Genomic DNA, 72,089 nt, shown 5'->3' on the forward strand with positions numbered 1-72,089 from the left:
TATAATACCAAAATCAACAATATTATAGTCTAAATTCATCTACAAACTGTAAATTAAACGTTGGAAAAACCGCGTGTCAATCTGACTTAAAACGAATGAGTTATGGTTGTTTAAAAATTTTCACAGATTACAAAATTTTAAAATGTTGTTGAAAAGCTGAAATTTTTTAGCTTTAATAGCTCAACTTTGAAAGACTGTAACTCATTGAATATAATACCAAAATCAACAAAATTATAGTCTAAATTCATCTACAAACTATAAATTAAGTGTTGGAAAAAACCGTGTGTCAATCCAACTTAAAACGAATACATTATGGTTGTTTAAAAGATTTCACTGATTATAATTTTTTTTTAAATCGGGTCCTACCGGTTCTAAACCCGGTAAAAACTGGACCGGGCCAGAAAAAAAAACCAGACCGGTTTTAATGAATTCCTAGAACCGAGAACCGGTACGGAGGTCCAAAAAAACAGTCCGGTCTGATCCACCGATCCAAATGCTCACCTCTAGTTTTTAATCTCTGAGTTTTTGTAACATCACATCAAAGATTAATTAAGTTCGTAGGAGTAGAACCTACCTCGAATTTTTCTATCTACTTCATATAATAGATTGATTCAACAATTGCTAAAAAAACCAATCACATCCAAACAATTATTACGCTTTTAAGAGCCACATCTTGAGAACCTTTATAATACCCCACTAAAAAAACATCCAAAAAAAAAAAGAATAATTATCATTATTAAACAAATATTTTGAACGAAAAAGAAAAAGAAAAAGAAAATACACTACAACAAGTTCAAAAACATTGCAGTATAATTCAATACTCAAATTCAAAAAATAACACGAAAATGATCAAGCCACTATGATAAAATATCTGACAATTTAGATCACACCTAGCAAGTTCATGCACATTTAATTACATGTTTACTTTGTTGATGAGGTTAGGATGTATAAAATCTATCTCAAAACGATGGAGGATGTGGACCTAGATATATTTTATTTATTTTCCTTAGTAGGGAAAACGAGTAATAGCAACCTAATTTTTAGTCTTGTTACTGACATGGGCAATATATTTTATTTATTTTTCATTATACAATGTAATTAGATTTCTTTACATATTGATATTAACAGTGGCAAACTGCAAGTAGATTTCTATGAAGGATAAAGAAATGTAAGTAGATTCTTATTATGGGTAAAATATATTGGTAAAAAAAGTTAAGTATGCTACTATTTCTTGTAGGTTACCCAAAAAACAAAGACTTTCCAGGAGGATAATACGATCCATAAGGTTGAAGAGGGTAAGCTGAGTTTGGTGGATACGTTTTCTATGAGATTGTAATTTAGGGGTTGTAACATGTCCCATTTCAAGTGGATACATTGCCTTTCCATGTCTAAAATTCATATATAATATGTTTTCCTTTTTTTTTTTATTCGATTTGGGCGTTTCTTTTGTTGATTAACATGGATTTGCTTTTTTATTTTTGCTTCTTTTATACAATTTTATCACTTAGTTCATCTTAAGCATGTCCGTGTATATACGTTTTTGCATATTATAAGATGTGAACACAAGGACCTATTATTTGGAAAAGTACATAATGAATCATATTGTTATAAATTACAAACTAACCTTGATGAAAGACACACTAAATGCTCATTGAAATATATATATATATATATATATATATATATATATATATATATATATATATATATATATATATATATATATATATATATAACGGAATGTCCATGTATTATGAAGAAAATCTCGAATAATACGCTCGAGTTGGAGTTTGCATTGAAAAATCCTAAAAAAACATGACAAAAGTGGTTTTAATATTTTTCTTATTTACAAAATGGAGATGAAATAATCAAAAAATCTACCAAATATCAATTGTGGAAAGAGCTTTTTGCTACTCTATGGGGTACAGAAAAGTTGATGTCTACTTGGTTTCATCCCAAAGTCGGGAATCGAAACGTATTTTCCCTAATTCTCAAGTTTATTCAAGAAAATTCAGCCTCAAAGTTCCAATTTTAATGATTATCTATAACAAACAAAGGGCTAAGTGCAAGAAATAACAATGTATTTTCATTTATTTTTTATATTATATCATCCCACTTTTATTTCTTTCTATTTCAACATTGTACTTACAAAAAGAAGTTTTGTATCATGTCATTATAGTTTGTAATGTCTACCCAAATCAGTAAAGTGCATTGCTACTTTTAAATTTAGAGTTATTTGACTTTTCAAACCATCCTACTTGTTAATAAAACTTGAATCCATTTCCATGCATTTCCTAGTGACTGACTTTTCAAAACCAAACTTCATAACATAATCATCAAAGTTCTTTACACCCCGAGGTAGAAATTAAAGAAAATCACTTGGATTTACAACAAAATTTAATAAATGAAAAGGTTGACGTGGGCTACAAATTATGGATTTATGATAATATGTCATTACCAAAATCAAATATGCGAGTTAATAATTGTAGAAGCAATTTAAACGGTAATTCTCAATCTCCAACTTACCATGTCAAGGAAAATGTCTTATATGGCATCCTTAAATTTTCCAACGCTGCCTTCAATATTTTTCATGTTCATATTCACTTTCCTTTTTTTAGATCTTATGAACTATACTCAAACATTATCGTGCTCCAAAGTATTAAAAATATGTTTCAACAACTTAACAAACCAAAAAATCAATGATAAATAATGAAGTATGCCTACTTTCTTTACCTATCATGACGACATGGCTATAATTGATTACATTTTTCAGAGTAACATGTTATATTAGGAAGAAATAGAAGTAGAATGATGCGGAGAACATATGAATAAAAATATGTTTCTATTTCTTGTATCAAACCCTACAAGATACACACCTTATCTAACAAATCTTCTTGACACTTTGTTTTAAGAAAATACTCGACTGCATTCACATCAATCAGTTCTTGCAATTTCTTTTGAGCTTCCAAGAAGCCCCCGATCCTACAAGTCGACACTCATAAGAAGATGAAGCAGAAGCCCATGAATAACAGTCCAGTGGGGCAGAATCAGCCCAATTACCTGTAGGGGACATTCCAGGGGTAATTTCGTCCTTTTGGTGTTTCGTTGTGATTGGTTGGAAACACCACAACCACCCCACCGATTCCTAGGGTTGTTCCGCGAACCCACAGGGCTTCTTCCACCTGAGAGAAGAATTCAACTCCCCTCACTTTTCTTCCATATCCTCTCATTTCTTTCCTTAAGTAGAACTCGGGAACAAGACGTTAGGAAATACGGCCATTTTTCATACCCTTGAAATACTTTTTTTAGGCAGCTAATGTTGCAAGTAAATTTATAACAGAAGTGACGAAGCTACACAAGCTGTCCTTATCCATCAGTGACACGGACGAAAATTTTCTTAGTTAACTTTAGAGAGAGCTTTTCAAGCTACACGAGGTGGATCTGAAACAAAGCATAGCCTGCCATCCCAATCAAACGACCAATCGAAAGTTGTCAATCGATGTATCAAGTGTAACAGCCCAAATTGGATAAAACTTTTCATATTAAAATAGATAGTACATTCATAATTCATGTTCCAAAATTCATTACATAATAACCATATCAAATTATCAGACTAGCCAGGGAGAAGCCAAAATTTTAAAATAAGGGGCTTATATTGAATAAAATATTATTAACTACTCTTAAGATTGAATGTCGTTCTACGAAATCACGAATCAAACAATTTTATTTTATCTCTCTTAAATGCGAGACTTCAATTTTTTTTAAATGAAGTTCAATATTGATTAACTTTTCATGATATTATTTATTTGAGGTCGTTGACTTGTATTATTAACATATTCCTCAATAATATCACAAACGGGATACAATTATTGGTTATAAACGTCTTTTTTTTGTTTGTAAGAAGAATCAATTGATTCTTTTTTTTTCTACTTATGATTTGCAGTGTGATTATTCAAAAACAAATTTGAACAATCATAATGATATTAGTTATTGAAAATTACAAAAAAAAAAAAAAAAAGTTACATATATAATACAATTAAAAATTACTTTGCAGCTAAAATATGTTTAATTAAAACTTAGGGGTAAGTGGGTAAAATAAAAAATGTTTGGAATTATGGACGTAATTAACTTGGATGGCAGGGATTCTAGACTTTAACTTCATATGAGATATGGCTATTGGGTTTTATTTCTTTTATGCAAATTATATAATGTGGGGTAGTATTTTAAAAGCGTTGGGGAAGGCCAAACACCTGCAAGCAACCCTACTAGCTCCGCCATTGAGAGTAGCAACATCACTAAGTGCGGGAAAATGGTAGAGAGTGAATGTTGCACCATCAAGCCGGGTCCTTCCTTTAGTACCGGAAGTACCTGAAACACCAATACAAACTGTAAGCAAAACTTAGTGAGTTCCCAATATACCACATAACATACAATCACAAAATACCACGCAACATACATATGATTGCCATAGGCTACCCCCATGGTTTTTTCCCTGGAACGTCATGGGCTACCCTCATGGTCTTCCATGCCATTGGCTACCCCCATGGTCTTCCATACAAGTACCACGGGCTACCCCCCTCCACCCCCAGGATCTTCAGACAAATAAGCACATACAACTATTAATTCCACATGTCAAGTAATGGGCCGGCATTGGTGCCTTCAACCCACTGGTATAGTGAGAGAATCACATCGGTCTGCTGATAAATACTAATTGTCCGGCTACCGATCCGACAATCACACACTGAATATACACAATTTAACCTCATCAGAATTATGACACAAACCCAAATCATGGGCCCAATATCCCTAAGTCCAAACTCCTCAAATAAAGCCCAAAAGCCTTTATCCTTTAATGGGCTTAACTATCCCTGGTCCAAAAGTGATAACTGGCCATCAGGCCCAAAAAGCCCAACAATGCTACCTAAGGTCTAATAGCAAGTTCAAAGGCTCAATCCACTCTAACAGATCAAGGCCCAAAGGTTAAATAGGGCCCAAACGAATGAAAAGCCCAAAGCAAGCCCAAAAGCTCACTGGGAGCGTATGTGGGACGTAATCCAAGAACGCACAGCATACAAGCCAGCCATGCAGTATGTGTTGCGTACACCTCGGTACGCTCGGCATACTGCCCAGCTTAACCCAAACCGTCATTTGGCTCTTAACCCATGCAGGCAATCAGTTCCAATACCAGATCTCGATTAGAATAAGGGTCTTAGAGCATAAAGTTGGCAACTTTATGCTTTAACATGACTTATGTGAGCAAAATATCCATTTTAGTCCATCAAAGCACACTTAAAGGTCCTAAACTCATGCATGGCTTCAAACCCATCAAAAATATTACATTTTTATGCTTATAACATACCAAAGGGACTAAGATCTAGAATTTCTAGCATATGGAGTTGCCTAAACTCACAAATGAGATTCCATGAACCCAAAAATGACCTTATAGCAAACCCTAGCTCTAATAATCAAAAGGATCAGCTGCTGGATAAGGTGTCTAAGTCCATAACTATTCCTGGTATGTACTTGACACGGTTGGGCATGGTTCATTTCGGTTGCATGGCATCATGCATTTGGATAGACTAAATGAGAGAAATAACACTTGTGGTTTATTAATATATTATAAGTCCTACTATATTAATAGTATTATTTAATTAGTATTGATCAAGAATTAATTTGGAATTAATTAAGTGATCAAAAGAAGACTAATTAAATATATAGGTTGATTATGTAAATCATCCATAACTAGTATAGTGGGCTAAATGCTCCATGGATTATCAAGTTGGGCTAACGTCCATAGGATGCTCCATGGGAGTTACAAACCCATGGGTCATGGAAATGAAGAGCCATGTTACAATAGGGTTTAGATGGCGTAATCCTAATTGTAACACACTATATAAAGGATATGAAGCTCACCAAAATTGGAATTAGAAGCAAGATAGAGAGGCAAGCCGATTTTGCAAGTGTTCTTCATTCTCTCAAAGTTATTCCAAAGCACTTGGTGTTGTGTGAAACATTTGAGCATCACACTTGGGGTGCTAGGCTCTCAAGGTTTTCAAGCAATCAAATCAACTACAAGGTATGTAATTCCATCCATCTTTTATGTTAAAAGTTCCCCATGTATGCTAGATAGGATTATGAGCCTTGGAAATCATATTTTGCATGTATTTTAGACAAACATATATCCAAGATTTTCTAGGGTTGCATGTACACTTAAGGGTGTTAGAATGCTCAAAGCCCATCAGTGGTATCAGATCCTAGGCTTGTTTGTTGATACTTTATGCAAAATAGTGTAAAAAATCGATTTTTCAAGCTGTCTGCACAGGGGACTTGCCGAGTCCATGGGGGGACTCGACGATTCCACGTGAAACTGCAATCAACTCGGCAAGTCAGTTCATGTACTCGACGAGTTGGCCAGACAGAGTGCATAATTTCGATTTTTCCTGCTGGAAATGGACTAGAAACATTACCCTAAATTGTTTTGGTGTTATAAAACTTGTTTTAGATGGTGTAATGGTTGTTCTAATCCATTTTCAATGGCTAATATCTAAATTACATGATTAGATATGTTCATATGTTCTTGAAATTTTGATATGAATATTCATGTTCTTATGAGATCTTGATAGATCATAGGAATTATTTGTTTAATGCTTAATTCATGATCTTTATGTGTTTTAATGTAGTTCATAACTTGTCCTCAAGTTACGGATAATCAAAAGTCATGTGTATTAAACTCATTAAAAGAACACATAAGTTACAAAAATGAAGAGTCTTCATTTTATGTAAAGTTATCTTAATAAACTTTAGTTCCAACCCCTAGATTTTTAAAAGTTAATAATCAACCCTTATACTTTATGATATTATAAGTTAATAATATATATATGTATAAGATCAAGTCGTCTTATCGTTAGTAGGCCTCATTCACGAAGTCGGTCTATAAGGGGAGTATAAGGTTGTTGTCTATAAAATGGCAGCTTAATGGGTGTCCACTCTCACCCACTGCTTCCTTGATTGGTGGAGGGTATAAAATTCTCATTAAAAGTATAATGATTATTATAAAGTAACTAAATGTTTTTATTAAATTCCCAATCTTAGTTACTTTAGGAAAATGTGAATAAGGTGCTAATCCATGAAATTACACTTTACACTTTGTTTAAGTCGTTAGTGGAGCGAGTGTGGTTAACCGGCATACTAACTTGGACTTAACAAGGTAGGTAAAAGGTGACTTAAGGTTTATTATAGGTCGGTGGAGCGCATGTGGTTAACCGGCACATCGATTGAGTGATAAACAATAAGGATACCAAGTGATTTACATGGTTACTTCACACCTCGTTTTGTGATCCTCGGTATCCCAGTCACAAAACTTGGAGGGCACACTCGAGATTGAAATATGCCTTTGAAAAGTTCATTGAATCTCAAAAGAATCTAGGAATTTCTAAAAACCAATTAAAACCTAATATTTATATTTCGTTTTTCATGGTGGAAATTAGTGAATTGTCATTCACATACCTTTCAAATATGTTAAAGCTTAGATTACGGCATCCCTCTTCTAAGTTATGATATATTGTGATTGGATCCTAGCGTTAATATTACATTTGGGTGTTTTATCAAGGACTATCTTTATATCTAAACTAAACTTGTTCTCTTCTTTTCAGATGTCTTCCAACAATACTGCTTCTGGCTCAAACCCTACTGGCTCCTTTTCCCTTATGAATCTATGTGGGAGGGTCATCTTCGATGGTTCCAACTTTATGGATTGGATCTGGAACATCAGGATGGTGACTCGCTACGAGGACAAGGAATATGTCCTCGATAAGGAGCTAAAGGAGATCGATGAGTCCACTGCTACTCCTCAGGAGATCGCTGACTTCCGGACTCATGAAAGAGATGCCACTAAAGTGGCATGCATCATGATGGCCACCATGACAGCTAAACTTCAGAAGTCCTATGAGGACTACTACCCTTTTGAGATGCACCAAGATATGATGGAAAGATACCATCAGAGTGCTCGTCAAGAGCGGTATGAGATAATCTCCTCCATGATAACAACTAGGATGAAGGATGGAGAATCTGTCATGGCCCACATGCAGAAAATGCAAAGGTATGTGGACCGTTTGCTGAAGCTTAATCTGAACTTCCCCGAGGAGCTAGAAATAGATATTATTTTGCACTCCTTACCCTCGTGTTATGATCAATTCGGCATGACATACCACATGAATAAATAAGAATTCACACTCAGCAAACTTCAATGACTCCTAAAGACCGCAGAAACAGGTCTGAAAGGTAAGTCGGTTGTTACCACTTCTGCTCCTACTACCAACTCCGCCTCTGTCTTGGCAATCGGGAAGGGGAAAGGTAAGAAGAGGAAGACCCCTTCGAAGGATACCAAGGGTAAGAACCTTGAAGGCTCCTCTTCTAGTGGAACCAAGAAAGGTTTCGTCACTCCTTCTTTTGAACCAAAGGAGGCTGAATGCTTCTACTGCCATGAAAAGTCGCACTGGAAGCGGAACTGCCCAAAATAACAGCAAGATGTGAAGGATGGGAAAGTCAAACCCAACCATGCAGGTATTTACACTATTCTATCTAATAACTCACCCTATTCTAACTCTTGGGTCCTTAATACCGGTTGTGGTATTCATATCTATTCTGATTTGCAGGGACTAAGAAGAAGTGAGAATGTGGAGCATGGAAAGATAAACTTGATCATGGGGAATAAGAAAGCTTCACATGTCACCAAGATTGGTGTTTATTCTTTGTTGCTAAGTAGTGGGTTTACTTTAGATTTGAATAAATGTTGTTATTCGCCATAAATGGCAAGAAATATTAGTTCCTTTCATGCTTTGTACAAACAAGGGTTTAAAGCATTACCTTGTGATAGTGTGTATGAAATTGGTGGAATAAATGCTTTCTTTATTAATGTTCTTTATTTTAAATCATTACCTTGTGATGGTGTGTATGAAGTTGTATCTGTTGTAGATAATCTAGGCAATAATGTGTTGTGTATTGATTATTCTAGTAATAATAACTTGGATAAAACATCATTATGGCATTGTCGTCTTGGGCATGTGAGCAAGAAACGCATAGGTCAACTCCAAAAGGATGGAGTATTGGAGTCATTTGACCTAAAGTCAGATGATAGTTATGAATCATGCTTACTTGAAAAAATGACAAAGTCACCCTTCACTGGTTCTTGTGCTAGGGGTGAAGGTTTGTTGGATCTAGTACACACAGATGTGTGTGGACCCTTCAAATATGCCACAAGGGATGCTAATCGTTATTATCTGACTTTTTCTGATGATTATAGTAGATATGGATTTGTCTATTTAATCAATCATAAGTCAGATACTTTTGAAAGGTTTAAAGAGTTTAAACAGGAAGTCGAGAATCAATTGGGCAGGAACATTAAGATGCTTCGATCTGATCGTGGTGGTGAGTATCTTAGTACAGATTTCCTTGACTATCTTCAGGAATGTGGGATTATCTCACAATTGACACCTCCCAGGACACCACAGTTGAATGGTGTGTCTGAGAGGCGCAATCGAAACTTGTTGGATATGGTTCGTTCCATGATGAGTCGAGCTTCGCTACCAATCTCATTTTGGGGGTATACCTTAGAGATTGTCGCCCATATCCTTAATCTGGTCCCTACAAAGAAAGTTGCCAAAACTCCTCGTGAGATGTGGACTGGTAAAGTTCCCAAACTAGACCACATCAAGATTTTGGATTGCATGGCTTTCGTGAGGCGCGAGACTTATGGTAAGCTCGAACCTCGAAGTGAGAGTTGTATTTTCATCAGCTACCTACAGAAATCCTTTGGTTACCTCTTTACAGACCTAGTGAGAATGTCGTCTTTGTAGCAAGGAGGGGTGTCTTTCGAGATAGAGAGAGTTCATAAGCCAAGGAAATAGTCGGAGGAAAATTGACCTTGAAGAAATACAAGAGTCAAGTGGTGAAGGAACTTCAAATCGTAGCACTCAACCTGAGGAGGAAACTCATGTTGAGCCAACTGACAAGTCTGTACCTCTGAGGCGTTCCAAAAGGGTTAGGAATGCACCTGAGCACTACTATGGTTTCCATATTACTGCGGAAGGTGAGACACTTATCAGTGATGAGACACTGGTAAGTTTGGATGAACCTAACAGCAATGCGGAAGCCATGGCAGGCCCTGAGTCTGCTAAGTGGAAAGAGGCAATGGACAGCGAGATACTGTCCATGTATGACAATCAAGTTTGGAACTTGGTTAACAATGTACCAGGTCGTAAGATAGTTGGGTGCAAATGGATCTTCAAGAAGAAGACCGACATGGATGGTAATGTACACACATATAAAGCACGACTGGTTGCAAAGGGTTTTCTCAAACTCTGGGAGTTGATTATGATGAGACCTTTTCACCAGTTGCAAAGATTAAGTCCATTAGGGTCCTGTTAGCCATCGCTGCATTTCATGATTATGAAATATGGCAAATGGATGTCAAAACCGCCTTCCTTAATGGAAGTTTGGCTGAAGATGTTTACATGAGTCAGCCAGAGGGTTTTGTCATTACATAATACCCTAATAGAGTGTGTAAGCTTGAGAAATCCATCTATGGATTGAAACAAGCACCTCGCAGATGGAATCTTTGTTTCGATGAGAAAGTCAGAGAGCTTGGATTTTCGAGGATTGAAGATGAATCTTATGTATATGTCAAGGCTAGTGGGAGTATAGTTAGCTTTTTGGTACTATATGTGGATGACATACTACTCATAGGAAATGACATCCCAACCTTGTAGGAAGTGAAGTCCTGGCTTGGGAAGTGTTTATCTATGAAAGACCTAGGAGAAGCTGCCTATATTCTAGGGATAAGGATTCTGAGAGACCGGAGTAAAATACTAATTGGACTTAGTCAGAGTACTTACTTAGATAAGGTGTTGAAGAGGTTCAGCATGCAAGATTCCAAGAAAGAAGAGTTACCCATCCAAAGTAACGCTAGACTAAGTAAAACTCAGAGCCCGAGTACTGAGGCTGAGATAGAATAAATGAGTCGAGTACCTTATGCTTTTGCAGTAGGCTCGATCATGTATGTTATGAATTGCACTCTTCATGATGTGGCTTTTCCCTTGAGTATGGTTAGCTGATATCAGGGGAACCCTGGCAGGGCTCACCGGACTGCGGTAAAGAATATCCTCAAGTACCTGCGGAGGACTAAGGATTGGGTCCTTACCCTCGGTGGGAGTGATGACTTGAGAGTTGTAGGGTATAGTGATGCTAGCTTTCAGACTGATAGGGATAATTTCCGCTCTCAGTCTGGCTGGGTCTTTACCTTAAACGGAGGAGCAATTACTTGGAAGAGTTCCAAGCAGGAGACAGTGGGTGATTCAACTTACGAATCAGAGTATATAGCAGCAAAGGAGGCTATATGGCTGAAGAACTTCATTGGAGACCTTAGAGTTGTACCAGTTATAAAGGAGCCAATGGAAATTTTCTGTGATAGTAAAAGTGTAGTTGCCTTAGCCAAGGAACTAAGGGATCACGGGATATCCAGACACATCGACAGAAAATACCATTTCATCAGACATCGAATAGAAGGACTCCTCATGGCAAAGAGGATATCATCAGATCAGAACCCAGCAGATCCCCTCATGAATGGACTGAGTCGGGTTAAGCATCTCCAGCATGCTCGAAGCATAGGGCTGAAGGATGATATTAGTTTTAGTAGTTAGAAAATTTTGAAATTTGTAAAGTGTAATTGATATTTGAAGATGAATAAAAGTTTTGTTTATTTATGAGTAAAGTGTTGCTATCTTTTGTCAATCGTTTACTATATTTCTTTTGCATGTTTTGACTTCCAGAATAATTATGTTTGGTATATCATATTATTCGAATTCTCCATAGTCGGTCATATGTTGGAAGTAGGTATGAATCAAGACTGTCATGAGTTGGTTGCAGAGGTCTAAGTTGTTGGTCATGGCTACAACACTCATGAGTGCTCATAAGTTTTGAGTGTTGGATTCAACCCATGCTCACTGGTATCACTTCATGGAATTTATCTCGAGTGATCGTGAGACGGTAATATCATATAAGTCTTCAAACCTAGAGATATAACTTGTTGCCTATGAGTTGGTTATGCATTGCTCGTACAAAAACACATTGGTAACTCGATGTTATAAAATGTACTTTTGTGTGTGATTCAACAAGTAGTAGAACAAGCATATGAGTCAAAGTTTTTCTGTTCCTTCTTAGATTAGAAGCGATATTTGGGCCCCTCGATGATTTTTTTTTGACCTATGTAACGGGCCCGGTCAGAACTAAGTTGATGTGTTCAATTTAGTTCTATGTCAAACAAATCAGAAATCGGGAAACAAACTGTTGGACAATAAGTAAGACATTGTTCCATGTATTTATCCGGCTGATATCTAGAACAGAGGATTATATGATCACTTATCTTAAATGGCGTATCATCGTCTTCTCAGTTCCGAGAGACCTTGAAAGAGCTATGGTTGCTGATCGGTTCCTGAAGTCATACTTGCAGTTATAGTTATTAGACTTATCCAAGTGGAAGACTGTTGGATAAGGTGTCTAAGTCCATAACTATTCCTGGTATGTACTTAACTCGGTTTAGCATGGTCTAGTTGGGTTGCATGGCATCATGCATTTGGATAGACGAAATGAGAGAAATAACACTTGTGGTTTATTAATATATCATAAGTTCTAATATATTAATAGTATTATTTAATTAGTATTGATCAAGAATTAATTTGGAATTAATTAAGTGATCAAAAGAAGACTAATTAAATATATAGGTTGATTATGTAAATCATCCATAACTTGTATAGTGGGCTAAATGCTCCATGGATTATCAAGTTGGGCTAAGGTCCATAGGTTGCTCCATGGATGCTCCATGGGAGTTACAAACCCATGGGTCATGGAAATCAAGAGCCATGTTACATTAGGGTTTACATGGTGTAACCCTAATTGTAACACACTATATAAAGCATATGAAGCTCACCAAAATTGGCACTAGAAGCAAGATAGAGAGGGCAAGCAGATTTTTCAAGTGTTCTTCATTCTCTCAAAGTTATTCCAAAGCACTTGGTGTTGTGTGAAACATTTGAGGCATCACACTTGGGGTGCTAGGATCTCAAGGTTTTCAAGGAATCAAATCAACTACAAGGTATGTAATTCTAGCCATCTTTTATGTTAAAAGTTCCCCATGTATGCTAGATAGGATTATGAGCCTTGGAAATCATATTTTGCATGTATTTTAGACAAACATAGATCCTAGGTTTTCTAGGGTTGCATGTACACTTAGGGGTGTTAGAATGCTCAAAACCCATCATCAGTAAGGTAGAAGCTTTTTACCTCCAAAAGCTTTCCAAGATGATGTAGACTCAGGATCTTGAAGCCCAACTACGTCTAAGGCTTACTCACCAACTTCTTCTTCTGGAAAACACACCAAAAAGGACCATTAATGTCACTTTTAAGCTGCAAGATCACACTCAAGGGTAACTAGGGTTTTAGGTACGTTCAGAGGCAGTGGAGGCTGGTAAGAAAGAGAGTCCAAGGTCATAAGTGAGCTTAAATAAGGCTCAAGCCTTAAGATTAGGGTTTTAGTGTAAAGCTATGTACGCCCCGCATACACTGCGTACGCCCAGCGTATGTGGCCCTTTGGCCTGACTTCGCATGTGCATGTACTCTAAGCATACGTGGACGTACGCCCAACGTATGAAAAGGACCCTTTTTCCAATAAAATTTCATTTCAAGGACCATATGGGAACATACCTTAATCTGAATGGTACAAATCCCCCCCCCCCCCCACTTGAAATAGACTTCGTCCTCGAACTCTGCTGCCTCAAACAAATCTGGGTAGTGCTCTCTCATCTTGTCATTCGGTTCCCACGTCCATAAGGGAACATACCTAAATTCGAATGTTACAAACCCCCACCACTTGAATTAGACTTTGTCCTCAAACACTGTTGCTGTGAACAAATCTTGGTAGTGCTCTCTTATCTCATCCTTCGGCTCCCACGTCCATTCGGAGCCCCTTCGGTGCTGCCATCACACCTTCACCAGATTCAGCACCTAATTTCATAGTCTTAGTCTTTCTGTTAAGAATCATAATGGGCTTTTCCATGTAATTTAGGCGCTCATCCACCTGAATGTAATCTGACGAGATCAGTGCTGAATCATGGGATACACATTTCCACAGCTGAGATACATGGAAAGTGTTATGGATCTGAATGAGTTCATCAGGAAGATCTAGCCGGTATGCAACCCTGCCAACACGGGCAGAAATCCTGAATGGACCAACAAATCAGGGACTCATCTTGCCCCTCTTTTGAAAACGGATGACACCTTTCTAAGGTGAAACCTTTAGTAACACATGATCTCCCACCTGGAACTCGAGATCTGAATGGCATCGGTCTCAGTAGTCATGAGCACCACCTCGGTGCTTCCTATGACTTGATGACCCACCTCCTCCTAACAAATCAGAGTCCTACACCTGCTTCCATACAGCATCTCGAATGGTGATCGGTCGATACTAGCATGATAATTGTTGTTGTAGGAGAACTCTGCTAGTGGGAGGTAAGTATCCCAACTCCCTCTGAAATTCATCACGTAAGCCCGAAGCATATCCTCGAGCGTCTGTATCGTCCGCTCGCTCTGCCCAACGGTGTTGGGGTGGTATGATGTACTGAAGTGCAGCTGAGTGCCCAATTCCTCATGGAACTTCCTCCAAAATCGGGAGGTGAAATGAACATCTCGATCTGAGACCACCGACACAGGCACCCCATGCCTAACGACCACCTCTCGGACATAAATATCGGCTAGCTTCTCTGCGGTTAAATCGGGGATAAAGTGCACACTCTTGGTCAATCGGTCCACTATGACCCAAATAGATTCGACACCACGTCGTCCTTGGTAATTCGGTGATGAAGTCCATAATGATCTCCTTCCATTTCTGCATAGGGATGGGTAACGATTGCACCTTGCTGTGAGGTCTCTGATGTTCGGCTTTGGGCTTCCTACAAGTCAAACACCGCTTAACAAAGCAACCTCCCTTTTCATACACGACCACCAATAACTCAACCTCAAATCTCAATACATCTTCGTGGCCCTCGATTAGATAGAAAACTTCGATTTGTGTGCCTCCTCCAGAATGGTTTGTCTCACCCGACCTGCTGTCAGAACCCAAACCCTACCATACTGAGTCAATAACCCACGACTGTCAAACATAGAAATCTTCCCTTTGATCCGCTCGGTCTTCCAATTTTCCTTTTTCAATCCTTCCACCTGTGCCTCCTTGATCAAATCCATCATGGGTGAAATAACAGTCATCCTGAAGCAGATGTCTTGGATCGATGAGTACACCTCCTTATGGCTCAAAGCATCCGCCACCACATTGGCCTTCCCGGGGTGGTACAAAATCTCACAGTCATAGTCTTTTACCACATCTAACCACCATTGTTGTCACATGTTCAAGTTTGGCTGATCCATCAAATACATCAAACTTTTATGATCGATGTAGATGGTGCATTAGACCCCATACAAGTAATGCCTCCAGATCTTGAGGGCAGACACTACTGCCCCCAATTCCAAATCGTGTGTGGGGTAATTCACCTCATGAGGCATCAGTTGCCTTGAGGCGTAAGCAATCACATGCCCTTTGCATAAGGACAACTCCCAATCCTGAAATAGAAGTGTCACAATAAACTACAAAATCATCCAATCCTTCAGGTAACGGGAGAATTTGGGCCTCGCACAACATCTGCCTCAGTGTCTCGAAAACCAACTGTTGATTCGGACCCCACCGAAAGGTCACATTCTTATTGGTCAAGCGGGTCAAAGGCACTGCAATCTTGGAGAAGTCCTAAATAAATCTCCGATAATACCCCGCAAGATCCAAGAAACTTTGAATCTCTGATGCGTTTTTCGGGACCTCCCAACGCATCATAGCCTCGATCTTGGCCGGGTCCACCAAGATACCACCCTCGTTGATGATGTGCCCTAAAATGTTATATGATTTTTTTCATATGTGGTCCCAAGTTCCAACTGCTAAACGCATAATACATACATAATTTATTATGCAAACGTTATATGATTTTTTTAGCTTTCATGCAAAAACAACATAAAAACACAAGTAGTTAAGCATAAACATTAGGATTTCATTACTTCTTGGTTTGTTTCTTTTATAGTTTCATCCAGGTGGTTACATAATACAGCAAACATACAAACTAAAAGGATCATATCTATTACCAGCAACGTCATTTCCCCAAAAAAAGACTAACATACCCCTCAAAACGTCTACCAAAAGAACAACTAAGAACAGGGGTATTTTACATCAGCAAAATTACAAACCCAAGAATGAAATCGTGCAACCTTCCATCAGTTGAGGTACTCGTAGGTTGCAATCCCCATGGTAACCACAATCGAAAAACCCAACAACTATTTATTCACATCATGCTTCTTTACAAAGAGCTTCAAATAACCTGCCTGAAGAGAGTACAAATGATTTCTCGGATCACCCACTGTGTTAAGCAAGACGATTTGTCCAGTCTTAATGTTGTCCACCTCAATGTTTAGACCATCCAACTGTCTTTTCACTCTCTCTTGAAACTGAACCATGTCTATAGCAAGCTCATCACATATGAGTGCCATTTTCAGTTGAGTTTGAAGCAAGCTAATGGCAAGGTCTTCCTCCCCGACACCATTTGAATCACTTCCACCGTAGTAACCATGATCGTTGATTGATGCACTGTTAGCGGGAGATGGAAGTGGCAGTATGTTTAAGAAAAGTTGTATGAGATTAGGGTAGGAACCTTTTTTTTCAAGTAAGTGTATCAATGTTTTGACGGACTGATGTTTTAGGGCAGCAAAATGGTCTATTAAATACAACAATGGAAACGAAAAGTCAAATCTTGGAGCCTACAATTAGAATGAAGTGATGTCGTTTTAATTTTGTGGTTGGAATAGTTTGATGGGTTTCGAGCAATACATCAATCCTATGGTGTACATGCAAACCCTAATAGCTTTTGGATCTAGTTTGTCTAATGAACATGCAATTGAATATCCAAAGCTATAAACCCTAGATCTAGCATGCAATTAATCCTATTAACATAAAATAGGGTTTAGATCTGACCTTTGATTGTTATATAGCAATAACAATCAATCCTTGGCTTAAGAAAGCTTAGTGCCTCAAGTGTTGCACCTCTAATGGAGTCACAAACACCACTAAGCAACTTAGATGAAGAGGAAGGAGAAAGGAGGCACCAAAAACGGCTGGAAACCCTAAGTGAACACTTAGCCACGTTTTTGGGGCATAGGGGTCCTTTATATACATGTAGGCCATTAGGGTTTGCAACTAGGAAACCCTAATTTGACTGCTTAGACCCTAAGCAGCCCATCGACTCCTTTAACGTATCCCTTGGACGAATTCCTTATGGGCTTCCCATAGAATTCGTCTAACCTATATATTATTAGGTGATCCATAGCCCAATTCTAATTATCTTATAATTACAACTCCAGTCCACTAAGTTTAATTAATCACTTTTAGCAACAAAATTAATTCTTAATTAATTCTTGACTAATATTAATTAAACATTATCATTTCTCCTTTAATATATTATTTTTATAATATATTAATAAATCATAATTAAACCTTTCTCTCCTTAATTCATCCTATATATTGCTATGGTGAAGGCAACCCAAAAGGACCATGCTTATAATTGAGTCAAGTACATACCAAAATGGTTATGGACTTAGACACTAATCCAACAGTCTCCCACTTGGATAAGTCTAAGAACTATTTTGTATAACTTCAGAACCTGATCAGCAATCGTAGCTTTCAAAATCCGTTGTCAACTCTGATCTTATCAGATACGCATGTTCTTTATATAAGGGATCATATATTCCTCCATTCTCAAGATATCGTATAGACATAAGACATGAATTTTAATCATTCTCTCTATACTATTTCCCGACTTTTGATTTATGACGGCTGACAACAAACTACTATTGAACACATCAACTTAGTCTCGGCTTGGCCAAGCTCTTAGGTGTCATCACTAAATCATCGAGGGGCCCATAGATATCGCTTTTTTCCACTTTGGGTAAAAGGAATGGATAAACTTCGACTCAAATGCTCGCTTGCATTCACTGATCGAATCATACACAACAATAAGTTTTATAACACCAAGTTACTGGTGCGTTTACTTATTATCAATGTGCAACCGAACAACAAATAACAACTCACACGTCTCGGTTTCAATATTATACAATATTATCGACTCACAATCACTCGTGATATAAACCATGAAGTGATTCACGTGAGCGTGGGTTTAATCCAATACTCTAATCTTATCAAAGCACTCATGAACTCTGCAGCAAACTTGTGCTATGTCTAAACTCTTTAGACAATCTACATACTCTTCATGACAGTCTTCCTTCATACCTACTTCCAACGTATGACCGACTGTGGAGGTTCGAATAACCCAGTTATTCTAGAAGTCAAAACATGCAAACTGAAACACAACAATAATACTTAATCCTATATGGCCCCAAACTTGTGGGAGTAAATAAAACACTTTCGTTTAAGCACCATATTGATTACTCATTATTCATCATTTACTATTTCAAAAAATCAACTTATTACTCAAATTACAACAATAGCTGTCCCATGCACAAAGCATGCACACTATGTTTCCTATGATTCTTACTTTGTGAAATAGATCAATTGAAAAATTTTTCCAATGATGCTCATTTCACAATTCCCAATCCTTATCATTAGTGTTAGAACACAAGGTTCACTACTAGAACATGCTAGATTCTAACATTTTATGCAACAATCCTTTCGCAAAATCATAGCACAAAAGTCACCAAGACTTGGCCAATGAAATTACAAAGTACTCTATCGGAAATTATTACAAGACAATTCCATAGACGTGAAGTCTCACATTCAAAGTACATTCCTTTGAACATCCTTCTTGCATAAAATTTTCTAATCTAGTGTAACGTCCCAAAATTCAAGACTAAAAATTTCTTTTAATAAAACATTACTTTAAGCAAATTCATCATTTCAAAACATAAACAGAGTATTAGTTTCCAAAATACATGTTCGTTATCAGAGTAAACATTCCCAGGCTGTCTAATCTATGGTGTGTGCCATGCGATCACCCCGAGCTCTTCCCTCTGCTACCGGAAGTACCTGAAACCAAAACTAAAAACCGTAAGCACGAAGCTTAGTGAGTTCCCCACCCTACCACATATCATGCATAACCACATACTACACATACTGGGCCACGCCCACTATCCTGGGCTTCGCCCCCTACCTCGGGCCTCGCCCGATACAACGGCCCCGCCGCTCCAGGCCCCGCTTGGCTTCGAGCCCCGCTCGGATACAGATCTGTTTCACTTAGGCCTTGCCTGTCACAGGGCCTCGCCCGCTAACATATAATAGCACATAATCATACTGCAAAACATAAGCTAAACATATACAATGGATCATGCCCTAAGGCCTCGCCTATCCTGGGCCTCGCCCTTGTCCTGCTACTGATGAGACATGGAACCCCGTCCATGCTCCTACTGATAGTGAGATACGGGTCCAGCCCACACTCACTCCTTCCCTAACTTGGGCCTCGCCCCTGCTCTGCTGCTAATGAGATGTGGAACACCATCCACACTCGGCTATTGGTGAGATACGGGACCTCACCCACACTCACCTCCCTACCAAGCACATACATGCATCACACAGACAACAAGTATAAACTACCACATAAACCATTCCTTGGGCACCCGCCCACTACCACTGGACCTCGTCCTGAATGTCATACTAGCATACTGTGCCTAGGGCTAACCCCCGGGTCTTCTACTCATAACTACATGGGCCTGCATTGTGGCCTTAGACCCATTCACACAAAGGGAAACTCACCTGCACTGGCTGAACTTGCTGATGATCCCACTAGCTGCTGCTTGGCAACTCTCTGAACTCCTGCTCCACTCGCTCCCCGAGCTACCAATATCAATGCAACACTGAGTCTAACTGACCCCCGAAAGATAACCAAGTCAACTCTGGTCAAAGTCAAAGTCTTGGTCAAAGTCAACCTTCCAGGTCAACCCTACTCGCCGAGTCACCTTATTGACTCGCCGAGTTTATATGTTCAGAGTCCTTCTATTCGCGACTCGACTCGCCGAATCAGTCCATGACTCGCCGAGTCTACCGATTCCGAGTCCTGACCTGTCCAACTCACCGAGTCCCCACTCGACTCACTGATTTGAGTCTCAACTCGAAGGGTTTGGGGTTTCGCGACCTGACTCGCCGAGTCCAAGAACAGACTCGCCGAGTTCAAGACAATCTTCATCAGACTCGCCGAGTTGTTCTTCCAACTCGCCGAGTTCCTGCCCAACTTCATCCGACTCGATGAGCTGTTCATCCCACTTGTCGAGTTCCTCCAAATCTTCATGCTACTCGCCGAGTCCACTCAAAGGACTAGCCGAGTCCATTCAGATCTCCATAGATGCAGAGGACTTTTGAGTCATGCATGGACTCCAAACTGTAGATCTACCCTTCCCAAGCCTATTCCTCACGTAAAATTGCAAACTTTACGTGTAGAGAAAGAGATCTAGGCAAAATACACCATAAACTAGGGTTTAAGGCAAAGAGGCTCCATAATCAACTCAAGGGCTGAAACTTTATGCTTTCCAAGACCAAAATATACTTAGATCTGAAGTAGCAACTCTAGATCCGGCTTCTAACTCAAAAGGATCACTACTCATGGCTAAAAGCCCCAAAACTCACAACCAAAATAGATCTAAAGGAAGGGGAAACGACTTAATACCTTCAGATGTTTAGAAATATCTTCCCAATCTCAGATCTATAGCCCCCTCCTTGCACCTTCAAGATCCTTCTTCCTTCTCCACGATTTAATGCACTCCTCAAGACAACAATTGGCTCAATCAATAGATATGGTGGCTAAGGTTTGGCATTCTGGGTTCAAGAGGCAGTAAAGGAACCCTAGGGGAGAGAATGAGGCGCTTAAATAGGCCCCAAGTCCCGAATTTAGGGTTTTCCTCGAACAAACCTGACTCGCCGAGTCGGTCACTTACTCCTTGACCCGGATCCCGCTTGGACTCGCTGAGTTCCTCCTTCGACTCGCCGAGTCCCCCCCTTAAAGTTAGGGTTTTCTTTCCTTTCTTGGCCTTCAAAACTTTGGGTGTAACATCTAGACATAGACTCTCAATATCCAACTCCCAATATGGAAACATTTCCATATTTTCCATATGACAAATCATTCTTAATAGAATCTTATTTATTCATAATAATGTCGATATGGTCCATCAAATACCATACTTCCAACTACTCACAAACGACCAATCCTCAGCGAACTTTGGATCATCCTTTGATAGTTGTTTAATTATTTTAATCAAAACCAATTCTAGTCCTTTTTCCCTCTTAATGCGCTAGACATTTGGAAAATTTTAGAATTGTCAAATATTATAGCATTTGCAATCAATCCTATACCCGAAGTGTATGAGACACGATGCATAAAGTCTTACATAAAGATATAATACTTTATCAATCTTCTACCATAATATTTTATGTGTCACGTTCTCACAATTTGAACTATGAAGAGGGACGCCGTAATCATAATCGAAATTTAAGAACACACTATGTATCCTTTGACTAAATTTATTAAAATTTCTCAATCTAAGCTTTAGATTTTGAAACGAAGTATTATATTCTCTCCCTTAATTATAGCAAAAAACAACTTTTCAACCTATGCAACTTTACAAATTGAATCTTTGTTTTTCTATTATTAATATTGCTAACTTGAATTACTTGTCATAATAGTCATACAAACATAACACTTATGCTCCCACTATCATGATGATTATTATCATATAAGCATAACACTTATGCTTCCACTAGCTTTGACATGTATTCAGAAAACAGCTGAACTTCCAGAAAACAATGCCTATTGAATTTCTGAAGTTCATATTTCTAATACCAGATGCTTCGATAAGCCTTTATCTAAGCTTCTTAAACTTATACACCTTTGCCTTAGATAGATCATATGTGTGTCTAAACAATTCAGAACTTATATCAGTAAGTCCCAAATGTTAGACTAATTGCCAAATCTCACAATTCGAACTATGGAAAGGGATTTCGTAACCATAATCTAATTTGAGAATACAATTTTCACAATTGCTATCTTCTTAAAATCTCTCTTAGTGAAAACATTTTCTCACAGTCATTTTCATGAAGGAGGGAATCTTATGACACTTAGATTTTATGGTGTATGAGTTCCTATCCATGTGAATTTGCCAAAACCAAGTTTGCGACAAATCCAAACTCATATGGATTGAACTTTCTTGATTTCTAGCCTTATGGTAACACGAGTGCCCACCATGTCTTCCAAGTAGTTTAGCAACTTATCCTTACATATCAATGTACTTTCCTTCGATCAAGGCCCTTTGTCTTTATGCATTCAAATGAGAACTCATAGAACTCACATACAATATTAACTCAATTGGAACGGCACAAAAACACAATAATGTCAGCACGATAGGTTGTAAACCTCAAGTCGTGTGCTAGTGATGATTGATAATATTTATTCTTGATTTGTTCTTGAAACCTTTTTCAAGATCATTAAAACTCCTACTAACCTCTTGACATATATGATTCTCTTGTCAGGAAACTTTCCTAGACAAAAAAATATATTCAAGAGTTAGTATAGTTCTTATCAAGACAAAACACTTCACATATTTGGTTCTAGTTGGTCTTTGTCTTATCCAAGACAGCACAATTTACCCATTTCAAATGTGCAAGAATAAGAAAACTTTTCCAAATTCCACATTTGTTGAGTGTTATAAACCTACTAAAGACGTGTCACTCAATTCGCAATCTTGGAGTATGACTCTAAGATTTGATATTAGAACGAAGTATGATTGACTTCTTGATTTAACCATTTCCACAATTCCTGATTCCTCTTCTTAGACATACAAATGTACTAAGACTCACTTAGAGGACCAATTGACATATGGTTCTTAATCATTAAGACTTTATCATAAAACACAATAAAAGGTACTCTCCCTTCTTCTTAGAATAGAGAAACTTTTATCTTGCCGCCTTCTTGATTCTTCTTATTCGTTCTGCCATTCATTGAAATCTTTTCAATGAACTCATAACTACACTTAATCTTATAAGTATAATCATATTTACTAAACTTTAGTAAATCATGATGAATATCTTTATCACTCTTGTGGTGGACTTGATTGATGCACAACATTGCAAACTCGATATCTTAGTCCTTCACTTGACTCTTTGTCAATTAATTAGTTTTGAATTTCCAATTATAAAGTTTCTCATTCATCATGCAACCAAGTTGTATGATTCCAAGTTTCTGTCCAATTGAAACTTGGGTGATGAGAAACTCTCCCTATTTGGCAAATTCTTGACATTTCCACAAATAACATAATTAAGAATCAAATCCATTATTGCTAATAATAGAAACCTTCAAACATCAATTTTTCATACATGCCATTGCAAGGATAATTAAATAAGATAAAAACAAAATTTATTTTATTGCGGAAAAACTTGTCCTTACAATGCAATTCAACCGAAAACTATGCTATTACATATTTCTTAGCAATCTACCCTAACTCTAAAGTAGCAGCTCAAAAATCCGATCTTTGAATCCGTGCGATTGAAATCCATTTCTTCGTGATCATATTCAACACGCTTCTTCCTTAAGCTTCCTTTCTTTTCTTCGATCCTACAAAACATCAAAATGTAATCTTATCACATCATGTATTAAGAATAAATAAAAATAGGAACTTATAGAGTTGGTTAATGGATTTTACTTGAAGTAGAGCCATACGTCTTGACTCTCCCATCTCTTAGATCTCTCAGGTAAACAGGGCAGCTTCGTCTCCAATGCCCCTTCTCTTGGCAATAAAAGCAAATGGACTCCCTTGGGAAATTACATGGGACAATCTCATGCTCAGTCCTTTCTGGACTTTCAATGTTGCCAATGTCCAATGAAGTATGGGAGTGTGATCGACCAATCAAGTTTGCTTGACCATTGAGCCAAATCATCGTTGATTCAGCAGCAATAAGCAAATAGGTCAAATCAATAAAGGTCACGTCGTGAACCATCGTATACTACTCTCTTACGAACTCACTATACGAATCAGGAAGTGACTGAAGAACCCAGTCAACAGCCAACATCTCTGAGATATCGACACCCAACATCCTTAACCTATCAATATGTGACTTCATCTCTAAGACGTGTGCACACACAGGTTTCCCATCTTCGTGTTTACTTGCCAAAAGGGATTGAGTGAGCTTGAAATTTTCAATTCTTTGAACTTGTGGGCTAGGGAGAAAAATTGGAGGAGGTGGAGGAAGTGAAGCATGATTTCTTGTTCCTCGATCATATCGTGGAATATCATCTTCGTTTGGAAAACTTGTTCCAAGGGATTTAAGAAAACCATAGTTGTTTGACATCTACAAAACGGGAGAAAATTCAAGTTAAGTTGATTGAGTCCTTAATAAAACACCCAAATGAATTATTAAGGCTAGGATCCAACACAATACTCTACAACCTAGAAGAGAGATGGCGTAATCTAGTTGCAGAATATTTGAAGGTAGGTAAATGACGATTTACCAATTTCCACCACGAAAAACAAAAATGAAGTTTAAGTTTTAAATGAATTGAAACTCCTAGATCTTTTGAGATTCATTAAACTTTTCAATGGCATGTTTAATCTCGATTATGCCCTTCTATTTGTGACTAGGATGCCTATGATCACAAATAAGGTGTGAATAACCATACGAATCTACGCAGTGCACTCAATGTTACTATCACCTAATCAATGTGCCGGTTAGCCACACACGCTCCATTGATCTATGATAAACATCGAGCCACCCTTCGCTACCAATTCCAAACCCAAATTAGTGTGCCAGTTAACCACACACGCTCCACTAACGTCTCGGCAAGGGTACAAAGTGTCATTCCATGAATTAGCATACAATTTCACATTTTGCCTAAAGTAACTATGATTTGGGAATTTGAAAAAATATGTAGTTACTTTGTACTTCATTATACTTATAATGGAAGGTTTCGTCCTATCTTATCCGTTCGGCTAACAACCTTCCACTAGTCAAGAGTGTGGTGGGTAAGAGTGGATACCCATTCAATCGCCATTTTATAGTCAATTTTCTTAAACACCCCTTATAGACCAGCTTCGTGAATGAGGCCTACTAACGGTAAGAGTGACTGTTTACTCATATATATATATATATATATATATATATATATATATATATATATATATATATATATATATATATATATATATATATATATATATATCATATTAGACTTTTAATGTTATATATAGTATATGGTGTATTTTACACTTTTAAAATACTAGGTGGTTTAATTTAGTAAATTATACTTTTAATTTAATTAAATGTAAACCAAAACTTTATGGATTTATTAAATCTCTTTTAATTATACGCTTTAATTAATTAATAAAACCATAAGGGTGTAAATTGAACTTTTCAAATTACTTAGGTTTTAGAATTTCAAATTTCAAATTAAGACTTTTAATTAATTTTAAAATCCAAAACTTGAGGGCACGTTTTGAAACTTTTCAAAACATTAGGGTTTAACTTATTTAAATTTCAAAAACAAAACTTTTAAGTTCAAATTTAAACTATAAAACCTAAAGGGTGAAATTGAAACTTTTTCACAAGATAATTCAAATCTAAATTACAAATAATCAATATTTATCTAATAAAACAAAATATTATCTAAATTTGACAATTATCTTCAATTTTGGCAAGGATAAACTCCAAATATTGATAAAAATTGGATTTTATTAATATAAAACGATTTAGGTAATTATCTACAGCCAAAACAGGAAGAAAATTGAGAAATATAGCTGTCAGATCCATGGACTCGCCGAGTCGACTTGACTCGTCGAGTTCATCCACTTACTCGCCGAGTCAGCAAGGTAGAGGGCAAAAAAGTTTGTTTTTCATGCAAAAATCGATCAATCAAGCATCAAATTCACTGACAAACAGCCCTAGGCTCTGATACCACTGATGGGTTTCGAGCAATACATCAATCCTATGGTGTACATGCAAACCCTAATAGCTTTTGGATCTAGTTTGTCTAATGAACATGCAATTGAATATCCAAAGCTATAAACCCTAGATCTAGCATGCAATTAATCATATTAACATAAAATAGGGTTTAGATCTGACCTTTGATTGTTATATAGCAATAACAATCAATCCTTGGCTTAAGAAAGCTTAGTGCCTCAAGTGTTGCACCTCTAATGGAGTCACAAACACCACTAAGCAACTTGGATGAAGAGGTCGGAGAAAGGAGGCACCAAAAAATGGCTAGAAACCCTAAGGGAACACTTAGCCACGTTTTTGGGGCATAGGGGTCCTTTATATACATGTAGGCCATTAGGGTTTGCAATTAGGAAACCCTAATCTGACTGCTTAGACCCTAAGCAGCCCATGGACTCCTTTAACATATCCCTTGGATGAATTCCTTATGAGCTTCCCATAGAATTTGTCCAACCTATATATTATTAGGTGATCCATAGCCCAATTGTAATTATGTTATAATTACAACTCCATTCCCCTAAGTTTAATTAATCTTTTTTAGCCACAAAATTAATTCTTGACTAATATTAATTAAACATTATGATTTATCCTTTAATATATTATTCTTATAATATATTAATAAATCATAATTAAACCTTTATTTCCTTAATTCATCTTACATATTGCTATGGTGAAGGCAACCCAAAAGGATCATGCTCGTAATCGAGTCAAGTACATACCAAAATGGTTATGGACTTAGATACTAATCCAACATAGTTTGTATGTTCCATGTACGCTCCACGTTATGGTTGAGTGGACTAAAGTGGGTGTCGTGGCATTTCTAGTCTACGTGTCAACGAAAATCAATGAAAATAAGTTAGGAAGACTAAAACAACAAGTCTCCCACAAGTTCCTCCCCTCATAAAGCCAAGAAAATAATTTAGGGACTCAACGGGTAAACCCTAGAAAGTCCATAGGGCATTTGTGCTATTTCCCCACACATGAATTGTAAATTCCATACCTATTATATTTCTCTAAATCCTTAGCAAGTATATGCCATCTAATGTCTTTCTTTTACCTTCCAAAAAATCCTTCATAGAAAATGTGAAGTAAATAGGTTCTTACAACATCCTCGTTTGATATGTGGAAAAAAATATCGTTATCGATAAGTCGATCCAAATTACCAATTGAAACAAGTTATATGTTTGGTACCAAAAACAACGTTTGTCGAAACATTGAATCAATTTGGTTGATTTCCTTATTTACATATGGATGACAAGTGCGAAATTTGAATATGGTGAATAACACAATTCCACCTATCGAACATCATCGTTTTCTCATCAAATAAAAATCATAAACGCTCATGTTTGACTAAATCAGCATCTGATCGAGTCTCGTGTGACATCACCATGTAAATAAGGACCGATCCCTTAGCATTGGGTACGTCCACCCATCAAAATAACTTAAGCCTTCTTCTTATTAAACGGTCTATAGTTTGTCTAACATTACATACATTAGCCTTTGCATTCATGTAGCCAATAAGTACTCATGCTATGTTAACTAATAGATTGTTAAAAACAACTAAAAAGATATGTCATTAATATTACATTTTTGCATATCTGTCTGAGAAATTGACGTTTTCGTAGCTAGGTATCTACGAAGATGTACATTTTCTCATGTATATGAGATTTCCGCATTCATGAATCTGTGAAAATGTCAAATATGTATGAGAAAATGTATATTTTTTCAAACATGTCTAATAATTTTGTAGATTTCTAGCTGTGAAAATATCATGTCTAAGAAAATATATGTTTCTGCATATTTTTTACCAATTAACATACATAAACAATAAAGATTGTAATACAACACAAATTCTTATATGGGATTTTCATGTGTTTGCTTATTACATGGTCGACCTATTGTAATTTTTAGAAACACGACTGAGGTATATTCAAATCTTTCGAACTAAAAGTATAAGTTTAGCTTTTTTTTCTCTTTCTATTCATAGACATAATTGGTTTCTAGTTCTTGACCTTAGATGCCATGGTTATCCGATTGGTATCTTATGCTTCTAGCTACAAGTAATGGGCAAACACTTGGAAAAAATAGAACTATTTATTCAAAATTCAAATAAAAACTCCAACTTCTCCTTCATTACCATTACATTACCATCATCCTTCATATTCCTCTTTTTTAATTATTTTTAACTTCTTTCCATTTTGTGATGCTCATCAAACTTCATACAAGAATTTGTTATTAGTTACATTACATAGAGTTGTTGCTTCAATTTTCAATACATGGCATACTTTTGAGTCCAACTTCGAGCCATGGCTTCGTACTTGACCTTGTCTATCTTGTACATATGTGCGATTTCCGGGACCAACGGATCATCTGGGTTCGGATCTGTCAGCAGCGAACATATTGACAACAAAACCTGTATGAACCACAAACCAAAATACTATTAACTTCTTGTTTCAATTGGGTAGTGTCTGAAAGTTTGAGTCTCAACAATCGTAGTGGACAACACATTAATATTGTCTCCTACACTCTACTGTTCATTAAAAAGTCATAATCTCTCATCCACATAAATAGCCTTTAACCTCAATTCACCTCCAATTTTCTATACTTCATTAATGAAACCAATCCAAACTAATAACTTTTTCGTTATTTTATATTTGATGTTTTATCATTGATAATGAATTTTTATTCTGTTTAAGACAATAACATCCATATAAAATAAAGTATATCATAATCTAAACCCCTAATTATAATCAGAAAAAGTATATCATATATTAAAGTAAACATTGACTTCTTAACCAAAATAAATTGTTGCCAAGAAACAAAAATGAAAGTAATATGAAATTAAAGAGATTAGAAATTAACAGGTGGAATCTATATTAACATATGTCAATACTAAGCTCTAATTTAGAGAAAAAATGCAATTTTTTTTGTGTATTTTGTTTTCTTAATAAAAATGAATAGCCATATAACTTTTATCAAAAAAAAATGTAAATCAACCAATGAATGCATGCCATGTGGAAAATAGAATAAACATAGTTGCTCCCATGTTTTTTTTTTACTTTTTGTTTTCTTTTACGTTTTATTTGTGATGTTGTCGATAAAAATGTTCTTATATAAACCACATAATAGGCGTTGTGTACCCTTTTCACATCAAGTTCAAAAACAACACTATGAAATAGAAGAAAAAAAAGAAAAGAAAAGAATTAAAACCTTGGATATGGTGAGTGCAGGACTCCATTGATCCTTGAGAATATCAAGACAGATGTTACCATTGTTGTTAATGTTTGGATGGAACACTTTGGTCCTAAAAGCAACCTACATGCATGCATCATCAAAGAACACCATTAGCAAATTACCTCATATATAAAAAGAAAACAACTTTGAAGTATATATATATATATATATATATATATATATATATATATATATATATATATATATATATATATATAGAGAGAGAGAGAGAGAGAGAGAGAGAGAGAGAGAGAGACTTTGTACCTTTGGTGGCTTAAAAGGGTAATCAGGAGGGAAGTGGATGGTAACTTGGAAGACACCACCAGAGTAGGGACTATCATTTGGTCCAATGATGGTCGCTTGCCAATGGAACATATCTTGAGCCACCGGTCCAGCACTACATGAGGCTGGAGGGTCTCTTTGAAGGTCCTTGAGCTCTTTCAGAATCCTCCTAGAAGCCATAATTCAATGATATGTGTGTAAGATGAAAGAATACAAATGTGTTTGTGCATGTAGTTGGTGGGTTGGAGATGTATTTATAGGAGAGAGAGTTTGTGGAGAAGGTATAGATTCTATGGGAAATTTGAGTGAAGAACATCAAGGTAGGTCAAGAGCAACAAGATTCTTTCTCATCACCTCCATACAATTAATTTCACATCAAATTGGACCCGAATCTTACTTTTTAAAACCATTGAATTTGATACGTGAAGGAGAAAATAGGTATATTTTGTAAGTCCAAGAAATGGTTCGCAAAGGGTTTTACACGAAACGATGATATATCTTTTCATTTACATCGTATTAACTTACATAAATATAGTATTTGTTTTATATTTTTCATAAGAACGATAATTTGTTTTCACAAGACCCATATATAGTTTCTCAAAAAGAATCAACCCTAATTTGTCGCAAATCCATCACTGGTATCTTATTTTGTACTAATACCTATAACCATTGATTTTACATGCGTATTGTCGTCCTAGAAAACATACATAGCAGCTTAGATTTTACATGCATATTGTCGTCCTAGAAAACATCATGGGAGGTGTAAATGATAATAGCAGCTTAGATTTATGGCATAAGAGATCAATGCCCACAACAAGCTCGATAAACATATGAATTAAAACTCTTGCACTACAGCTACTAAAATTCGAACTCGTACATTTGATTATTTCTACAATTATAAAGTCTTAGACATAGGCGTTTAAGCAACTATATCAATTAACCCCACCATATTGCGTATGGGCAACGGGCCAATTGAAAGATAAGGTTCACTCCTCTTAATTTGATCCAGCCGATGATCATGTTCCACTAAAATTCAATCAAATTCTTTCCCCATCGATGAGCATATTCTCCACTAGTGTAAAAGGCAAAAAAGACCATCGCAAATATACTTCTATCAAATTTATACAAACACTACACAATAGAAAGTCTCTATCTTTGACGTCAAAAATACTTGGTGATTAGATATCAAGAAAGCGTCCAACATACCCTACCCATCAACTCAACTTTTATTTTCCCGAATACATAAAAAGATCCATAATGTTATTTTTATGTCCACTAAAACAAATATATTTTCATATTTTAGTTTATTTACTTTTCTCAACAAAATAACCCAAAAAAACACAAAAGAATTGCATGTCATTCTTATTTTCCAGAAACATTAACTGCTATCCCCAAAAAAAGCTAACATTTTGTTACAAATTATAAAAGGTGTTTGGGATTCCATTTTTAACCTGAGGGTACACGGTGTGGTGCCGATTACACCATACTTCCAACTCAATGATGTTGACACATTTGCATTTTTACCATCTTTAAAAAAACCTTACGGTATGGTGTTGAGAGAGAGAGAGAGAGAGAGAGAGAGAGAGAATAAAGACAGAGAAATACACAACAGGATTTTTGCCGTCATTGGATAGTTACCGTTGGTGAAATACCGGCGTCAAAAAACACATCATAGGTTCACCGTTAGTAAAAACTGTCTCATAGGATTGTCGAGGTAAAAATACTACCACACCTCACATCCTTATAAGGAATTTTAGGCAAAATGACCTATTGATTTATGGTGATGAGAAAATGAGTTTTTAAAGTGTTTGGATTAGCTTTTTAATGAAAAAGTTAATAAGTTAATAAGTTAAAATATGTTGGTCTTATACATGTTTCAAGGAGAATTTGACTTTTACAAGGAGTTTTGAAAAATTAAAAATCCTACCTTATTAGAATCTCCTTTCTAAAAGGCTTTCCATAAATTATTTTAAAGGTTTTTAAATCATCCATAATATTCACCACTATAGTGGTGGATGTCACGTCATCACCATATTCACCTATTAAAATTATGGGATACACACTGATAACACTTCTCTCAACATCATTTTTTTTTAAATAAAAAATACAATGAAACCATATAGTTTTTTTTAACTATTTTTTCATTCAATAAAAAAACATTACATTAATTTAAAAAAAAAAAAAAAAAAAAAAAAAAAAAAAAAAAAAAAAAAACTACATTACTTAAAAAAAACTAGAATAAATAAAACCAAACAAATATTTAAAAAAATAATAATAATCTCCGTTCATGTTTTGTTGGTACAAATGTTCCGCAACATCTTCTAGAATATTGAAACATGTTTCACTATTATGAATTTTAACAACTCATGCTAAAAATTCAGTCGTTCTAGGTACAAACTCTTCAATTGGGATAATTACGTCGTCTATATCATACGTACAGATCACTCTACCTTCATTTTCAATAAGCATATTATGCATTATAATACATGCATTTACCATTTGTTTAATTGTATCCTTATCCCAAAGTCATGTAGCGTATTTCATTACATGTCATGTCTGCACGAGGACTCCAAATGCGCTTTTGATATCCTTCCTAGCTGATTCCTGCATTTTTGTGAACAACTTTGCTTTTTCACTTTGCGGAACCGAGTATGCCTTATTTAATGTAGAATAATCAGGGTATATCCCATCGCAAAAGTAATAACCATATTTGACGAATGCACGTTCACCATGAATGATATATCAGATGCTTTGTCGGTCAAAATATTGTTGAAAATAGGGGACTGGCCAAGAACAGTAGTGCCATCGGTTGACCGCGCAACTCCAAAGAACGAATGTCATATCCACAAATCATGAGATACAACAAGTTCTAGTATTATACTTGACTCACCAATATCACCTCGAGTAAATTAACAATGCCACACATTTGGACATTTTCCCACGCAACATGCATACAATCATGGCTACCAATCATTCCTAGAAATCCATGCATCTCTTCCTGAGCCAAATATAATTTCTAAATATCATTCGTAGTAGGTTTACGCAAATATTCTTGGTGAAAAACCTCATATACACATGCACAAAACCAATCTACACAATCAAATTGACATCTCAGATACTTTCAAATACTCACCGAATGCATAAAAGGCTATAATGTATCCAAAATATCTAAGTACATCCACACATTTTTGTATACTACTAAAACTCATTCTTTTATCTAGCATCGAGTTTTTGTTTAAAATAATCATAACAGACCTCTAAAGCATTAATACGTAAAAATGCAATCTTATTTAGATGGAAAAGACGCCTCAACGAGTCATCATTATAAAGACAATTATCGGCAAAGTAATCACATACCAATAAGTCATGTGCAGCATGGCGATCTCGATTGATAACCGCTCTTGAATGCGAAACAAACGAACTTTCTTCATCATGTATATGTTGCACAACACTGAAAAACGTCGAGATGAATTCTTCGTCATCATCGGAATCGAAATTCTTAAAGAAATCCATAAATATGTTTTTTAAGAAAGTATATGGTTTGAATGTAAAAAGGTTTGTGTAAATTTGGTGTTTATATAGCTAAGGTTTATATATTTAGAAAAATTAATAAATTCAATTTTTTGACCGTTGAACAACAAAAAGGAAAGAAATGTGTTTGATTGGTCTTGATCGATCGTTGAAGGCAAAACGAAGGACCACGAAAATGCCTAACCACAAATGTTCGGGGTGGTGTGCACGGACAACACTCGCGACCACATATACCACAAGCCCCTTCCTCGTTGGTATTGCAGAAGGTCTTATTGCATTGTCAAAAACCTTTTTTAACTTATTGACTTTTCAAAAATCCAATTAGTCAATTAATTGTTTTCAAATAAATCACAAAGACCCCCATAGTGTGGTCAATGGTTTTAGAATTTGTAATTGTTAATCCTCATAAGCTTTTTTTATAATGATAATGTTATTTTTACCATCAACAATAAGTTGGATTTTTGTGGAGATTCCCTTATCTATTCTTATTAATTAAAAGGCAAAAGTGAGAATATATTTTTGTCTACATCTTCATTCTCCACTAATTCAACATCAAAAGAGTTGAAAACGATAAGATGACGTCATCAATACAACATGTAATGGTTGAGGGAATAAGAATAATCGCTCAAATCACAATTAAAAAATAACAACTAAAATCACTACAAAAGAATAACAAGCAAACACCCATGTGAACAAATCAACAAGAAAATGCATAAAGAAGATGATAACAAGCATATCATTTAGGCCAACTACAAGATTAGTACATAAAGAGCATCTCCAAGAATCAAAAAGATCAAATACAAATTAATGAATATATGAGAATTCAGAAATGAATCCATCCATAACAATTTTCTTTTGACTTTGTTAGCCTCGATGACTTCCTTTGAAAGAGCGAGAAAAGAGGGGCAAAAAGGTAAAAAAAAAAAAAAAAAAAAAAAAAACATAGCTAGGTCTTCTCTCCATTGACCTCACATCCAATCATAATATAGAGCAAGCCTTTTGACCCGCTTTCTTCTTTTTCTTTGACTTTGGAGGGGCAAGAACGACTTTTATCGCAGCATCAAAAACTCCCTTCACATTCTGCCAAATAAATAAAAACATATTTTTTATAATAAAGAAACACTAAATTTCTATATTTTTAATATGGAAAATTATACATGCCTCCTGTGTTTTTGAACTACATTCAATATATTCAGGTGCTCCAATTGTCTTCTTTAGCTCTTCTCCCTATAATAAGTTCAAAAATATTGGAATAAAGAAAATTAAATTAGCAATACATGCAAGAAATAGCAATGTACTTTCGTATACTTGTGTATTACTATTATAATTTAGACAAAATTTCATAATTGGTCCCTGTGGTTTCGAAATGGCCCTTCTGAGGTTAAAACTAACTTTTCAGCTGTTATTTTTTAGGAAAAGACAAATTTACCCTTAAAGTAGATTGCTATTTCTTGCATATGTCATAAAGTTTATGGAGTGATAACCTTTACCTGAGCATTAGTTATGGGGGTTGCACCAGGGTGGTCTACAAAGAACTGCTTATCATCCCGAAGATCTATATAGCAAGGGTAAAATGGTCATTTACTCACATTTAGACATTAATTTATTCATTAACTCACCGAGTTTTGTCCCAACAAGAACAATCGGGACACCAGGGGCATAATGCTTCAACTCTGGAATCCACTGAGAATTGAAAAAAAAAAAAAAGAAAAAAAAAACTCCATTTAATTCAAGACATTTATCAAATGTTTTTTTTTTTTTAAATGCCAAAATTGTTACCTTTTTGGAAACATTTTCATAGCTGGCTTTGCTGATGAGGGAAAATGCCAAAATGAAAACATCAGCTCCACGATAACTCAATGGTCTTAATCTGTTGTAATCCTCCTGTCCTGTTCACAGAATTTCAATTTTTCATCATTTATATATTAATTAATAAAAATAAATATATATATATATATATATATATATATATATATATATATATATATATATATATATATATATATATATATATAAAGTTGAGTAATTGTTAATTGTTTATAAAGATTTCATAAGTTTACCAGCAGTATCCCACAAGCCAAGATTCACAGTGGCACCATTGACAACGACATTGGCACTGAAATTATCAAATACAGTTGGGACGTAATCCTGTTTATATCACGAACAAGAAACAAAAATTGGGATTCAATTTGAATGTATAAAGATACTATTAGATGTCGTATTCAACAAAAACACAAACAAGTATTCAATATCTAGATTTTTGTCATAATTCGTGTGATGAGAATCATGTGAGATGAATCCATGATTGTGGATGCAATGATAATTGAGGATAATTGATTTTTCTGGATCTGTAGATTGATATAAACAAATTCCTCCGCGCAAATTGAAAATGTCAATCATGGTGAATTTAAAATTGGGAATAAAGGAGATTAGTAAATTGAGTAGATTCGGGTTTGTTGTTCACCTAAACACAAACAACATTAGAACAGATAGATAGATTCTTCGTTCTTCATCGTCAAAAACTTCAGACGAAATTCAAAAAATGAACATAAACTGAAGGCGGTTGATGAAGAGATGATTACCGTGGGGAAGGTGTTACTGGTGTAGGAAATCAAGAGACAGGTCTTCCCGACAGCGCCATCACCGACTGTGACACACTTTATGAATCTAGAAGCGCTCATATTTCTTCAATTGAGCCTCAGATCTTCTCTTCGCTCAGAAGACCTGATCACGGACTAACACACCAGGTCAAGAAACCCCGTTGTTCGTTTTTCTTCTTATTCTTCTTCTTCTATCTTCTATTTTATTTCCTCTTCCGATCACTCTGACAAATTCACGGTTGTTTAGCTACAAACAAGAATCGCGTCGACGTTTGTTCAGAAAACATTACGAAATAAACAAACAAACCCTAGAGAAATGGAAATGAAAAAGGGGGAAATCGAATAACAGGAGTAAAGACTTTGTTGAGACAAACGTGAAACAAGAAATGTGGGGAGCAGAAAACCCTAAAGAAAGGGGGTGAACGAATTAACTGGAGATCGATCAACATCTAGAAAGAGATTACCTTATTTTAGCCTGAAAACAATGCCCTTGAAGCGTTCGATGGGTGGTGGAGATGAACTCTTTCTCTCTCTCTCTCTGAATTCTAAATGCTGCTCGTTTGTGTTTTGTTGTGCCAACGAAGATGGGGTTGATTATTGGTTAAATCTTGTTATAAAAATACATGTGTGGAGTGGACCCCTAAATTGGATTTTGTAAGAGTAGCACCCAACATAATATTATCAAGAAAAAACATTCTTTATGAATTTTTTAATTTGGATTGAAATATTTTATTTAAATAAATAATAAGGAAAAATAATTTGTTTTGCCAACGAAGACACAAACCCACCATCACCGTCTTCTAAAATAATTAAGAAAAAAAGTAAGCAAAGTTGCTTAAGATTGTGGAATAAAAAAAAGGGTGATTGGTGTTTTTTGTATTATAGTCTATAGAATGAAATGATAAGCAAACGGAACATAGTATATGGACAAGGTAATAAATTGTTCCTTATTAATAGTTTTTCATGTGTAATGACTCTTAGTGAAATGAAATTAATCTTTGATTTATATTGTTTGTTTGTTTTTTTTAACAGCAAGATTCAATAGAAAACTACCTACATGCTAGCAATTTACGGGTCATTATGGGAAAAAGGATACAAAAGTTAGTTATTAGAATTTAAAACAGCATTAGAACTTTTAGGTATTGTTTGATTTTTATTTATAAATCTGTGTGATTATTTTTGTTTGCACCGAGCAGACCACATACAGACATATACCTTTGCAGACTGTTTGTTTGCTAGAAGTGCACAGACCTAAAAACGTCTACATTAGGTCTTCTTGGCACAGACATGGACCATTGTCTTATGAACTCTTCTAAACCTTAAAATAAAAAATAAAAATAAAAAAACGCACCGATACACACACACATTCTGTTTTTCTTTTAAAACCAGCGCCTTCAACATCACCATTCACCATGGATGCCTACCTCACCATCGATGCCTCCATCCACTTGTCTCGTCTCCTCCTCGTGTTGCCGCCAAACAGAGCAGTTGTGTGTGACCAAAACATCCTCGTCTTCCTCCTCTTGTCTGATTCTGACGCCAAAGTCAACCAAAAGGTTGTCGCCCTCTTTCCTCTACTGCATCGATGCCTCCTTCCACCGGTCTCATCTCTAGTGTTGCCATCGTACAGAGCAGTTGCGCTTGAACATCACCGTCTTCCTCCTCTTGTCCGATTCCAATGCCACAATCAACCCAAAGGTTACCGCCCTCTTTCCTCTACTACATTCTTCTTTCCGTCCACTCCCCCCGCCAGGTAACACCTCACCTTATTGTCTAGGGTTTATTTTCTAAGGTTCATGAAATCTGATTTGAACATGGTGAAATCAGATTTTTTTATTTATTTATGAATTTGCCTTATGATATCAAATTTGTTGTGAGAATTGTTGCTCAAATTTGCTCAAATGTGTTTTCATAAAATGTTTCAGTTTGTTGTGTTGTAACCTGATTTAACTTAGATTAAAATTATTTCTGAAATTGGTTGGTTCTTGAATATATACCATGTGTAGAGGTGGCAAAAATTAACACGACACGAAACCGACACGAAATAAACGGGTTTGGGTAAGATATTTCAACCTGTTTAAATAAACGGGTTGACACGACACGACACGAAAATTAAACAGGTAAGGTTAGGGTTGAGAATTTCAACTCGAATATGACTCGAAAATGACCCGTTTATTTATATGCAAATTTTTTGAATTATTTAAATAAACTAGAAAGATACAAAACCAAAACCATAAGTAAAAGAAAACCTTCGAATTGAGTCGTTTTGTAATGTTGAAATAACTTAGCCGTCTAGATCAAGACTTAATTTCATTTTTTCCATTCTCTCCCAAACTACCTAGTCTCTTTCACCACTCTCACATCCTCGCGACATTTTCATCCGCCTCCCCAAATCTCACCCTTTTAATTTTGTCATCTAAACTTGCTATGACTTCATCTATTCTGTCTCCAAACTATTAGTTTTTCCTCTCGCCTACCCAACTCCTACTCTTTCAACATGCTCAATCTTTTAACCTCACATTACACGACATATTTCAAGGTATAGCCCTAACCCGAAACCCGACACGAGCTCGACACGACACGACACGTTAATTAAATGGGTTGGGTTAGGATCAAGCACTTTCAACCCGTTTAGTGTTTCGACACGACACGAACCCGACACGACTTGTTACACCTAGGTTTGTTTGGAAGAAATTATCCTAGAAAGTTAGAGCATAATTGATGACTGAAACACCTCTGTTATGTGTCATTTTATTGTTGTAGAATTGATAATTAAGATAGAAGAGTCAAAATCATAGTTGACAGCAAACTTGAGAGTTGATTTTTTGAGTTTACATGTGATCAATTCAAAAAGAAAAAACGGCTTTAATTTTTGCTTTTGCTGAAGAACACATTCGAACACATTAGCTGTTTGGGAAATGAGAGAAATAAGGTTAGAAACTAAAAATAAAGAGTTTATTGAATATACTAATCACTAGGTGTGAGCCCATGTATTACATGGGTGTATTTAAAATAATTAAATATATATAAACATTTGAGAAATTTGAATTTATAAGAAAATTAAAAAAAAATATTGAATTGCTAAAATTAAAGTGTTTTTTTTATCTCTCTTTTAAATTTAAACAAATCATTTAGATAAAATAATCAATGCAAATTAATCACATTTTATTTTAAAATTTTGAAATTATAAGGAAAGTCCATTAATGAAATTGATATGCATTTATTATTAAATTTAAATACCATATGGAATTTAATAAAACAGGAAAACTACAAATTACATATGAAATAAAAATTAATTCAAAATAACCCCAAAATGACATGTGGCAAAATGAATGAGAGTGTGACAAGTGGCAAAAAAAACCTTCATTTATTAGAGAAGATTGTGTAATCAAATTAGGAAGTTTATTGAAAAAACCTTCTTTTATTTATGTTGTTTATGTGTAATGTTTATTTGCATATTGTAAACATATATGTATGGTTTGTGTATGGTAAACATATATGTATATTGTTTTCCTATGTTGATTTCCAATTTTATATTTATGTTGTTGATGTTATTAACAAGTTTCTGCAGTTTAATGTAAAGTATGGAATATATAATTTAAGTTTATGTTTATTTTAAGAGCCTGTAGACTTTAAAAAAAAAAAAAAAAAAAAAAAAAAACAAACAGTCTTCTTCTTGTAGACTGCAGACGTTTGATCTACTTCTTCTACTGCAAATGTCTACAGGTCCGCAGACTGCAGACATTTTCCCTCAGAAAAAACAAGCAACACCTTAGACTTTAACCAAGTAAAAGAAAGAAGTTTAATAGTATTCAAAATATCATCTTTTAGTCTCGTCTTCTCCTTAAACACCATAAAATTTTGAAATATCTATAAAGTCCGGCTAAGAATCACGATTTCCACTACAATAAAAAATGAACCAAATAAATGAAATTTAATAATATGATGGAAATATATGGACACAAAATAAATATAAAAAATATCACAACATTATCAAAATAAAAATTATATTTTACATTATAGCAATTATAAATTAGAAAAAAAAATATTACATTAACATAATAAATAAATTAAAAGATCAATGTTATAAAATAATCTTGCTACAAATATCAATAAATTAGATGTTTGTAAAGAACAATAAAATAAAAACACGAGCCATTAAAAATGCATCTAAACTATCCTCATTTACAATCAATTTCAACCGAATATTCTATTAAAAAACTAACTTTTATCTCATTTAAACTCAATTTTTTACTCTCGTTGCTAATCCAATCCAATTCAATTTTATATTAAAAAATTTATATCATTTTGTAGAGAACAATTAATCATGTATTTTGGTATATATATATATATATATATATATATATATATATATTATTTACTAAATAAAAAGCAATTACTAACAAAGTTAGTTTTTATTAAATAAGTTAATTTAACTCAGCTATAACTAACTAGTAAATAATAGACACTTGTGGAGCCTTACTAACAAAGTTAACTTTTATTAAAAATAATCTTGCTATAAATATAAATAAATTGCAAGCCATCATCATTTAACGGGAATGAGAATCAAATAGGATTCACGGACTAGATTTCCGAAATGGAGATGGATTTCGTAACCTAAAGATGCACGGGGAAGTTGTAAACCACCTATGTTGTGAGGTAGTTCAAGGGAACAACACTCCGTTAGTGGAACACGTTAAGAAAGATATTGAGTCCTAACAAGCCATTACAACTAACATGGGAAGAACTTTTGACCCACTTCAAGAGGAAGTTCTGTCCAGCTGAGAACATGCTGGAGTTAGAGAATCAACTCCTGAACTTGAAGAATGGAAGCATGACAGTTCATAAGTACACCAATGATTTCATGGATATAATGGATTTTGCTCTGTGCCTTATTACAGACGAACTAACCAAGATTGACAGGTATGCCAAGGTACTACCTTGGGAGTATAAATTAAGTAGTCACCTACCTTTGAGGTGGTCATCTGGGTTGCAAAGTCTTGAAGGGATGACGAAGAAAAGAATAGCCGAGAAAGCTGAAGTAGTTGATAATAGGAAAGCTAATGGAGTATCATGAAAAAACAACATCAAGAAGAAGAATAAGTTCTCCAATTCGAACAAAAAATTTAGAAGCAACCAGGAAGGGAAGTGGTGCGACCAATGTAAGAAAAAGCACTTTGGAGACTGTATCGTTTACTTCAAGTGCAAGAAGCCAGGACATATTTCTACATAGTGTCTAGTGAAAGGAAAAGTTTGTTTCAAGTGTGGAGAAGAGGGGTACATAAAGGCGGTGTGCCCAAAAGTTGAGAACCAAATCCCAAGGTCGTAGTTACCAGACGACCCTCAATGAAGCAAAGGAAGGGATTGATGTTTCTTCAAGTACATTCTTAGTTAGTCAAATTCCTACAAAGATATTATGTGATTCTAGAGCAGATCACTCCTTTATATCGCAAAAATTTGGTAGAAAACTTTAATTATCACCACTTAAGCTAAGTACCCCTATTTTAGTAGAAGTAGTTGGTGGTAGGAATGTATTTGTTAGCAATAGATTAGAGGTTGTAACTATCGATTTGAACGAAATGAATTTCATGAAGAGCTTTTACCCTTCGAGTTAAACAAATTCGACATATTTCTCAACATAGATTGGTTAGGATAAAAGCTTGAAGACATCCTATATCTAAGGAATATGGTGTGTATTAATCCACCTGGGAGAAAGTCATTCTTGGTTTATGGTGATAAAAGTAGAGTAAGGTCTAGAATCATTACGATAGTGAAAGCCAACAAATGTCTAGCCGGAGGATGTTCAGTATTCTTAGCATACGTGATAGACGAGAAGAAAGAGATGAAGGAAATGATTGATATACTTGTAGTGCGAGATTTTCCTGAGGTATTTCAGGATGAATTGCCCGGATTACCACTAGAGAAGCAGGTAGAATTTAGGATCGACTTATTGCCAGGCACGACACCGATTACGAAAGCACCATATTGTTTAGTGCCTAAAAAGATGAAAGAGTTTATGAAACAACTCCATAAATTATTGGACAATGGCTTTATAAGACCTAGTTCATCACCCTGGGGAGCTCCCGTAGTGTTTATAAAGATGAAGGACGGTGCTATGAGAATGTGTATTGACTATCGAAAGTTAAAAAAGGACAAGATAAAGAATCAATACCCCTTACATAGGGTAGATGACTTGTTTGATCAATTGCAGGGAACAACCATTTTCTCCAAAATTGATCTCAAGTCAGGTTATCATCAGTTGAAGATTAGGGAGCAGGATATTGAAAAGACAACCTTTAGAACATGGTATGGACACTATGAATTCCTTAATATGTCCTTTGGACTAACAAATGCTCCAACAACATTCTTGATGTATCGAGTTTGTAAATCTTTCCTAGATAAATCAGTAATAGTGTTCATAGGTGAATCTTGATTTACTCTAAGAAAAATCAAGACCATAGTTGATATCTTCAGGAAGTACTAGACGTCCTTAAGAGGGAGAAGCTTTACGCAAAGTTCTCCTAGTGCGCCTTTTGGATTCGAGAGATACACTTCTTAAGTCACATGGTTAGCCAGAATGGCATAATGGATGACCAAGAAAAAACATAAGTCATTACGAAATGGGAGACGTCAAAGATTCCCACTAAAATTCATAGTTTTTTGGGATTGGTGGGTTACTATCAAAGACTCATCGAGAACTTTTCATCTATTGTGACTCCACTGACAGGCTTGACCAAAAGGAGTTGTCTATACTTGGAGCGAGAAGAAAGAAAAGGCTTTCATTGAATTAAAGATGCGGTTATGTGAAGCACCCATCCTCATATTTCCATAAGGAACTGATAATTTTGCAGTATTCAGTGACACTTCTGCAATTGGATTGGGATGTGTCCTTGCCCAGAGAGACAAGGTAGTACCTTATTCCTCAAGGCAATTGAAGACTCATGAGCATAATTACCCAACTCATGATCTAGAGCTTGCAACAATGGTTTTCAACCTAAATATTTGGAGAAATTATTTGTACGGAACCAAATGCAAACTGTTTACAGATCATAAAAGCCTAAAGTATCTTTTTGCTCAGAAAGAATTAAACATGAGACAGAGGCAATGGATGGAGCTACTAAAATACTGATTAAGAAATACTTTACCACCCAGGTAAAGAAAACATTATAGTCGATGCCTTGAGTAGAAAGGTGATTCCGGAAAGAAAGTGGTATAGATTGTTGAAAACCGAAGTAATGTTTATAATTATAGAAAAGATCAAGGAAGCTCATACTAAGCCTTAGTTATGAATGATAAGAAGGAAGAACGTCTAGGCAAGACGTTAGTGTTCAAAGAAAACGAGCAAGGGTTGAAAACAATATAGAATCGCATTTCGGTGCCAAGGATGGGTGGTTTACGAGATCATCTCCTGGAAGAGTCTCATAAAACCATGTATTCTATACACCCATGTAGCACCAAAATGTATTTGGATTTAAAACCTTATTATTGTTGGCCGACAATGAAGATCAATGTAGAAACTTACGTAGCGGAATGTGTAACATGTGCAAGAGTGAAGGCACAACATTAGAAGCCATATGGAGACTTGGAACCTCTACCAGCACCACCTAACTTTTAGACGGTCGTCTGTGCTGCAAGGTCTATTGAAGGGATGATGAAGAAAGGATATTCGAGAAAAGTGAAGTTAGTGAGAAGAGGAAAGCTAATGGATTCTTAGGAAATAGCAACAACAGCAAGAAGAAGAATAATTTCTCCAAGTCGAACAACAAATCTAAAAGCAACCAGGAAGGGAAGTGGTGAGACCAGTGTAAGAAAAAGCACTTTCGCAATTGTTTCGTCAGCTTCAAGTGCGAGCAGCCAAGGCATATGTCTACAAATGGTCCAACGAAAGGAAAATTTTGTTCCAATTATGGAGAGAATGGGTACATAAAGGCGGTGTGCCCAAAAGTTGAGAAACCAATTCCAAGGATCATGCTACCAAAACCCAAGGATTGAAGTTACCAGAGGACCCTCAATGAAGAAAATGAAGAAACTGATGTTGTTTCAGGTACATTCTTAGTTAATCAAATTCCTACAAAGATATTATTTGATTCTGGAGCGGATCACTCCTTTATATCGCATGAAATTGGTAGAAAACTTAGAGTATCACCACTTAGGATAAGTACGCCTATCTTAGAAGTCGTTGGTGGTAGGAATGTATCTGTTAGCAATAGGTTAGAGGTCGTAACTATCAATTTGAATGTAAATTAATTTCGTCAAGTGCTTTTACCCTTCGAGTTAAGCAAATTCGATGTAATTCTCGGCATAGATTGCTTGGGAGAAAACCTTGAAGACATCCCATGTGGAAGGAAGATGGTGCATATTAATCCCCCTGGTAGAAAGTTATTCCTGGTTTACGGTGATAAAAGTAAAGTAAGGTCTGGAATCATTATGATAATGAAAGCTAGAAAATTCCTAGTTAAGGGATGCTCAACATTCTTATCATATGTGATAGACGCGAAGAATGAGAAGAGGGAAATGACTGATATACCCATGGTACGAGGTATTCTTGAGGTATTTTCAGATAAATTTCCAGGATTACCACCAGAGAGGCATGTAGAATTCAAGATCGACTTATTGCAAGGAACGACGCTGATTGCAAAAGTACCATATCGTTTAGCTCCTACAGAGATGAAAGAGTTGATGACACAACTCCAGGAATTATTGGATAAAGGTTCTATAAAACCTAGTTCATCACCCTAGGGAGCTCCCGTACTGTCTGTAAAGGAGAAGGACGATACTGTGAGAATGTGTATTGACTATTAAGAGTTAAAAAAAAGGACATGATAAAGAATTGCCTAGAATAGATGACTTGTTCGATAAATTGCAAGGAGCAACCATTTTCTCAAAAATTGATCTTAGGTTAGGTTATCATCAGTTGAAGATTAGGGAGAAAGATATCAAAAGAAAACTATTAGAACAAGGTATGGACACTATGAATTCATTGGTATGTCCTTTGTACTAAAAAAATGCTCCAGTAGCATTCATGGATTTGATGCGTCGAGTTTGTAAACCTTTCCTCGATAAATCAGTAATAGTGTTCATACATGACATCTTCATTTACTCTAAGAACAACTAAGATCACAGTAGACATCTTCGGGAAGTACTAGAAGTCCTTAAGAGGGAGAAGCTTTACGCAAAGTTCTCTACGTGTGACTTTTGGATTCGAGAGATACACTTCTAAGGTCACGTAGTTACCCGGAATGGTATAATGGACGACCTAACAAAATAGAGCTGTAAAATCCCGATGTCAAGGTAAATTTAATTTCAACCCTATGTTTAAATAATATTGCATCTTAGTCCTTGGAATTAAAAACGATTGCAAAATGGCCCATATTGGCATATGGTAATTTTGCCCAAGTGTCGTACGATGAGTGTACATTGTGTATGTTAGGCGTACTAGGGTGCGACCTAGTACACTGGGTGTACACCTCGTATGTAGGGTGTATGTGAGGATTATGAAAACCCTAAATTTTAGGGTTTGGTCTATATTTAAACCCCATTATAGCTTCATTTCTAATTTCTTCTTCAGCCTCCCTCTGTGAAAAACAACTCTGTCACAACTAGCAAATTTAGGGTTGAGATTGTAATTCATTTACAAACAAATTCCGTGTGTAATCTTATTGCATTTGGTCCTTGAAATTCAGAAACAACAATTTTATATGAGTGCACATGTACATACACTAAGAAACAAGTCGTGGCATCCTCTTATAAGCCCAAGTTTAATCTATCAACTAAGAAAAAACAATTTGTTAGACTTGTGATAAGGAGTTCTGGGCCCAAATACCCTAGGCCAAAAACCTTTTTTTGGGCCTTATTGGACTGAAAATGTAACAACATAAATTTTCAAACCAAATTTTTCATTTTTAAAATATGTAAAAACTCATAACGTATATCCTAAAAACAGAATTGTTTAAATGTCAACACAATCCACATAAGTACCTGAAACACATATCACATACACAAATAATAAGCCTTCCTGCGATCCTGAGAAGTACCTGAAACACATATCACACAACACGGTAAGAATAAAGCTTAGTGAGTTCCCTAAAATACCACATACACAAAAAAATAAGCCTCTCATGGCTATAACTCAGCATGGACCCTCCGGTCTCATGCGTCTCGGTGAAGACCCTCCAGTCTCACGGCTCGGTGTGGACCCTCCAGTCATGTCTCTTAGTGACGACCCTCCGGTATCACAACTCGGGTTGGACCCTCCAGTCCTATATCTAAATGAAGACCCTCTAGTCTGACAACTCGGTTTGGACCCTCAGGTCCGATCTCAGAAAAACACAGAATAATATAGTATATACCACAATGACAGAAAAGCATAGTATCACATAACTCAATATAAGCACATAGGAACCTTCGGTTAATAACTCAGATAAGGCCCTCCGTTCGCTCGGTATTACCACTTAGGTAAGTATAGTGAGAAGACTCACCTCGTAAGCAAGCAAGTAAACAATCCCATACACGAATCTCGAACTAGCTTCCATCTAATCATATAAGATAATTATTTCTAATTAATAACGGCTCTCAAGAAGCTAGAGTAATCCTTCTACAAACTCACATAAGGATGAAAGACCATTTTACCCTTCCATGGCCTTAATAGTCCACAATTTGACCAAACCCTAAAAGTCAACTAAAAGTCAATAGCAGCGCGTACTCTGTACGTACCTGACCTTTAAGTTGGGCGTACTCATTTACCATGCATGCATCGAGGGTTCTCAACCCTATGCTGCACGTACTGGAATTACACTCAGCATACGCCCCAGATTTGCATTTCTCACTTGTTTGTGATAATCCGTTATGACCTTAGCTCAAAACTCAGATCTGGACTTCCTAGAGGCTCATACTCCATAAAGTCTGCGACTTTAAGCCTTTGCATGGCTGATAAAGTCACAAACACCCAAAAATCTCACTCTCTATTCTAAAGGATACTCATAACTCATGCATGGGTTGATTCAAATGTCTAAGTCTCGATTTTTATGGCTCTACACTACTCAAAACACTAAATGGAGCTGATAATAAACTCTGGAGCTCAATATCTCATAAAGCTTCCAAATTTGGGACCAAAACCCTAAAATGGACTAAAATGATTCATAAAACAAAAGGGATAGAAAGCTTTGAGCTTTATACCTCTAAATGAAGCTCCAACTACAGATAAGTTCAGACCCAAAGCTTGGACTCCCACTCCTTCCTTTTCAAGGATCCTTCTTCACTCCAAAGAAACACAATAACACTTAGTAGCTCAATAATGGACACACAATCTAAAGGGACAAAATATTAGGGTTTGAGAGGGTTGGTGTCTGGGAATGGTGGCTAGAAATGAGGCCATCATGTCCTTTAAATAGGGGCATACCCTAGATTAGGGTTTTCACTCTGGGCCTAGTACGCTCTGCGTACCCTCTGGTACACCCAGCGTATTAGGTGGCTTCTGCGTCAAAAACATGCTCATGATTACGCTAAGCATATACTCATGTACGCCTCGCATACTCATTTACCACCCTTTTCTCATATAAGGACCAAACTTGACAATTACCAATAGAACAAGGGTTTATAGAGTATACATGGTCTTAGGATGTTACAATTCTCCTCCACTAGAGTAAGAAATCACCCTTAAAGTCATGCTCCTGAAATAACTTTGGATACTACTCACGCATCTCGAACTCTGGCTCCCAAGTCCACTCGGATCCCTTCCGATGTTGCCACTGGGCCTGAACCAAGGGCACCTCTTTGTTCCTCAGAACCTTCACTTTCTGATCAAAGATCGCTATTGGCCTCTCAATATAATTCTTGATTGCATCCACCTGAGTGTTCTCTAATGGTACCACCACCGTATTATCGGCTACACACTTCCTCAGCTGAGACACGTGGAAGGTGTTATGAATCTGACTCAACTCTACAGGTAGCTCTAGCTGGTAAGCTACCTTACCCACTTTGGCGATCACTCTGAAACGACCAATGTATCCAGGCACCAACTTTCCCCGTTTCCTGAATCAGATCACCCCTTTCCATGGGGATACCTTCAGGAGGACAAAATCTCCAATCTGGGACTCTATCTCAGATCGTCGCCGATCTGCGTAACTCTTCTGACGACTCTGGGCAGTCAGTAAGAAAGTAACCTCTGTCTGATCTGCTGAATCTGCTCGGTCGTCCTTAGCACTATCTTAGGACCACCCATCACTCTTTGCCCTACTTCTCCCCAATAGATGGGAGTCCGACATCTGCTCCCATATAAGAGCTCGAAGGGAGGCATGCCAACAGATGGAAAGTGCAATTATCACCACACAGGAGTATTCTGGGAAATACAGTGGCTGACCTGCCATAGAAAGGGACACACAATCTGTTTCTGCAAGGCATCGGATCAACCGATCTCCCAAGCCCCCAGAGCGGAAGAAAACCAAGATTGTTATGGCTATAGTGAGACTGGACACTATCAGAGGGACTGACCGATAACAAAGAACTCAAGAGCGGATAGACGAATTCTGATGATCACCGCCGGAGAATCAACCCCAGAGTCATCAGCGAGCAGTGTTACGTTTTCAAAATGGTAATTACTTTAAAAATTAATTAATTTATATTAATATAAGATTAAAACTTAGGGAAAACACTTAAAAAGTAATTATAATAACTCACATATTGAAATAGATCACAATATTCAAGAGAACTAAAAGATCCATTTAGAGAAGCTACGATGGCTTAGCATATACATAAGATTTGTGCATGACTAAGATGTTGCAGACTTAGAGTGAGTGATTCTATCTTAATTCATGTTCCTTATTTGGTTGTGGATTTGAGGCAGAGTTACTCAGTCGACTATCTTATTCATCTTAATTATTCATAACTTGTATACGACAGGCAATCGTAGTGGTGCCGAGGAGGATCATGATATAAAGTATCAACACTAGTTATCAAATCACTTTCATTGTATGTACTCGCACATAGCGGTACGATACGTAGAAGTGTTAACATCATAGAGAAAAACAGAAAGCACTAGAACATTTACAAAGAATACATTGTTGAAAACACTAGGAGTACGTTGTCGAACACACTAGGAGTACATTGTCGAACACACTAGGGGTACATCATCGTATAACAGAAGTTTCTTTCAAATCGGCCAAAACTATTTTTTCAGTAAAGAGTCCGTTACTATCATTCGTCATGAATTGGCGTGGTCCTCACCATACTAAGTTCATATGTTTCTATCGCCTCGACCGTCAAGTTCACGAAAACTTCGTCATTCGTATCGACAGTATGACCTAAACCTCAGTTTTATCTTTCGTATTCTAAACCCCTAAGTACTCGGGTGAAGGGTACTTTGTACTCTAAATCCTTGTCATCATATGTTCCATAGACCTTCACGAGATACCACTCGTCCAGCAGACCAAGTTCGAGCACAGAGGCTAAGGACGAATATAGCCCACCCATCACTATCATGTGTATGTGCAAGGGTGGTATATGATTATGATCACGCAAATTTAGTATGTGTGCTTCCGCCCTATCTCTTGTTCCTTATTTGGTTGTGGACCTGGAGTAGAGTTGCACATCTGACCGTCTTACTAATCCTAATTATATACGACTTGTATACACAAGTTAATGATAGATGGACCAAGTACGAATCCTATCATGAACACTAGGGCAAAGTTTTCAGGTCTACGAGAGGATATTCTATAAATCAGAGGAGCGCAACCCCAGTAGTACCGCTAAGAAAGCTAATTTCGGGACGAAGTTCTCTCTAACGGGGGGATGATGTGACAACCCGAAATTTCAAGCTTGTATAATCATTCAAATCTATCAAAGTTAGACTCGTGTTGCTATCTTTTAGCACTATTTAGGGTCTATTCTGAGTATTCTGAGACTAGTGCATCAAAGGAATCAGTGTTTGGAATTGTCAGTTAAAGTTCCAAACCATTTCCTTTACAAGCCAAAAATCTCGAAAACTCCCTCAAGTATCAAAGGGTTTTGCCTCCAATTCTCAAAAATGTAAGTGATTCCTTCCCTTTGTGAGTTAATCCTTCCTATATCCATGATTCACCATTGAATTCATACAAGGATTTCATCTTTTAAGTCTAGATCTTCAAGATCCTCAAGAACACCTTAGTGTTTTGGACTGAAAACACCTTCCTTGCCTTCAAAATCGTAAGTACCATCCTCCTTTACATCTATCTAGTTACAATCCTTCATTTTGGACTTAAGATCATCACTCTTTGCTTGAACAAAAGAGTTTACGGTTCTATGAATCTTCATAGACCTTAAACCCTTATAAAGGGTGTTCTTATAGCCTTTACCCTTCCTAAGGCTAAGAATGGTCCCTAGAATCCGATGTCGTTGAATGAAGCCCTTGAAAACCATCATTTGTGCAAGATTTGATGAGTTTGCGGTTGAATCTCCTTAGACTGTGAACTCCATGACCGTAAACACCTAAGACCGTGACCACTTGGACCGTGAACTCCAATGGTCATATCTCTTTGATCGTAAACTCCATAGGGTGGCCATATACCCTAAGTGTGCAATCATATGTGATTGTATCCCTTCTATCAAAGTGTTTCCGAGTCCCTTGAGGTGTTTCCTTGCCTTTGGTTGCCTCTAAACCCTATATTTAAGTCAATATATGCCATTATATGTCATTTAGGACTCGTTAAGTCTCGGGACTTCATTCGTGGAACTTCTCATCCTTAAATACATATTCGTTTGAATCACTTACATAAGGTGAGTTCATACCCCTATAATGAATCTTTTAACTATTTTAAATGCTTTTAGGGGGTGGGGGAATACAAGTTGAACACAATGATAATTGTGTAAATGTTTTCTATAAACATCTTTCCAAAGATTGGTCATGTCTTTTATAAGCGATCAAAACATTTCAAAAACTCTTTTAAAGTTATGTTACTGCATAGTTTAACAAAACTCCGTTTTTTTAAAGTACGAGCATAACGTAGTAGATAAATGAGTCTTTTCAATAACAGTTCAGGTGAAACATTAGTAAACTATAATGGGTATAGTTTAGAGGTTCAGTTCATACTAGACAGAGAGAACATACTACATACTAGACAGAGAGAACATACTACGTACTCCCTCCGTCCCAAATTGATAGTCCACTTTTGATTTTTGAAGTCTTTTTTCTTCAACTTTGACCTTAAATATTTTTATTTGTGTTATATATTACTTGATAGAACTTATAACATTGAAAAAACATTTAAAATACAATCCATTCATATATTTTGCATCAAGTATTATCTATAAAAAACAAAATTATTTAAGGTCAAAGTTGAAGAAAAAAGACTTTAAAAGTCAAAAGTGGACTATTAATTTGGGACGTAGGTAGTACTAGACAGAGAGAACATACAATACTCTAGTACATACAATACATATACAAGAATACAATAGCATAAATGTGAGCCACTGTTTCGGGGCATGGCATCACTGCCATGGCTCGATTTGTATCCAGATTTTCCAAGAGGGAGAGCGTGAATTTGTGTATAGATCTATACAGGATTGACTATCCTACACCTTGTTGTTCGCTATAGTGGGACTTGCAAGTCTACGGGTGCCAAATGTCATTTCTTCCGACGTCTTTCATCGTCGTGTTTTTAGTCGATAGTATGATACAACCATATCACATTTATACCTTAATTAATAATTGATTGAAGGTAGTTAGTACAACAATAGTTACTATATACAATACTACAGTACTTACATTTTTCCCATTACTTTCATATTGTGAAAGTACCACTTGAAAGTCATATGCAAACTATTTTCGAGTCAAGATAGTTATAAACTAAGGAAAACTTACATTTTACAAACGACAAACAGAACAGTCGAGTGTAGTACATTCAGTAGAAAGAGACCATAATGCTAACCTTATGATTCCTTAATGTATACATCAAAGGATATATATCAGTAGGATCCGACAGGTAATAGGATGTGTGCTTTCCACTTCATTTCCTGTTCCTTGTTTGGTTGTGGGCTTGGAACGGATTCACCCAACCTATTATCCATTCGATCTTAGTGATATATATGTTTCGTATACATTAAGTTATCATAAGGTGTACCAGGTATGGGTTAAGTCATAGGACACTAATTCAATGCACAATTTTCTAGTACAAAACATACTTTTTAAATCAGAACTTTTGGTATACAAAACTAGAAACTTACCAGTAATGGGTTTAATCCATTTTATTAAACCAATATAAACTTAAAGGACCTTAGGTGGTTAACTCTATAATACCTTAGTTTATACATCATGGTTATATATCATTAACAACCAATAGGTAGTTGGATGTGTGCTTTCTGCCTTACTTCCTGTTCCTTGTTTCGTTGTGGGCTTAGGGCAGATTCATACAATTAACTATCTATTCAATATTAGATTATATATAACTAGTATAAACTAATTGATTATAGAAGTAACCACTGTGGTCACCATTTAATTATAAGAAATAAGGGTTTTATTAAAGAATCTTTTCATTAAATATAAAGGAACTATTACAATTAAGTCCATGAGTAACAAGTGAATACGCCAGGGTTATATACAACAATGATCTAACAAACAATGGGATGTGTGCTTTCCGCCTTACTTCCTGTTCCTTGTTTGGTTGTGGGCTTAAGGTAGGTACACACAATCGATTGTATGTTTACTCTGATTTTTATATAACTTGTATCCATTTAGTACTCATAGAAAGGATTGTAGAGTCATTTTTACTTATCGTTCATCAAAGTAGGAAATATAGGATTTTCTAGAGGAATAGACAAACTTTTCTAAACAGAACTTACAACTTACTACATTTTACAACAACTTTCCACAACATACTTACATCACTAAAATCTTATGAACTCACCAGCTTAACTGATGATCAACTCTTTCAAAATAACTTGTATTCTCAGGAGACTAGTAGATAGGTACTCGCGTTGGGAATTCAGAAGATAGAGCATAATAGCTTCAAGTCTTGTTTTGTTATTTGCTTAGGTATTCTATGTTTTGTGAACACACACATTGTAAACACTTTTTTTCTAATGAAATGGTTGTTCATTAGTTTGATTACTATGATTCATGTCTTGTGATACTAAACATGACGTCCTCCACTCCCGAACGTTTACACCGTTCCGATTTTGGGGTATGACATAAAGGGCCACCAGTAATCTCTCTTCAGGTCTAAATACATCTTAGTGGCCCCTGGATGGATTGAGAATTTTGATCTATGTGCCTCCTCCATTAGTATACGCCGAGCTATGCCCGTATAGGGCACCCAAATCCGCCCTCGGAAAGTCATAAGCCCACAACTATCCGTCACAAACTCTGAAACCTGCTCAATCACCCGCTCCCTCTTGCGGTTCTCCAGTCTCACAGCATCCACTTGGGCCTCTTGTATGGTAACTAAGACCGGAGTCATCACTATCATCCTCATGCACACATCTCGGATCAGAGCACTCGCTGCTCTACGACTCAGGGCGTCGGCTACCACATTAGCCTTGCCCGGTTCATACAAGATCTCACAGGCAAAGTCCTTCACTACATCCAACCACCTCCTCTACCTCATATTCAGATTGGACTGATCCATAAGGTATTTCAGGCTCTTGTGATTCATATATATGGTACACCGGACTCCATACAGGTAGTAGCGCCAGATCTGGAGGGCGAACACCACCTCCCCCAACTCCAAATCGTGGGTGGGATACCTCGTCTCATGAGGCTTCAACTGCCTCGATGCATACGTTATCATGTGTCTCCTCTGCATCAACACTGCACCCAACCCAGATATCGAATTATCACAATAAACTACAAAGTTACCCACCCCCTCGGGAAGGGCTAGCACTGGGCTTCGCACAGTCTCTGGAGAAGGGTCTTAAATGGGGCCTGTTGTTCGGTCCCCCAAGTAAAAGTAACACCCTTCTGGGTCAATCTAGTGAGAGGGACGACAATCTTGGAGAAATCCATGATAAATCACTGATAGTAGCCTGCAAAACCCAGAAAACTCCTGATCTCTGTCGGGATCTCGGTACCTCCCATCTCATAACTGCCTCAATCTTGGTCGGGTCAACTAATATCCTAGTCCGATTAATGAGGTGTCCCAGGAACTGGACCTCTCGTAACCAAAAATCACACCTGGAGAATTTGGCGTAAAGCCTCTCCGCCCTCAATACTCCAAGGATCTCTCTAAGATGCTCCTCTTGCTGCTCTCTGTATCTCGAATACACCAGGATGTCATCGATGAACATGATCACCGATCGATCCAGCATAGGCCTACATACCCGGTTCATGAGGTCCATGAACACTGTTGCTGTGTTGGTGAGTCCGAAAAGCATCACCACAAACTCGTAGTGCCCATAATGAGTCCTAAAGGTCGTCTTTTGGATATCCTCATCATAGACTCTCATATGATGATATCCAGATCTCAAATCAATCTTAAAAAACCAAGACTCCCCTACAAATGATCGAACAGATCGTCGATCCTCGGTAGCAGATAACGGTTCTTGACCGTCAGCTTGTTCAACTCCCCGTAATCAATACACATCCGGTGTGAACCATTATTTTTCTTGACAAAAAAGACTGGCGCTCCCCATGATGAGCTACTTGGTCTGATAAAACCCTTCCCCAACAGCTCCTAGAGCTGTGTGGATAACTCATGCATCTCTGGTGGCGCAAGGTGATAAGGTGCCTTGGCGATAGGCGCCGCTCCCGGAACAAAATCAATCCGGAACTCCACCTGCCTCTCGGGAGGCACACCTAGAAACTCCTCGGGAAAAACATCTGGAAACTCGTACACTATAGGAACCTCAGAGAAAGAACTCGGCGTCTCTGTAGCAACCAGTGTATCCATCACATACACCAAAAAGCCCATATAACCCTATTGTAGACTCTGTCTCGCTCTGGCAGCAGAGCAGAAAGCTGATCCAGATCGGGTACCCTCGTCGTACACTGTAAGAACTCCCCCACTAGGGTCTCGTATGGTCACCATCTACCGCTCGCAATCGATCACAACTCCAAACCAATTCAGCCAGTCCATGCCCACTATGACACAAACATCACCCATCATGATCGATACCAGGTCTATCGGGAACTCAACACCAAAAATCTCTAGTACACACCCACGGAATACATCAGTAGCAAAAACCGCATGCTCGTCAGCTATAGAAACTCTCAGGGGTCGAATCAACGCCTCACGTCGGATATTGATGTGTCGACTAAAAGCTAAGGACACGAAAGATTGACTCGCACCCGAGTCAAACAACACCAAAGTAGGTACAGAACTCACAAGAAAAAAATACCTATACATAACACAATATAAGTATAAACAATTTTAAAAACAACATAGATAAAGAGATACGTACCGACAACAACATCAGGCGCGACGCGGACCTCTTCCGCTGTCAGCTGAAATGCTCTCCCACGAGCCTTCGGAGGCTCGACCTTCCCTAGCCATCCATCAGTAACAAGCAAAGCAATAGGAGTGGTAGTCTGGGTTGATCCCTAAGTAAGATGGGGACACTCGGCCTTCCGATGGCCTATCTAGTTGTAGTGGAAACAAACATAAAATCTCTTGGGTCAGTCCCTCGCCATATGCCCCCTCATTTCCACATTTGTAGCAAATCCCTGCCCGACAAGATCCCTTGTGGGTCTTGCCGCACTTACTACAAGTGCGGCCCTTCTGGCCTCCATCTCTTGAATCAACGAGCTTGGCCCACTTAGCCGCCAGCTACGACTGTGTCGGTCTCCTATCGTTCCCTTGTTGCTCTCCCTCCTCACTGGTTTGGATCTCCAACTTAATCTCCCTCCTCCTGGCATTGGTTTGCAACTCAACCAATGTCCGATAAGACGAGTTTTCCACGAACTCCTGAATATCCCTTCCTCAAAATGCTCAAATACCGGCTCATACGTGCCTGCTTAGTGGGTACGTGCATAGGGCAGAACATCTCCTTCTCATGAAACATCCTCGTAATCTTAGTCACCGACTCTATCTTTTGCTTGAGAGACAGAAACTCCTATGCCAAATGCTCTTTCTCCACCTGGGGAATATACTCATCTCAAAACAACTTGGTGAACCTCTCCCAAGTCACGGCAACATGATCTGCAGGAGTAAAGTCATCCGTCACAAACCTCCACCAGTCCTTCACTCCCAAGCGAAGCTGGTTCAGCACGAACCAAACTCTCAGATGCTCTAGACATGAAAACATATAAGAGCACCCCTCAATATCAGTGATTCATCTCACGGAAGCAATCAGATCTTGTGTCCCATCAAACTCTGGTGGCTTCGTGTTGCTGAACTCCCGGAACAACACGGAGTCTCCTCCATGTGGCCTAGCGGCAACAACAGCTACAGTGGCGGTAGCAATAGTAGCCTCAGTAAAGGCAGCATATCGCTCGTCAAACATCTCAATCAGGGTGGTCTTGATAGACCCAAACATCTCCGGTATCGTCTCTTGAATAGCTGTGGCCACCTCATCATGGATGATCCTGCGGATCTCCTCATCACTAGTTTCACTGCTCCTGGGGTTCTTGCGCGTACCCAACATGATGTCTCTGAAACATAACATGAAAAATCATCAGAGACTCGCTTGAGCATACTCACACTCAATCGCCCGCTCCTGATTGTTCCTCAGCACCTTACGGATTCTTACTTGGATTGCATACAAATTCGATGGTTTCAGTAGTATGGGCCCAATACTATCTTCCACACTAATCTGTAGTCATTCCAAGTCCTCCTCCTAGGATCCCAGTTCACAAGTACTCTAACTCTCACGAATAACAAACTACTTTCTAAGTAGATCTCTCATATGCTCCTCTAGGTATCTCTCTTAGATTGTTTCTTAACTCAGAAATCTATCTATGTGATTCCTGCTAGATACTCTTACTCAGCACATAATCAAAGCACATAACAGATAGCAATGATCCCTAGGCTAAGGCATCACAAATCAGACAACTCCAGCCCTAAATATGAATTACTTAGTCTATCCTCTAGCATGCATCACTAATATCTCATAATTATCTCATAATACAAATAAGTAAGGGTATTTTGGGAAATCACCGTTCAGGCTCTCGCTGATTGTACACACTGCTCCAACTCGTTTTCTCTTAAAACTATTTCTTATTTTAGAATAATCATTTCTTTTGAAAATCTTTCTCAAATCCTCTGTTTAAGTTCAGACATGCCCGAAGGTACACCCAAATCCCTCAAACCAAGGCTCTGATACCAACTTGTAACAATGTAAATTTTCAAACAAAAGTTTTCATTTTTAAAAGACATAAAAACTCATAATGTATATCCCAAAAGCATAATTGTTCAAATGTCAACACAATCCACATAAAAACATCAAAATCCTAGAATCCACATAGTCTCAAAATCGGTGTGAATAATCAAGCCGGTGCCTTCCCGTGATCCTGAGAAGTACCTGAAACACATATCACACAACACAGTAAGAATTAAGCTTAGTAAGTTCCCTAAAATACCACATACACAAATAATAAGCCTCTCATGGCTATAACTTGGCATCGACCCTCCGGTCTCATGCGTCTCGGTGAAGACCCTTCAGTCTCACGGCTCGATGTGGACCCTTCATTCATGTGTCTCAGTGAGGAACCTTGGGTATCACGGCTCGAGTTGGACCCTCCAATCCTATATCTCAATGAAGACCCTCTAGTCTCACAACTCGGTTTGGACCCTCCGGTCCGATCTCAGAAAAACACAGAATAATATAGTATATATCACAAAGACGGAAAAGCACAATATCACATAACTCAATATAAGCACATAGGACCCTCCGATCAATAACTGAGATAAGGCCCTTCGGCTGCTCGGTATTACCACTCAGGTAATTATAGTGAGAAGACTCACCTAGTAAGCAAGCAAGTAAACAATCCCATACACGAACCTCGAACTAGCCTCCACCTAATCACACAAGATAATTATTTCTAATTAATAACGGCTCTCAAGAAGCTAGAGTAATCCTTCTACAAACTCATAGAAGGATAAAAGACCATTTTTCCCTTCTATGGCCTTAATAGTCCACAATTTGACCATACCCTATTAGCCGACTAAAAGACAACGGCAGTGCATACAACGCATGTATCTGACCTTTACGCTGGGCGTACTCATTTAACATGCATGCATCATGGGTTCTCAACCCTACGCTGCGTGTACTGGAATTATGCTTAGCGTACGCCCCGAATTTGCATTTATCACTTGTTTGATCTTAATCCGTTAAGACCTTAGCTCAAAACTCAGATCTGGACTTCCTAGAGGCTCATACTCCATGAAGTCTACGACTTTAAGCCTTTGCATGGCTGATAAAGTCACAAACACCCAAAAATCTCACTCTCTATTCTCAAGGATACTCATAACTCATGCATGGGTTGATTCAAACATCCAAGACTCTAGAATGGACTAAAATGATGCATAAAACAAAAGGGAGAGAAAGCTTTGAGCTTTATACCTCTAACTGAAGCTCCAACCACAGATAAGCTCAGATCCAAAGCTTGGACTCCCACTCCTTCCTTTTCAAGGATCCTTCTTCACTCCAAAGTAACACAAGAACACTTAGTAGCTCAATAATGGACACACAAGCTCAAGGGATGAAATATTAGGGTTTGAGAGGGTTGGTGTCTAGGAATGGTGGCCAGAAATGAGGCCATCATGTCCTTTAAATAGGGGTGCACCCTAGATTAGGGTTTTCACTCTGGGCCTAGTACATCCAGCGTACCCCTCTGGTATGCCCAACATGTTAGGTGGCTTCCACATCAAAAACACGCTCATGAGTACGCTAAGCATACACTCACGTACGCCCCACATACTCATTTACCACCCTTTTCTCATATAAGGACCAAAGTTGACAATTACCAATAGAACAAGGGTTTATAGAGTATACCTGGTCTTGGGATGTTACAATTCCCATCATTAGGCCAACTTAATCCTAACAGCCAGACATACTCCAAAATCCGCAAACCCTTTAACTGTATTGAGTGTTGTCAGGACCCTAAAACCGAAAACCCCCTTGGGTAGTCACTATGGCCGAAAACCTTATAGGAATTCGGTTGGGGGTTTAGACAAAAAAAAGAGAAAAAGAAAAGGTAAAAAGATGGTGACACCTCAATGCTTTACACCTTAATACCCACCATGTTTCAACACCATGCATGCACTTACCCTCCATGTTCCCATGCATAGCTCTCTATTCTCTATCGTGCAACAATAAATCCATCACCCTTCCCATTTAAGGAGGAGTTTGGCCAAACACCCCTCACATACACACCAAAAACTTTTCACTCTCCTCACTCTCAAGTTTCTCTCATTTTCCCTCTCTAATTTTTGTGTATGCCATCCTCAGGGGTGTTTCTCTTCAAGAAACTTATAAAATTTGGTAAGAATTATTGTAAACCTTTAGTGTTTTGCACATCTTTAAGTCAAAAACTCATTGTTGACACACACTTTTTCGTGGGTAGTTCTTTGGAACACTTGATTTTCGAGAAGCTCTTCAAGTGTGTACAAGTATAGGTTTGACATCTCCCTCATTTCCTTCCTACAACTCACGAAACCATCAAGGTGAGCTTAATACTCCCATGTTTTTCGTGTTTTAATGATTTTCGGGCGCCCAGGAGGGGGGTGGGGATACTAGTCGAGTTTCATTTACCCATTGGATATTTGCAAGCACCAAATATGCTAGAATAAGTTTATCCATTGGATATTTGCATGCATCATAGTTATGTGTTGAAAATGGAACAAATTCTTAAGTAAAAAGGCTTTTTATCATATGTATATAATTATGACTTATTAGAGTCGAACAAAAATAAAATATTTTGTGTTTCAAAAACTTTGAAAATGGTACAATGGTATTAAACAAACTACGAAGTTGGATATTTTACTAAAAATAATTTTATTAGTAAAATAATCGCAAACTTCTCATCACTATTTTTGGATGGTTAAAACCCAAGAATTTGTTGTTATGTTTACTACTAAACATAATTATTATTAACTACATATATAAAGTTTTATAACTAGTTTTCGCAAAAGAGATTATTAGTCAAACTGTTAACAGAAAAATTTGCGTGTCATAGAAAACATGTCATAAAACATGTAATATGAAACAGTTAAAAATGCGCGTCATAAACTACATGTTATGAAATCTGTAAAACGCGTGTCATAAATCATGAATTTTACACTAGTGAAGTCATTCCATTATATACTAAAAGGGGGTCGAAGTTCGCATAAATCTGTTAATGCTCTAGTAAGATACTACCTTCATTGTACCACCTAGCGTACACTCTAAGTCCTGTAACTATAACCAGAGTCTCCTAGAGGGAGAGCGAGGTAATTGTGCATAGATTTATACGGGGATTGACACCCCCACACTAGACATGTTCGCTACAGCTAGACGGGGCCAGTCTAGGGTGACAAATATCTTACCTAATTTTCGACGCCCGAAGAATGTCACAACATGCATACAGTCATATCAAGCATGATTATAATGACTCACCTAGCGATTAACAATACTATCTTGGTTTACGGGAAGCTTACACTCCACTGGTTTTATAAATCATAAAACTACATACTATTTTTCAGTACACTATTATCACTATTTCGATCTTAGGGATTAAGACTACAAATTTTCATACATCAGAAAATATCGGATTTTCTAGGAATATACAAAGGAACATGCATACATACATTTTTCTGTCTGTAGTATAAGACATACATTTCATTATTATAGAAAATATCGGATTTTCTAGAAACATACGATACTTTTCAAATGAAACAGATACAAACCGATTTTCATACAAAAATGCTTATGAACTCACCAACATTCATTGTTGACGATTTTCAAAATGACTTGTATTCTCAGGGAACCAGTAAGCAGGTACTTAAGTCATCAGGAACTAGATTATGGTTGCACTTTGGAATTGTTACTTTTCAGTTAATGTTGTGTAAACTTTGAACAAATACACTATGTAAACAATGTAAGTTTGTATCTCTTAATGTATGTTGTGTGGGTTGCTATGTCCATTTATATTCTATTGTTATGATACTCTACAATGACGTCATCCGCCCTCGGACATTTCCGCCGTCCTGGTTTGGGTGTGTGACTAACTCCAAGTAACCCCTAAGTGAGAAGAGTGCTTTTTGAGTCCATTAGAGTGTTTTGGAATTGTTCTTGAAGAAGAAGAAGAAGAAGAAGAAGAAGAAGGTGGTGAGAAGAGCTTGGAGCTTGGAAGCATCTTGGATCTGGGATTTCCTTCTTGTTAGCAACCTCCAGGAGCTAGAAAGTTTGCATCTTGATCACTCCATCTTGTAGATATAGACATTTCTTCCTTTAAGACACCTTTTGTCCCAAATATGGTGATTCTTTAGCATAACATATTCTTGACCAATAAGTCGTCCTTTCAGACCTTAGGAGGGGTCTTAAGTCATAAAAATGTGGTCTTGATGATTAGTTTTGCTCCATGCATGCTATAGAAGGTCTTAAAGCATTAAGATGTTAAGTTGTGTTTTAAGCACTTAATGGACATGCAAATTCATAAAGTTGGGAACTTTATGACTCTTGAGGACATTTTAGCCTTGGATCTATAATTGGAAGCACTAAGTTGATTCAGTTGTGTATACTCCATCGACTTGCTGATTTTGACCAAGGCTGATCAAGTTTGACCTAGGGGTATTTTGGATTTTTGGATTGTGTTTGAGAATTATTCATTTGGATGGATATGTGATGGTTAGAGCTAAGATTCGGAGTTGGGACCTCCTCAGCTATTTTTCAGATTGATAGATGAGTCTTCCTCACTTTACTTGTGGGTCGAAGGCACCAAGCGCAGCCTATTGTATTGAATATCCTGTTGCATGATAGTATGTTATGATGTTGTATAGATCTATTAGATCGGTATCCTAGTATATAGGATGTTTTCATGTGGTAGTGATATGTAGATCTACATGTTGTCTGTGACTGGTTATATGTTTATGTGTTATGTATATGTCGACATGTTATGGTTTGATGGGTTGAGGCGGTCCCGCTTTGTGTTGAAGGCTAAGATAAAAACTGTGGTCCAGATAGACTTAGGCCCTGCGAGGTGGTCCAGTCAGGCTAAAGGCCCGATAAGCGGTCTGGATAGGTTGTAGGCCCTACGAGGCGCTCCAGTTAGGCTGAAGGCCCAAAAAGCAGTTCAGATAGGTTGTAGGCCCTATGAGGCGATCCAGTCATGCCGAAGGCTCAGAGAGTGGTCCATATAAGCTGTAGTCCGTATGAGACGGTCTAATCAGGTTGAAGGCTCATTTATGCATGTTGTTGTTTGTTATGTTTATGTGGTGGTACTTTGGGGAAACTCAATAAGCTTTGGCTTACGGTTTTAGTTTATTGTGTCAGGTACTTCTGATAATCACAGAAAAGCGAAGCCATGACCATACACATCCTCTTGTTTATGGTCTTATGATTTTGGGATACTCTGATATTGAGATACACTTTGGGAATAATGATTTTTAAAGATTTTATGATTATGGGTTGTTTTGAAAAATTTAAAATTGTTGTGATTTTTGTGACGTTATAAGTTGGTATTAGAGCCTTGGTTTGAGTGAATTGGAGGAACACCCGTGTGAATCTCATCTCAAACTAAGGAACTGCAAAGGTTTAAAAATGATATCCGATTTTTTTTCAAAAATAATCAAGAAGGGATGTGATGTGTACGACCAGCCGTAGCCAATAAGTAGACCCCAAGTTACCACACTGTTATTTGATATTATGATATGTTAGAACTATGTGATTAGGTGTCTAAACCCATAACAATAATTGGTATGTACTTGACCCGATAGTAGTGTGATCCTTTTGGGTTGCCTTCACCAGAGCAATTTGATAGGATAGGAATTTGAGAAAGAGGTTATTTATGATTTATTAATATATTATATTGATCAAGAATTAATTTTGGAATTAATTTAGTCATCAAAAGAGACTGATTAAATTTACGAAGACTGATTATGTAAATCAGTAATACATATAGTTTGGGCTGATGATCCATGTTGATTAGGATAGACTAATTTTATGTGGGAGTCCATGAAGAGGTAGTCCAATGGGCTTATCATATGGATTATTTGATTAAAGGCCTAAGGAAGTGAGTTAGGTTTTACAAGTGAAACCTTAGGAATTCTACACTATAATGTAGCTTCTAGCTTCACCAAAAAGGGCCTAAGAGTTTCAAGAAGAACCCTAGCCGTTTTGTGTGCTTCCTAGCCTATTTCTCATTATCCTCTTTTTTGCTTTTGGTGTTTGTGACACATTAGAGGTATCACACTTGAGGTACTAAGCTCTTGAAAGGCCAAGAACTACACGCTACAACAAAAAGGTATTCGTGTAACTATTTTTTATGTTGTATGTCCCCAGTTGCATGCTAGCTAGGGTATAGCTTTGGATAAAATGAAATTACATGTATAACTTGAGAAAACTTAGATCCAAAGCATTAGGGTTGTATGTGCACCATATGGATGTTATAGTGCTCAAAACCCATCAATAAAAACATGCTATTGATAGGCTATGGATCTTTAGGAATTGCATGATATGAGTTTCCTGATTGTATGATGCCTGATAGCCTAGGGTTCTTAAATATCTGAAATTGACATCATTACTGTAGTTGCTTACTATATGCATCAAAATTGTACATAACTAGGATTTTATAGCCTAATAATGTTTGATTTAGCCTTATTTATTGTTCATTGTTTGGTTGTGGTCTTAGGGTAGAATCGAGTATTTGACTGTCTATAGGATCCAATATTATGTATGATTAGCATACACGAGTGTTGCAAAATTGGTGGAAGTTTCGTGGATGAGTTATGTGGGGTCAGCCAACCAGTTGAGGGTTGTCTAACCTTTCTCTAGGAAGTGAGAATATGATGTATGCGTATTTCAATGAGTATGGTTAGGGTTGTTGTGATGATCTTCTGAGACAAATATAGGTAGGTGTAGAAGTTAGTATGGGCCCGTACAACTGGAAGCACAAGACCCGTACGCGTAGTAGGGAAGTCACAAACCCTAGGGTTTTGTTGGGGAATGGTTCCTATCATATGATATGCATTTTATCTGATACCTCTATGGTTTACCTTCAGTATGGTGGTTACAAGGCGATTTGATTCAGGATCAGATCAGAAGCCGGAGTCGGTAGCCAAGATGGTCCAGGATTGATTGAGTACCGAGTTAGGGAGTTTATCCATAAGGAGGTTGTTTCTGTTGTTCAAGGGAAGATACCAGAGTTGTTTGGGTCTATTAAGACCACCATGATGGAGTTATTTGATGATCGATACACCAAACTTTCAGTGGTTGATGCCACTGCAGCCATTGCTGCTATAGGGATCGGCACTAGGAGGACTTTCCAGTACCTGGACTTTGGCAATACGAAGCCCCCGGTTTTTGACAGGGTTTAGGATCCGATCATTGCGATGAGGTGGCTGTTAGATGTTGAGGGATGTTTCTCTACTTGCTCTTGCCCAACTGACTAAAAGGTCAAGTGCACTCTGAACCTTCTTTGGTCTAGATCAAAGGATCGGTGGAGACCGGTTACTAGTTTACACCCCAAAGCAGCGAGTTGTAGTATCATGGGAGTAGTTCTCTGAGATGTTCCGCTCGAGATATGTTCCATTGGTGGAGCAGGAGAGGCTGACCCAGGAGTATTTAGATATGAGACAGGGGACCGAGTTAGTGACAAAGATCACCAAGATGTTTAAAGAGAGAACTATGTTTTCTCTGATTTTGCTGCTTTTGACCAAGATCAGATGACCCAGTACTTGAGCATGCTCAAGAAGGACATCCATCAGTTTGTGTATACTCAACGCTATGGTTCACTCCTTGATTTTTAGGAGGCCGCGAGGAGGCGTGAGATTGAGTTAGAGTTTTAGACGAGGGAGAAGACGTAGGCCCCTGTGTGGTCACAACTAATGGCAAAACAACTTAAGGCAGCTGATGTAAAATCTAGGAGTCAGATGGGTCGCGCTTGTGGTAAGTGTGGCAAGGTTCATAAGGGTCTTTGTCGATTTACTTCCGGATGCCACAAATGTGGCAAGAAGGGGCATTATGTGAGGGATTGTTGCCAACCAAACTTAGCTTCAAGTATCAGGATTTGCTACCATTGTGATCAAGTTGGCCATATGAAGGTCAAATGTCCATTTCTTGCCGCCAAGCCCGTGCAGGCCCTGGCACCAGCCACTTTGAGGATTGCTAATGAGCACCAATGAACAACGGAGCCCCTGAGGGATCAAGTTCATGCTTTTCAGTTCACAACCGCGGAGGCCAAAGAAACACCAAACGTCATGACTAGTATATTTCTATTTATTGTTATGTCAACTCTTTTATGGTATGCTTATGTTTATGATTCTATTAGGTCCCTTCCTAGTGAACTGTTTTCCTGCTCTTGTGTTATTTGACTCAGGGGTGAGTCGCTCCTTCGTGTCTTGATCTTTTAGTACAGATTTTGGTATGCCCCCTTGAAAGTTGGAGAGTCCGTTGCGGGTTTCTATCACCAATGAACACGTGCTCTCTACATCCAGAGTATATCAGGGTAATGTATTGTAGATCTTTGGGGTGCCTTATCCGATTGATCTAATCCCATGGGATGTATGCATGATAGTAGGGATGGATTGGCTGAGCAGGTTTGGTGCCATTATCCATTGTGAGGGCCAGCGAGTAGTAGTTGAAACCCTAAGTAGGGGAGAACTAGTTATCTATGGAGAAGATACCTAGGTTGGTTTGGGATTTTGTTCTCCAGCCAGGGCTTGACAATATATTCAGTATAGATGTATGGATTATCTTGCTTATGTTGTTGATGCTTGGGTTAGGGAGTAGGTCTCGGTTTCAGATGTGCTAGTTGTTAGGGATTTTGCCAACGTATTTCTAAAGGAGTTACCCCGTGTGCCTCCCAAGAGGCAAGTTGAGTTTAGAATTTATAACGCCCGTGTTTCTGGGCTTGCCATTTTTAGCAATGTAAAAGTCTAGGTTAACCTTTGTAACCCAATTTGAAATAATAAGAATGTATTATTTGTGAATTTGTGAATTATGTGAGTTATGTGTTTATTTGCTTAATTATGTGATATAATTGAATTAAGAATAAAATGAGCGTCAAAATTTAAGTGTAAAATAAACTTGATATCATTGGATAATGTTGTATTAGTTGAAACGAGGTTTTCGAATATATATAGAACGCCCAAATCTGACTTCGTATGAGGAAGTTATGATTTTCTGAAGTTTCGACTTGGCAGTATGTAGCCCGAATACTTGATTTGAGATCGAGCGGTTTTTAGCCGAAACAATCTAAACGAGAATCGAAGATCTCGTTGTTAATAGCAAAACGATGAAAAGCCAGACGAGAACGGACGTCGGACGAAGAAGTTATGAATTTATAAAGAAAATTTTCTGTCCCGGCCTCCTAAAAATAAATAATAAAAATAAAATCAAAATTAGCCGACAAAGTCTAAACAAAAGTTATAGAGTGTAGTCTCACCTACGCGTGGATATAAAGAATGTCGAAAACGGAGTTCGTATGAGGGAGATATGAATTTTTAAAGTTTATTAAATAATTAATATTTATTTTTAATTAAAACCTCCGATATTATCCGAAGAGGAGTCAGCCGACCTATCCGAAGTACGCCCCGCGTACTGCTGTACGCCCAGCGTAGAGCGAAGCGTGACGAAGCCAGCACTCGAGTACCTCCAATGACGCAAGCGCTGACGATCCGAGGCGTACGCCCCGCGTAGCCTCGTACGCCCAGCGTACGTGCGAGGGTTCAGCTTCCTATAAAAAGGGATCCGAAGGCAGCCTTAGTTCTTTTACAAATTCCATCCTTCTCTCTAGTCTTTTGCCTCGTTTTGCGTGCCGTTTATACCCCGAAGCCCCGGTATTATTCCCGAGCCCCGAAGCAAGTTCCGAAGTCCCGAGGATCTCGAGAAGTGAGATTTCCGAGCCGAAGCCCTGCCCGCGAGGAGCCCGGTTTTTGTGAAGATCTTCCAGATCTATGGAGAGACACTACTTCTGCAAGCTGTAGGGCTGCCTGATCATCTTCTGATCAAGTGAGTGTGTAGTTATTTTCATTCCGACGCAATATTATGAAGTATTCTATATAAAATACATTCTATGTGTATATATTTTGATGTTATATGTGTGAATGTATATTCACTCTCTTCTATCTCATAGATCTGATATATTCTCTATGAAATACGTGTTATGTGTGTATGCCTCATCTGTTATGTGGAATATGTATTGATTTAAGCATGCTATACAGGTTTTTAAACAATGTATAAAATGTATATTTTTATCTACTAATATGTTGGGTAGAACATGGGTAGATAGTTGGTGTGAAATAAACAGATGAGAGGCCTCAGTGTTATTGGTGTTATTCTAGTCATTCAACAGAGTATGGATGACGACCACAGACTATTCTAGACTGTCCTGTGGAACACTAGCAGGCTCATTACCTGTAGGTGTTGTGAACGACGTGTTCACCGGTGTACTCTATCCCCCAGATGGTTGCCTTTAGGGCACTTATTGTTGAGGAAGCCCCTCTGCAGTAATGTCCGTCCCGATGAAAATCCTGAATTAGGTTCCTTATAATAAAAGTTATTTTAGGGATGTAAAGTGAGGATAACGGGAATGGGTAATTGGGTTTATTGTGGATTGTTGAAATTAAATATAATTATTGTGGGTTGAAAACCCTATATGCTCACCAGGCTCCCAAGCCTGACCCACTCAGTTTATTTTTATTACAGGAAGTGGCGCAAGAGCTTAAGATGGGCGAATCATCAAGTTGTTTTTGTTTACAAGTCTGTATATGTATATATTTGTTGAACGACTTGTAATGTTATCGTTTATGCTTTATGATCTGTATCGGAACATGACATCCCGACTTTTGATTATGAAATGAAATCATATTTCTTTATGAAATGTTTTGATAAATATCTATTTTATCATGTTTTGTTTTTGGGAACAAATTCCGCATCTCTTTTAAAACTAAAAGGATTTACTCTGAAAATGTTTAAAAAGCATAAATGAAATCGGTCTTTTCTGGCCAAGATTTTGGGGATGTCACAGAATTGATCTAGTGCCAAGTGCAGACCTGATTGCCAAGGTGCCGTACTGGTTGGCACCAACCGAGATGCAACAATTTTCCTCTCAGCTTTAGGAGCAGTTGGGCAAGCAGTTAATGAAACCGAGTAATTTGCGATAGGGAGCGCTGATGTTTTTCATCAAAAAGAAGGATGGTTCACACTGGATGTGCTTTGATTATTGGGAGTTGAACAAGTTAATGGTGATGAACCGTTATCCTCTTCCATGGATGATGAAGTCTTTGATCAGTTTCAGGGTATATCTTGGTTCTCCAAGATCAACTTGAGGTCAGGGTATCATCAGGTGAGGGTGAGAGAGGAGGGCATGGAAAAGACCATGTTTCAGACTTATTATGGGCATTAAGAGTTCATGGTGATGCCATTTGGGCTCACCATTATGTCTGTAGTGTTTATGCATTTGATGAATCAGGTGTGCAGGCCAATGCTCGATTGATCTGTCATTGTGTTCATTGATGACATCTTAGTGCAGCATGAGGAGCACCTTTGAAAGCTTCTAGGAGTTTTGAGGTAGGAACGGTTGTTGCCAAGTTCTCGAAGTGTGAGTTTTGGTTACTGATGGATTTTGAGTATTCTAACACTCATATGGTGTACATGCAACCCTATAAACCTTGGATCTATGTTTTCTTTATTATACATGCAAATATTCAATATCCCAAGGTTTCATCCTAACTAGCTTACTATGAAGCAACTATACTACAAGAATCTAGTAGAATGACATACCTTTTGATGGAGCTTGAAGTCTTGAACCTTTTAGAGCCGAGTGCCTCAAGTGTTGCACCTCAAATGGTTCACACAACACCAAGAACCCTTGGAATAACTAGAGAATAATGATACTTTCACCAAATCAGTTTTTCCCTCATGTGTATACACACTAGTGCAATTTCATAAACCATGGACCTCTTTATATAGTGTGGAGGATTAGGGTTACATTCATGTAAACCCTAATACCCATGAACTTTCTGATGGGTTTTGAGCATTCGAACACTTCCTAAGTGTACATGCAACCCTAATAACCTTGGATCTATGTTTGTCTAATTATCATGCAAAGTTGAATTCCAAGGTTATATTCCTATCTCTCATACATGGGGAACAATTTTAACTTGAATGAAAGATAGAATAACTTACCTTGTTGTTGCTTATGTTCCTAGAAACCTTGTGAGCCTAGCACCCCAAGTGTGATGCCTCAAATGCTTCACACAACACCAAATGCTCTTGGAAAGACCTTTGAGAGAATACACACTTCTTGAAGTCGGCCTAGCCCTCTAGTTTCTTATGTGTAGCCAATTTTGGTGGAGAATGGGAGTCTTATATAGTGTTGACACATCTAGGGTTACACCATGTAAACCCTAATGTGTCATGAATCTTCATTTCCATGACCCATGGGTTTGTAACTCTCATGGAGCATCCTATGGGTGGAACCCAACTTGATAATCCATGGAGCCTCTTAGCCCACTATACAAGATATGAATGATTTACATAATCAACCCATATATTTAATTAGTTATCTTTTGATCACTTAATTAATTCCAAATTAATTCTTTGATCAAACTAATCAAATAATATTATTAATATATTAGAACTTATAATATATTAATAATCTCCAAGTGTTATTTCTCTCATTTAGTCTATCCAATTGCATGGTGCCATGCAACCCAAATGTACCATGCCGGGTCGGGTCAAGTACTAACCAGAAATAGTTATGGACTTAGACACCTTATCCAACAGTCTCCCACTTGGATAAGTCTAATAACTATAACTCCAGTACTTCAGGAACCGACCGGCAATCGTAGCTCTTTCAAGGTCTCTCGGAACTGAGAAGATGATGGTATGCCATTTAAGATAAGGGATCATATAATCCTCTGTTCTAGATATCAGCCGGACAAATACATGGAACAATGTCTTACTTATTGTCCATCAGTTTGTTTCTCGATTTCCGATTTGTTTGACAAAGAACTTAATTGAACACATCAACTTAGTTCTGACCGGGCCCGGTACATAGGTCAAAACAAAATCATCGAGGGGCCCAGATATCAGCTTCTAATCGAAGAAGGAACAGATAAACTTCGACTCATATGTTTGTTCTACCACTCATTGAATTACACACAAAAGCATGTTTTTTAACATCGAGTTACCAATACGTTTTCGTACAATCAATGCATAACCAACTTGTAAGTAACAAATCATATCTCTAGGTTTGAAGACTTATATGATATTACCGTCTCACGATCACTCGAGATAGAATTCCATGAAGTGATTCTAGTCAGCGTGGGTTGAGTCCAATGCTTAGAACTTATGAGCACTCATGATTGTTGTAGCCTTGTCCAACACCTTAGACCTCTGCAACCAATCATGACAGTCTTGATTCATACCTACTTCCGACATATGACCGACTATGGAGGTTTGAATAATATGTTATACCAAACAAAACTATTCTGGAAGTCAAAACATGCAAAAGAAATATAGTAAACGATCGACAAGAGATAGCAACACTTTACTCATAAATAAAACACCTTTTATTCATCATCTAATGTCAATTACACTTTACAAATTTCAAGGTTATCTAACTACTAAATCTAATATCATCCTTCAACCCTATGCTCCGAGCATGCTGAAGATGCTTAACCCGAGTCAGTCCCTTCGTGAGGGGATCTGCTGGGTTCTCATCCGATGATACCCTCTTTGCCACGAGGAGTCCTTCTTCTATTCGATGTCTGATAAAATGGTATTTTCTGTCGATGTGTCTGGATCTCCCGTGATCCCTTGGTTCCTTGGCTAAGGCAATAACACTTTCACTATCACAGAAAATTTCCATTGGCTCTTTAATAGCTGGTACAACTCCAAGGTCTCCAATGAAGTTCTTCAGCCATATCGCCTCCTTTGCCGCCTTGCTAGTTGCAATATACTCTGATTTACAAGTTGAATCAGCCACTGTCTCTTGCTTGGAACTCTTCCAAGAAATTGCTCCTCCATTTAGGGTAACGACCTAGCCCGACTAAGAGCGGAAATTATCCCTATCAGTCTAGAAACTAGCATCACTATACCCTACAACTCTCAAGTCATCACTCCCACTGAGGGTAAGGACCCAGTCCTTAGTCCTCCGTAGGTACTTGAGGATATTCTTTACCGCAGTCCAGTGTGCCTTGCCAGGGTTCGCCTGATACATGCTAACCATGCTCAGGGCAAAGGCTACATCAGGTTGAGTACACGTCATAGCATACATGGTCGATCCTACAGCCGAAGCATAAGGTATTCGACTCATTTCTGCTACCTCAGCCTCAGTGATAGGGCTTTGTGTCTTACTCAATCTGGTGTTACTCTGGATGGGTAACTCTCCTTTCTTGGAGTCCTGCATGCTGAATCTCTTCAGCACCTTATCCAAGTAGGTACTCTGACTAAGTCCAATTAGTCTTTTACTCCGATCTCTCAAGATCCTTATCCCTAGAATATAGGTAGCTTCTCCTAGGTCCTTCATAGAGAAACAGTTCCCAAGCCAGGACTTAACTTCCTGCAGGGTTGGGATGTCATTTCCTATGAGTAGTATGTCATCCACATACAACACCAAAAAGCTAACTATACTCCCACTAGCCTTGACATACACGCAAGACTCATCTTCACTCCTAGAAAAGCCAAATTCCTTGACCTTTTCATCAAAGCAAAGATTCCATCTGCGAGGTGCTTGCTTCAATCCATAAATGGATTTCTCAAGCTTACACACTCTATTAGGGTACTCGTTGCTGCAAAACCCTCTGGCTGACTCATGTAAACATCTTCAGCCAACTTTCCATTAAGGAATGCGGTTTTGACATCCATTTGCCATATTTCATAGTCATGAAATGCAGCTATGGCCAACAGAACCCGAATAGACTTAATCTTAGCTACTGGAGAAAATGTCTCATCATAGTCCACTCCAGGAATTTGAGAGAAGCCCTTTGCAACCAGTCTAGCCTTATAAGTGTGTACTTTACCATCCATGTCGGTCTTCTTCTTGAAGACCCATTTGCACCCTACTGTCTTACGACCTGGTACATTCTCAACCAAGTTCCAAACTTGATTGTCATACATGGACTGTATTTCGTTGTCCATTGCCTCTTTCCACTTGGCTGACTCATGGCTTGCCATGGCTTTCGCGTAACTGTTAGGTTCATCCAAACCTATCAGTGTCTCATCACTAATAAGTGTATCTCCTTCTGCAGTAATATGGAATCCATAGTAATGCTCAG

General features: G+C 37.4%; 2 protein-coding genes across 3 annotated transcripts; both read right to left on the minus strand.

The window, feature by feature from the left end:
• Positions 1-28,194: 28,194 nt before the first annotated feature.
• LOC145097242 (ubiquitin-conjugating enzyme E2 28-like) lies at positions 28,195-29,874 on the minus strand. The gene is made up of 3 exons (XM_079034773.1): positions 29,618-29,874; positions 29,330-29,434; positions 28,195-28,532 (listed from the first exon to the last, which is right to left on the minus strand). The coding sequence occupies exons 1-3, from the start codon at positions 29,813-29,815 to the stop codon at positions 28,389-28,391; spliced, it is 447 nt and encodes a 148-aa protein (XP_078890899.1). The 5' UTR covers positions 29,816-29,874; the 3' UTR covers positions 28,195-28,388.
• Positions 29,875-33,875: 4,001 nt separating this feature from the next.
• On the minus strand, positions 33,876-36,387 carry LOC145097241 (rac-like GTP-binding protein ARAC1). Of its 2 annotated transcripts, none has more exons than XM_079034771.1 (8): positions 36,231-36,387; positions 35,749-36,013; positions 35,227-35,314; positions 34,946-35,055; positions 34,786-34,849; positions 34,657-34,721; positions 34,328-34,393; positions 33,876-34,246 (listed from the first exon to the last, which is right to left on the minus strand). In XM_079034771.1, the coding sequence occupies exons 2-8, from the start codon at positions 35,845-35,847 to the stop codon at positions 34,145-34,147; spliced, it is 594 nt and encodes a 197-aa protein (XP_078890897.1). In that variant the 5' UTR covers positions 35,848-36,013; positions 36,231-36,387; the 3' UTR covers positions 33,876-34,144. The 2 variants fall into 2 exon arrangements, with proteins under 2 accessions (XP_078890897.1, XP_078890898.1); XM_079034772.1 differs by having other exon boundaries at positions 35,749-35,990; positions 36,231-36,362.
• Between the last annotated feature and the right edge of the window lie 35,702 nt (positions 36,388-72,089).

The sequence above is a fragment of the Lactuca serriola genome, chromosome 4 (assembly GCF_051521515.1).
Source record: "Lactuca serriola cultivar US96UC23 chromosome 4, Lser_US96UC23_V15, whole genome shotgun sequence".
Taxonomy (NCBI): Eukaryota; Viridiplantae; Streptophyta; class Magnoliopsida; order Asterales; family Asteraceae; genus Lactuca; species Lactuca serriola.

What these genes read in the sequence shown, in the direction of transcription:
- LOC145097241 (XM_079034771.1), bottom strand. Translation starts at nt 35,847, where the DNA reads ATGAGCGCTTCTAGATTCATAAAGTGTGTCACAGTCGGTGATGGCGCT. An exon ending in TGGCTTGTGGGATACTGCTG is followed by an intron (nt 35,056 to 35,226) that starts GTAAACTTATGA and finishes TTCTGTGAACAG; the next exon opens with GACAGGAGGATTACAACAGA. An exon ending in ATGAAAATGTTTCCAAAAAG is followed by an intron (nt 34,850 to 34,945) that starts GTAACAATTTTG and finishes TTCAATTCTCAG; the next exon opens with TGGATTCCAGAGTTGAAGCA.
- LOC145097242 (XM_079034773.1), bottom strand. Translation starts at nt 29,815, where the DNA reads ATGGCTTCTAGGAGGATTCTGAAAGAGCTCAAGGACCTTCAAAGAGAC. An exon ending in ACCCTTTTAAGCCACCAAAG is followed by an intron (nt 29,435 to 29,617) that starts GTACAAAGTCTC and finishes GCATGCATGTAG; the next exon opens with GTTGCTTTTAGGACCAAAGT. An exon ending in CTGCACTCACCATATCCAAG is followed by an intron (nt 28,533 to 29,329) that starts GTTTTAATTCTT and finishes TGGTTCATACAG; the next exon opens with GTTTTGTTGTCAATATGTTC.